The sequence below is a fragment of the Triticum dicoccoides genome, chromosome 4B (assembly GCF_002162155.2).
Source record: "Triticum dicoccoides isolate Atlit2015 ecotype Zavitan chromosome 4B, WEW_v2.0, whole genome shotgun sequence".
NCBI lineage: Eukaryota > Viridiplantae > Streptophyta > Magnoliopsida > Poales > Poaceae > Triticum > Triticum dicoccoides.
The window spans coordinates 628,681,343-628,749,715 of record NC_041387.1 but is presented as its reverse complement, the minus strand read 5'-3'; the positions used below and the strand labels follow the sequence as shown (position 1 = coordinate 628,749,715).

General features: G+C 46.9%; 2 protein-coding genes across 2 annotated transcripts; both read right to left on the bottom strand.

Annotated features, from left to right (window-relative positions):
* Nucleotides 1–2,537: 2,537 nt before the first annotated feature.
* LOC119291879 (thiol-disulfide oxidoreductase LTO1-like) lies at nucleotides 2,538–5,417 on the bottom strand. The gene is made up of 7 exons (XM_037570695.1): nucleotides 5,250–5,417; nucleotides 4,921–5,182; nucleotides 4,355–4,611; nucleotides 4,130–4,242; nucleotides 3,663–3,810; nucleotides 3,378–3,515; nucleotides 2,538–3,058 (listed from the first exon to the last, which is right to left on the bottom strand). The coding sequence occupies exons 1-7, from the start codon at nucleotides 5,343–5,345 to the stop codon at nucleotides 2,981–2,983; spliced, it is 1,092 nt and encodes a 363-aa protein (XP_037426592.1). The 5' UTR covers nucleotides 5,346–5,417; the 3' UTR covers nucleotides 2,538–2,980.
* Nucleotides 5,418–50,976: 45,559 nt separating this feature from the next.
* Nucleotides 50,977–55,418, bottom strand: LOC119294077 (solute carrier family 40 member 1-like). The gene is made up of 7 exons (XM_037572342.1): nucleotides 55,393–55,418; nucleotides 54,000–54,059; nucleotides 53,769–53,919; nucleotides 52,359–52,555; nucleotides 51,849–52,283; nucleotides 51,344–51,764; nucleotides 50,977–51,241 (listed from the first exon to the last, which is right to left on the bottom strand). The coding sequence occupies exons 1-7, from the start codon at nucleotides 55,413–55,415 to the stop codon at nucleotides 51,113–51,115; spliced, it is 1,416 nt and encodes a 471-aa protein (XP_037428239.1). The 5' UTR covers nucleotides 55,416–55,418; the 3' UTR covers nucleotides 50,977–51,112.
* Nucleotides 55,419–68,373: the final 12,955 nt, after the last annotated feature.

Here is a 68,373-nt window from a genome sequence, read left to right as displayed (position 1 = left end):
AGGTTGTGGTAATCGCTAATGGCTGTAGCTAATCGCATCATTAGCCCGTATACAATTTATCCATTGAACTAGCTACGCCAAATATTGATGACCAGAGCCCAATAGCCCATAGATATGTACGTGTCGGCTATTGTTTGCCCTATGGACAATCTAATAGATCCGATTGATTGATCTACGTTCGTATTCTCCTGGACCGCTTAGGGCATTTGCCGCTATCACCGGCCGCCGCTAGTGCCATCCACTGATGTGCGTGTCGTGCTAGGGCGTTTACGGTCGCCGCGGCATCCATCATAGTCGCCACGACGACTCCATCCACTATTCTACCCTCTACAGCCCGCTGTCCGCATACGATTGACTAGATGCAAACGGATCAGATCATCAGAATACAACTAGAGGTCGCTAGCCAGGTGACCAAGATTGAATATGTTTTCTTGCGGATACAGGATTGAATATGTTGGCAGCAGATACCACCATGCATCAGTAACTATTAATAATTATTGTTTATTTTTTGTGAATTGTGATCTTAGTCTTGTTAATTAGCATCGTTTATCTTCTGCATCCACGACATGAGTTTTTCCTTAACTTTGCTTTTTATCTATTAACCTAAAGCATCACAGCTCAATTTCAAATATGAAGTTGCTTACTACCCATATACCATGTGGTCACGACAAGACTTATTTGATGTGTCCAATATATACACAATGGTGGATTTTTTTTTTGAGCATCAGTACAGACACAAGCGCTCATATACACGCGCATACACTCACCCCTATGAACGCACGCACGCACACCCTACCCCTATGAGCACCTCCGAGAGACTGAGCCGGCATATCATCTTGAAATTTACGAAGTCACCGTAGGCGCCTCGTCGTCGACGGGAACGTCTCCTCCCACTGAAAGCGCATCGCCGGAAATCCTGAAATAAATCCAGGAACAATGGTGGATTTTTTTGTTACCATGAAATCTTTTCTCGTCAAGAACGGGCTCAACTAGAGTATCAACTTGTCCATTTCTAGCTGGATGTTTGCAACCATCCAGAGCTGAAAATCTCGTCTTCATGATCTGACTGTTGGATCCTAAAACAAGTAAGACTACTACATACGCAATGGTTTATATATTACTTCGGTTGGTCATAAATCTTCTAGTGTTAGCCGCGACAACTGAACAAACTTTTTCGTCTATGGAACTAGACAAGACACGTTTTCGAAACAAAATGAACATGATTTTCTTCAGCATTACATGATTGACAGTAATGGTAAGAAGCATAGCAAAGTTTACATTATCAACTTGTTCAACATTGTAGGTGTAGCGCTCAATTCAAGTGTAGAAATGTAACATTCTTTTGTAATTCCAAACAAAAAAAATTATGATTTTTCATCATGCTATCGTGAGACTGAAAATATCATGATGGTCAATGACTTCTGTGAACATCGGCCTTTCGCCCCCCTCAAGTCCAAATCCTGGCTCCTCCCCTGTTTACTATCTATATTTACTCAGCCGGACTCAACCGAACCACACATGCAGGATGCCCAAATTCATGTAGAGAACCAAACATGCCCCTTACGTTTCTTCCTCCCCCACATCTAGGGTCTAGCATGTTTTTCTCTTCTTTGCTCGTGGTGTGAGGCTACGAGAGACCAAACTACTCCCTCCGTTCCAAAATAGATGACTCAACTTTATACTAACTTTAATATAAAGTTGAGTCATCTTTTTTGGAACGGAGGGAGTAATAGTTAACCGATGCGCGGACATTTACAATTACACGTGTAATGTAATAATGTGCTGTTTCCTTTTTCTTTTAATGTAAGTAATAATGTGGTGTTCCCGTGCAGAGGATTGCAAAATACCGGGTTTCGACAACGCCATTATGTTTCGAAGCCTTGTGCAAGGCGCTGTGCTGGACGCAGGCGCAAGTCATCGGCGCCCGTGTCAAACAACAAACGTGCTGGAGATTGGAGGGCAGCACCAGCTGTGTCTGTCTCTTCTGCAGAAAATAACCTTAATAAAGCAAGAAAAATAAAGGTTTCTGCAGAATCAAGCGCCACAGTGCATTTGTGCCATGCTTTTCACAATCCTTCAAAACCTTTCTAATAAATCCTATATACAGTAGTGTGTTCTCCGTTTTTAGAACCAGAGTGGCTATCGTCTATATATAGCTGTCCAAACAAAGTTCAGTTTTTTTTTCCTGATACCCCCAAGTGTGCCATACTCTCTCTCTCCCTCTCTCTACATTTTTCGCAACCCTGAAGTGCATATTGCGAATTTCTTAAGCTGAAAATAAAGATCATTCAGTCTTTATTTCTCCTTTTGCCAGAAACATGAGTATGCACACTTTTACACGCTCACATATTTTTTCCTGAGACAAAAGTGAATTCACATATCCATATGTTTTGGGGGAGGGAGACGGTTTTGCTTCAGTTGCTGCAAGAATTAGACCATTTCCTTGTGTTTTTGACTTTCTGCACAAATCAGGCAGAAATTCAGTTTTAGCAAGAAAGTATCAATGGCTCAATTATCGACGTTGTGGAGCTCAGGAATTCACATATGCTCCCAGAGAGCAGAAACCCTTCGTTTCAAAGGGCGGAGGGCACAGACAGTGTACTTCCCCAGGACTGCAAATGTCCAAGTGCAAAGTATTACGTACTACGAAAACAATGGTTTTCCAGGACTACAGGTTTTACAGCACAAACTACAGGCTCTACAAAAAGGTCCTAGTACATTCGCCCCCGGGGTTCGATGCTCTCCTTCCGCGCCATTCGATGAGAGGACAAATAGGTCTTGTTTTTTACATAGTATTACAGTGGTTAGTGGTTGTATTTAGTAGTATAATCTACATATGCACCATTGGAATGCACCTCATCTGGGATGAAATTTTTGTGGTGTTGCTGTTAACTGACACAAGCTTCAGGTTCTTGCCTCTAGAGAGCTCTTTTCTGCTCTTCGATTCGGCGGGGTGCTTCTGCTCATCGAGCTCCATGCCTCAGGATTGCTCGGGGCTCTCGGAGACAAAACCGGATTCTTCTGCGAGGACTGAGAGTTCCTGGTCGCCGCTCAGGAGCTGAGTGGAAGGGAGGTACATAATCAGTTCGGGAACACATAGGAAGCATAGTGCTTTCATCATCTAGGAAGCATGTGCAAGCCACGACGGAGTGTGGTGACCGACAACATCACATGTAGAAAACCAAAGCTATATGCATGCTACTGCGAAGTAAAACAGAGGATGTCATCTGAGGATAAGCTGCAGATTCAGTGTGAGCCAATACTGACAGAAATGCAGATGTGCACCGAGAACTTAAATCATGCCTCAACATAAAACACTGAATGGGTGACATCATGGACTTGAACTTTAATGGAAACATCCAACTTATCAGGAGTACCTTCCCGTTGATGACCCATGTTGGAAAACCTTCCAGACCAGTGGCCACACATTCGTTGGCCATTTTCTTCCCCTTACCGGCTCCATTAGGGAAGCATTCCACATAATCCAGAATTTCCATAGCTTCACGACCAAACAACTGCATGACCATATGGTAAGAATTATAAAGTAGGTCTTGATTGATTTTGCTCTGCTTCATTTTTGGAGATCTAGCACAGCAACAATGAGGTCCTGTGGTAGTAACTATTAAAAGCTGTTGATTCAAGGAAAATGAAAGAACTCATACTTGTTTTTGGTCATTGCAGTGAGTACACCAGAATGCTCCATACATCTTAGCACCTATAGAATGTAGATGTCTTGCCAGTGAAATAGCAAAAGGGGTTGATTCTGATGTTACCTCTGTTTTGTATGGTTCTAATACGAAATCACCTGTACTGCATAAAATGAAGGAAAAAGAAAGTCTATTAGTCACTTGAGATGATCTTAAAGGAAACGAACTACGTAGAATAAAATTCACATTGACCTCAAATCAAAATGGCTGGTTCCTAAGTAAAAAAGGAAAAGGAAAATGGTTGTCCAAAAGAGAAATTCACTATGGGATATGAAACATACAACCATAATAGAGAGTTAATGGTTTGCTGCACGTTCGATGAAACTTCAAGTAAATGGCAAAAAAAACGCCTTATAATTTGTATTTTCGCTGAGGCAATCCCATCATTCAACGTTAATTACCAATGTGAGAGTAAGTCTCACCCCTTTAACTGAGTAGTAGCCGAACTATATGAGTTTGTTAAAGCAAGAGCAACAATGACAGCTACAGCTAACTGAAGACCAACAAACTTCTGGATACGTGCCAAGCCAATGTCCTGCAAACAATTCCTTGGAGCACAAGGTTAGTTGGGCGGGCTACTTGATTACCAAAAGATCTAAATGAAGAAGAGGAACACGCTGAAGCAGAATGTTTAAGAAAGCACACACCTTCAGTCTGATGAAAAATAATGTGAAGGAGATAAATGCTGACGACAGGCAGTATAAGCAAGAAGTCCCGACAAATTTGGTATTCAGGATGAAGAGAAAATAAGCACTCGCAGTCGCCAGTGAAGTAGCAAGCAGAAGCAAGGTTAGGCGGATATCCAAGTCATCGAGTCCAGGGAGTAACTCCTCTCCGTTTTCTTGTAGAGAAAGTGCAGTCACCACACCATATGTCACCATACCAACTAATGGAAGAGGGATCCCTACAGAAATAAAGCGAGACCAATGTTACTGATGAGCATCCATAGTACTGTATTATGTGAAAGTTTATCTCAGCACACACAACACGGCACACGGCAGAATGATAAAAGGGACATTCATACATAGTTGTATAAATTCTGAACCTGCAACCATGGGCAACAGTTGAAAAAGAATGGGCACCGGATCTCGAATGTGGCTAAGTTACCAATACACAATCCTACCTACATAATGAGTAATGACAATGCAAGCATAATGAAAGCAGTACAATTTTCAGAACTATCAATCCCATGAGCAGTGGGGGAGGAAATTACCGAAGACGACGGAGTAGTCGCTGTCGAGCACGTCGCCGCAGCCTCCCCCGGCGACGGGGCAGAAGGCCTCGGAGCCCGTGAGCTTGAGGTAGCTGAGGTAGCCGGTCTCCAGGAGCCCCAGCCCCGCGACGCCCGCCGTCCAGGCGCTTGTGGAGACGCCCCACAGGGACGAAGGCGGCGCCGGAGGAGGGGGCGAAGGCGCGGAGGTCTCCTGCTGTTCCGGGGAAGGAGGTTCTGCGCAGCACCTGAACCGCGCGGCTCTCTGCGTGGACCACGGAATCAGAGGACGCGGCGACGGCGCTCAGAAGTGCAGACGGTGTGGGTCTTACCTTGACGCGCGGCGGGGAGGAGGTGGCGGTGGAGACGGCGCGGCGGGCCGCGGGCGGGAGGAGGGAGATGGAGAGAGCTGCGGAGATGGTCGCCATGGCCGGAGACGGAAGTGAGTGGTGAGAGCTCGCCTGACCTCTCAGCTCTCACGACTGTTCTGTGGGCCACACTTCCCAGCTGAGCTTGCTTACTGGACCTTGCATTTGATCCATACACTCATGGAAAGAAGTCTGGGCCCATCAAATAACACGATTCTTTTTTTCAATTTTTCTGGAGCCAGCAACCTTGCTATGCAATGGGATGATGGCAGGAATTCTCACTGCAGAAGAAAATACTGAGCCATTCCCTCTAGTTAGGGTTTCTCTAGTTCTCCCGGGGCGATCTAGCCACCGTCGAGTCTTTTTTTTTGCTTCCCTACCGCCAATCTTCTCCCTACTACCGTCTGTGGGGCGCTGGGGGGACAGTGAAAGTTAGGGTTACCCCAAGCAACTCGATCGATCTTTTCTTCGGGCCAGAGTTCTAATGGCTTCCGACGGGGCATCGAGTTCCTCGGGAATTAGTGATGTCGAGCAGATGATGAAGGAGCTGGGACTGAGAGAGGAGGACCTGGATGATGTGGATTTTGATGAACAAGCCGCACCGCCGGAGGGACCGCGATGGATAGCTCTGGCTAGGGTTAACACAACAAAAACCTACAGCCAAACATGGTTCTACAGGAACATGTGTGCGGCCTGGGACATAGCGCAAGAGGCAAGGTTCAAACCTTTGGAAGATAATCTATACACTATTCAATTCTCATGTCTAGCAGATTGGGAGAGAGTCATGAATGATGGTCCATGGAATTTCAGAGGAGATGCGGTGATTCTGCTGCCATATGATGGGATCACGAAGCCTTCCACTGTTAAGCTTGAGACAATTGATATATGGATTCAAATCCATGATATACCAGAGTTGTATGCGCATCTGGTGGCTCCACTTGCTGCTAAGGTGGGGGAAGTTCTCTTCCCTTAACCTAATTCACACGACTTTATTGGTAACTTTCATTGAGTTTGGGTCAGAATTAATGTATTCAAGCCACTCAAGAACGCGGTGTCTATGATTAGAGATGGAAGAGACAGATTTATAGAGTCAAGTATGAAAAGCTCCCTGACTGGTGTGTGGTTTGCGGCATGCTTGGGCATCAATTTAAGGAACACGGCAATGGTATTCACCCTCCGTCTGCCTTGGTGTTCAAGGATCTACGTGCAAATTGGTTTATCCGCTCAGGCAGAGGCCCTAGAGAAGGACGCAGCCAACGAGGTGGTCGCAGGGGAGGCTGATCAGGAGGGCGCTCGAGTGGGCACTCAGAGGGGAAGAGGAGACATGACAGAGAGCCATGCACCGAAAGTAACACAAACCCCTGTGGATCCTGCCGGGGCGGCTAGCGATATGGATATGGAGGAGTTGAGCAGGAAGAGGAATGCGGGAGCAGAGCTCGGGCCAAACATCATATTCTCCCCCAACCCAATTATGCACCTGCAGTGGACAAGGTAAATCCTTTAGCAATTATGCTGGTGGGAGCTAATGTGATGAGTCCCCCCCCCCCAGCGAGATTCGAAGAGGACTAAGAAGATAGATGAAGATACAGAGGGACAAATCTCAGCAGTGAAGAATTTGGCGGGCTCCTTTAAGGAGCGCCGCCGGGCCCAATGAGTGATTTTTGCTGGAACTGTCGTGGAGCGGGTAAACCTGCGACAGTTCAAGAAATTCGCGAATTCGCGATGAAGTTTACCCCTAGTGTGCTATGTATAGTTTAGACACAAATAAGTGGTGCACGAGTAGAAGCTCTAGCAGGAACTTTAGGTTTTGATAATTCATATGCTATTAGTAGTCAAGGTAGAAGTGGAGGTATTGGTATGTTTTGGAATAATACATGCAATGTTGAGATCTTGGGAGATTCTGTTTATCACATTGATGCAAAAATCACAGAGGAAGGACAGGACCCTTGGCGCATCACTTGTGTATACGGGGAGGCCCAAACCCATCTCAGACACCAAACTTGGGATGTTCTAAAGGGGATCGACACAATAAGTGATTTACCCTGGCTTTGTTTTGGTGATTTCAACGAAGTCTTGCATCAGGAGGAGCATCATGGGATAGCGGACAGAAGTAATGCATAGATCCAAGCCTTTCGAGAAGCAGTTGACGTGTGCATGCTTATGGACCTGGGGTACCAGGGCGACCATGGACGTTTGAGAAGAAGATTACAGGGGGGAGGTATGCTAGAGTTCGGCTGGATCGGGCTTTGGCCTCGGCTAGCTGGATTACAAGATATCCACACGTTTTCTCATTTAGTGGGTGCAACCTCTGACCACAGACCGATCTTGTTGAAATTTGATAGCACACAACATGATACAATGTCGAGGAAGGTTTTTAGATATGAAACTATGTGGGAGTCACATGAAGCATGGAGGGACAAGATAATAGATTGCCGGGGTGCTTTGGCGCCTGGGTATGGAGTCGGCGACTTCAGAGATAAGCTGCTCAGAATAAGTAAGGACATATCAGCATGGGGTATTGATAGGTTTGGAAGTGTGCAGAAGGAGATGAAACAAATCAGAGCAAAGCTTGAACAACTGTGGAATGATCCAGCTAGAATGGGGCCAGTGCATGCAGAGATAAAGCTGAATGAGAGACTAGTAGAGCTACTCCATAGAGAAGAATTGATGTGGCGACAGAGATCTCGCCTTGAGTGGATGTCAGCTGGAGATATAAATACTAAATTCTTCCATATGCGGGCTAGTATGAGGCGGAAAAGGAACATGATACGTGCTTTGTCAAACACTTTGGGAATGGTAAAAGACGACCCATCTGAGTTAAAATCGTTGGTTCAAGATTTTTATCAATCTTTGTACACATCCGAGGGGGTACATGGGATGGAGGAAGTCTTGAGGCATGTACCCTGAAAGGTCACACCGGCGATGAACGATACTTTATGTGCACCGTACACTAGCGAGGAAGTCAAGACATCGTTGTTTCAAATGTTCCCAACAAAGGCGCCAGGTCCCGATGGCTTTCCTGCTCACTTCTACCAGCGTCACTGGGACATATGCGGAGAAGAGGTTACCTCGGTGGTACTGAGGATAATTAGAGGGGAGGAGAGCCTTGAGGGGGTTAATGACACGGTGTTAGTTTTAATACCAAAGTTAATGAGCCCGACCCTTCTATCTCAGTTCAGGCCAATCGGTCTTTGCAACGTCTTATATAAAATTCTGTCAAAGGTAGTACCGAACAGACTGAAGATCATATTGCCTGATATTATATCTGAGGAACAATCAACATTTGTGCCTGGTAGAATGATCACGGACAACATTATCTGTGCATACGAATGCTTGCATTTTATGAAGAGGAACAGGTCCAAGAGGAATAGTTTGTGTGCTCTAAAGCTTGACATGATGAAAGCTTACGACAGGGTCGAGTGGGCATATTTATAGGCGATCATGCTCAAGTTGGGTTTCTCACCAGCTTGGACGGAAATTGTTATGGGGATTGTCAAATCAGTGTCTTTCTCGGTTATTTTTAATGGTGAAAAACTTGAACAGTTCAAACCATCTAGAGGTATTCGGCAGGGAGATCCCATTTCTCCTTACTTATTCTTATTGGAAGCAGAGGGCCTTTCGTGCCTTTTAAAATCCAGTTCTTAGTCATCGATACTTGCAGGCGTGAAGGTGACACCCACAGATCCTGTGGTGAACCATCTTTTGTTTACGGATGACAGCCTGCTGCTTTTTAAGTCTAGTGTGGAGGGAGCAAATGCGGTTTCAAACCTGCTTCGTAATTATTGTGATGCATCTGGTAAAAGAATTAACAATGACAAGTCATCAATCTTCTTTAGTAAAGGATGTCCAGAGGATCTAAAGCATCAGGTGAAAAATATCCTTCATGTGCAGAACGAATCTTTGAGCAAAAAATACTTGGGCATGCCGACAGTGGTGGGTCACTCAAAGAATGACACTTTTTGTTATTTGAGAGATGGGGTGTGGGAGAAAGTGAGGGGATGGATGCAGAAACTACTCTCAGCAGCGGGGAAGGAGGTGTTGATAAAATCAGTGGCACAGGCCATACCCGTTTTCTCAATGTCATGCTTCAGACTTCCTAGGGGACTTTGTGAAAGTGTGTCTACACTTATAAGACATTTTTGGTGGGGATCTAAACAGGGAAAGAGGAAGCATGCTTGGGTATCTTGGGATGTGCTGACAAAACCAAAGAACTTGGCAGGCTTGGGTTTCAAGGATCTAGAAGTCTTTAATCTATCTCTTCTATCAAGGCAAGCCTGGAAGTGTCTGAATGAACCTAACTCGCTGAGTTCACGTATTCTCAAGGCAGCTTATTATCCAGACAGTTCTATCCTCGAAGCGGATTTGGGATCAAATCCCTCTCAGATTTGGCGGGTAGTAGTGGATGGCAGAAACGTAATGCAGCATGGTGCGATCATGAGGATTGGAGATGGGACATCGACTCACATTTGGCAACATAACTGTATCCCTAGGGCGGGCTTGATGAGGCCGATCTCTTCGTTGGTTTAGGATCCTCCACAATTAGTGGCAGAGTTAATCGACACGTCTTCAACATCTTGGAGAGAAGACTTGATCAGACAAGTTTTTGTTCCTGTTGATGCCGAGGCTATTTTGAGAATTGCACTATGTACAAGGCATGTAGATGACTTCTGGGCGTGGTCGGAGGACCCGAGGGGTCGCTTCTCGGTAAGAACTGCATACAAGATGATCTTGTTGGGGAACACAGTAATTTCATAAAAAATCCTACGATCACGCAAGATCTATCTAGGAGATGCATAGCAACAAGAGGGGAGAGTATGTCCACGTACCTGAGGGAGTCCTGGATAAGGGGGTATCCGGACAGCCGGACTATATGCTTTGGCCGGACTGTTGGACTATGAAGATACAAGATTGAAGACCTCGTCCTGTGTCTGGATGGGACTCTCCTCTGCGTGGAAGGCAAGCTTGGCGATCCGGATGGTAGATCTCCTTCTCTGTAAACGGACTCTATGTAACCCTAGCCTCCTCCGGTGTCTATATAAACTGGAGGGTTTAGTCTGTAGGACAAGACAATCATAATCATAGGCTAGCTCCTAGGGTTTAGCCTCTACGATCTCGTGGTAGATCAACTCTTGTAATACTCATACCATCAAGATCAATCAAGCAGGAAGTAGGGTATTACCTCCATCGAGAGGGCCCGAACCTGGGTAAACATCGTGTCCCCAGTCTCCTGTTACCATTAGCCTTAGACGCACAGTTCGGGACCCCCTACCCGAGATCTGCCGGTTTTGACACCAACATTGGTGCCTTCATTGAGAGTTCCTCTGTGTCGTCGCTGTAAGGCTCGATGGCTCCCCCAACCTTCAACGACGCCGTCCTGGGTGAGACTTTTCTCCCTGGACAGATCTTCGTGTTCGGCGGCTTTGCACTGCGGGCCAACTCGCTTGGTCGTTTGGAGCAGATCGACAGCTACGCCCTTGGCCATCAGGTCAGGTTTGGAAACCTAAACTACACCGCCGACATCCATGGAGACTTGATCTTCGACGGATTCGGGCCCATGTCAAGAGCGCCGAACGATCACGACGGGCATGACCTAGATCTAATGTCGGACAGTATTCGGAATATCGCGCCTACTACGGCTCCAGACTCTGATCTAGAGCAGATTGTGCCTTCCGAGGATGGGTGGATGGACCCCGCCCCGGAGGCCGCACACTCATCGGTATTGGAGCCGAACACAGACTCCGCTCCTAAGGAAATCTGTATCTCCGGACCCCCGGACTTGTCTCCGGTCGTAGGTTCGGGATCACGTGCACCCGGGCCTATCGAGTCCAATTGGGCCCCAGTAATGGCGTTCACCACCGCGGATATCATGCAACACTCCCCTTTTGGCGATGTGCTAAATTCATTAAGGTCTCTCTCTTTGTCAGAAGACTCTTGGCCGAACTATGTCCGGCCCGAGTGGGGTACGGACGAAGAAGAGATTCGCTTCCCACCCACCCACCCACTTCATAGCCACTGTCGATGACCTAACAGACATGCTTGATTTCGACTTCGACGACATCGACGGTATGGACGTCGATACAGGGGGCAATATGGAACCACCGCCCACGGGGCGCTGGACCGCCACTTTATCATATGACATCTACATGGTGGACATGCCCAAGGAGGACAACGGTGACAAAAAGGACACAACGGAGGATAAACCCCCCGGACAAAAGCAAAAACGACGGTGCAGGCGCCGCTCTAAGTCTAGTCACAGTAAAAATAGCGATAACAACGCAAAAAAGGATAACACTCCGGTCGACTAGAAGGCAACAACGACCATGGGGACCCAGTGATGGAGCAGGATAAGCCAGGTCACGCCGAACACAGCCTGGAGCAGGCGCCTGACCACAGCGATCCCGAGGGCCGAACTCATCACACTGCCTCCAAAGAGGAGGACAGTCCGGTCGACGGTGCATTCATCATCCCGGAAAAACGTTTGGAACAAGATAACCTCCGCAAAAGGCTTATTGCCACGGTGAGGAGCTTAAAGAAGAACCGAAGATGGAAGAAGGTGCTAGATACTGAAGAAAAATACGGCGACGATCGCCAAACAAAGAGCTACCCAAAGCGCAAACTACTGCCAGAATTCAACAATGAAGCCTTAGAGCCCGTTTCGCTAAAGAACACCACAGCCGATCAACCGGACCGACCACCTCATGGCCGTGATAGAGCAGCCACCGGTGCCGCACACAAGTCAGCCCATGATTTACGTGAGCTCTTGGACAAAAAGGCTGGTGCGGCCAGGTCCGTCTATGGATCTAGAGGGCGCGCTCACGCACAAGACTATGGTCACCAAAACGATCATACTGATCAAATACCAGTCCGGAATCAAACCCGGACACAACAACCGTCGACAGCACGCCCTAACATATCCAGGTACAGAGGGGCTGCACACCCCCTGTGTTTCACCAATGAGGTGCTGGATCATGAATTTCCATAGGGATTCAAACCCGTGAACATAGAGGCATACGACGGAACGACAGACCCTGGGGTCTGGATTGAGGATTTTATCCTTCACATACACATGGCTCGAGGGGACGATCTCCATGCCATCAAATACCTCCCCCTCAAGTTGAAAGGGCCAGCTCGGCACTGGTTGAAAAGCCTCCTCGAAAATTCAATTGGAAGTTGGGAGGAACTTGAGGACGCTTTCAGGGCCAATTTTCAAGGGACCTATGTCCGACCTCCGGATACAGACGATTTAAGTCACATAATACAACAGCCCGGAGAGTCAGCCCATAAGCTTTGGAACAGATTTCTCACTAAGAAGAATCAAATCATCGACTGTCCCGATGCTGAAGCCCTAGCGGCCTTCAAACATAGTATCCGGGACAAGTGGCTTGCCAGACACCTCGGCCAAGAAAAGCCAAGGACGATGGCGGCCTTAACAAGCCTTATGACCCGCTTTTGTGTGGGCGAGGACAACTGGTTGGCCCGTAGAGGCACCAGCGACCCAGGCACATCCGAAATTCGAGATGGCAACGGGAAGCCACAACGCAACAAGAATAAGCGTTGAAGCAATGAAGATAGTCCGGACAACACGGCGTTCAACGCCAGATTCAGGGGCTCGCGACCCGGTCAGAGAAAGAAGCCATTTAAAGGCAGCAAAGAAGGATCGTCCGGCCTAAATAAAGTCCTGGATAGACTGTGCCAAATCCATGGCACCCCGGAAAAACATGCAAATCATACTCACAGAGAATGTTGGGTCTTCAAGCAGGCCGGCAAGTTAAACGCCGAATACAAGGGAAGGGAAACACCAAGAAAAGACGAGGATGAGCCTCGCCAGCCGAACACTGGGGGACAGAAAAAATTCCCACCAGAAGTTAAAACAGTAAACATGGTCCACGCAACCCACACGGAGTTCGTTGCCCCCAAGTCCAACCCCTGGGAGGCCTGCCCGATCACTTTTGATCACATGGACCACCCGGCCAGTATCCGGCACGGAGAATCGGCTGCCTTGGTGCTCGACCCAATAATTGATGGATACCATCTCACTCAAGTCCTAATGGACGGCGGCAGTAGTATTAATCTGATATATCAGGACACTATCCACGAGATGGGGATAGACCCATCCAGAATAAGACAGAGTGACACCACCTTTAACGGCGTGATACCAGGCATCGAGGCCCGCTACCAGGGCTCTCTCGTATTAGAAGTGACATTCTGTTCTCCCGACAACTTCAAAAGCGAGGAATTACTCTCCGACATTGCCCCCTTCAGCAGCAATTATCATGCATTACTCGGAAGAATGGCCTTCACTTGCTTTAATGCAATACCGAACTATGCCTGCCTCAAACTTAAGATGCCCGGTCCATGTGGCATCATAACGGTTAGTGGAAACACAGAGCAATATGCGGCAGCTCCCGCGGCCGGACACTAAGCGGCCCCTCCCACCAGAACGCATGATCGGTCGTTAAGACCACGGACACGGCTAGACGAGTCTGGCGCACCACCATCAACAACAGCCCGGATAAACCCTGGCTGGGTGCTGCACATATATCCCCATAAATGGTACTAGGGGTTGTCAACACATAATACAGCCCACAATTCAGCTTACCTTATAATAGGCCAATCTCTCATATTTCTAGTATCTATTGAGAATAACCAACTTCCCGCACGCTTACTCCTCTATATGAGTTTTAGTTTTTACAGACACTACTCGTGCGACACCCTTCCAGGATACGGCACAACGAGGACAAAGGCGCAGACGTGCAGCAGGGCCCCGCTCAAAGGTTTCTCTTTAGATTAAGCCCATGTGTAAACCTTCTTTACTGTCTTTTGTTGCTTGACATCCCATGGGTATTCCATACACCCACAAGGGACATTGGCGTTATAGGCTATTCGCCACGACAAATCAATGCACGTACCTGGAAATACAGGGTCAAGGGCGTTACTCAGCCCAGTATATCTTATAAAGTCCGAATACCTTTGGGAGTGTTCGGCGTCACGAGTTTGGCCTTATATGCATCAGCTCCGAATCATGTCTTTGGTCAAATGTTGGGTTAGCCCGGCTCCTGGGTTTGCCGCCTTATGTTCCGTTCTATCGGCTAAGGTGGCCAAGGGAGAACTACTGCGATTGTGCCCTGGTTATTCCGGATGAGCGCCTCAGTAGAGAAAGCCGAAAACTGACTATCGTGATACAACGAGAGACTGGTCAACCACTCGAGGACTCATCGGAATGTATAGGATTCCTCCGCATCAACGAAGGACCGGTTTCCCGGTCAAGTACGTACGTGCACCGTATCCGGACACACGCGGAAGTACCAGGGGCTACATAGTAGCCCCACCTTTCAACTCCTATGGCTAAGTGAAAGTGTTACAGCTATATAGTCCGGTTGCCTGGTTCGACGTGCGATCACCTCCTTAATGGACCAAGACGTTGGATCAAGTGTGTTTACGCATATTATTTTTCGAACACCCCCGCATTATGTGCGTGGGGGCTAAAGCCAACGACTGCTAACTTTCATGTTATATGCATACATAACCGGCCACACAGGATACATTATAATACTTTCAGGCAAAAGTATAAAAACAACCTCTATAATTAACACATAATTGTTTTCAATCAATAGACTTGTCACTCGAACATGACATTCTTCGAGCACTGAGCCTCTATTCTACGGGCACCTTCTACGACCTGCTCAAAATAGTGCTCGGCTGGGTCTTGGCTTCCTGCCGGACCCTGGGTTACAATGTTGGTGGCCTCCATATCTGCCCAATACTTCTTCACACGGGCAAGAGCCATCCACGCACCCTCTATGCATGCCGACCTCTTCACGGCATCGATTCGCGATCTGGCACCAAATAGTTGCTGCACTAAACCAAAGTAGCTGTCCGGCCTTGGTCCTTTCGGCCATAGATGGTCTATTACTGACCTCATTGCAAGACCGGACAACCTATGGAGCTCGGCTATAGCGGCCATCTTCTCACTTAATGGCAATGAGCGCGTTGGAGCGCTAAATTGCAACCAGAATAGCCTTTCTATTTCATTATCTTTATGATCCTTGAATAACTTGGTCGCATCAGCCGTACTCTTCGCCAAGTCCGCATATTCATCTGCAGTGCTCCAAAGTTGATCCAAAGGAGCATACTTTGGATCTAAGAACTTCATCCGCAACAAATAGGGGTTTCCAGACGCGATTTCTCCGGCTTGTCGAAGTTCCTCCCGCGCGTCTCTAATATTAGAGTGCATCTCCTTAGCGAAATCCAGCGCCTTCTTCAGGTTAGCCGCCTTTGCCTGATTCTCCTTCTCGAGAAGCTCATACCGGCCGGCGGCGTCCCTCAGCTCCACAGCCATCTCGGCTATCTTTTCTTCGCTTCGGAGATGAGCAGCCTGTTCGGCTCTCAAGTCTTCGGCTGCCTTTAGGGCAGCCGCATTGCAAACCCGGGCTTGTTCCTTGGCTAAAGCAAGTTCTGCCCTCATGGCCTCCATGGCAGAAGCTCCGCCTACAGCCACATCACATCATATTAATATTACAACATTCTTGCAATTTACTCAACAAATAAGGAAACACGAGCGCATACTCTGCGACTCATCGAATCGCTTGTTCACAAGTGTGATGTCGGCATCCACCACGTCAATCTGTCGCCTCAATTCGGCGAATTCAGCGGTCTGGTCTATCGCTAGACCCTTAGCAACCTGCACATCAAAACAAGTGCGATGATTACCTGGGAGTGTGATCCTCCGTTTGCCGCCGTAGGCTGGCAACCACAGTCTCACGGGCTACTATCTATACAGAGCACATCTATCGCGTGTGGTGCAACCAAAAATTATGTATTTCGTTGCTTACCTCAAAGCCTCTAAGCAAGCTTTTAAAAGCTTCATTTAAACCGCTTGTAGCGGAGGAAATTTTCTCCAACAACTTACCCATTAGTGTACGGTGATCCTCCGAGAGAGCAGCTTGCTCCAGGAGGCCCGTCAGTATGTTCGGCCGGGCACCGGACTCTCCCGGACCCTTCTCATTGCCCTCCCAAGGAGCCGAACATGCTGGGCTCGGGACGGCCGAAGTGTTAGCTTCTGGCCTCAGTGGATCTAGACTCCTCCGTGATGACACCTCAGGGTCACCTGCCCCATGGAGCGGAGAGGCTAGTGGGGTTTCACTCTCCATCATCTCCGAAAGAAGATCCCCCGAGGACGAACTCTGTTGAGATGAACTGCTGGCCGGACAGCAAAAAACAGGTCCTAGTTATTACTCTCAGAGGAAAAAGCGATAAGTTTCTGGTTTATCAACTCACAGCTTGGTGGAGGGCTGGCCCGTTCTCGGGCATGATGCAGCAAGGACTCCCTTCGGGGCTGGGCTCTCTGGTGAAGTCTTCTTCCCTTGCTTAGGCGCCTCCGTCTCCAAGTCTTCGGAGGCAGCCCTTTTCTTCCCGCGGGGGGAGGAATTCTTGGATTCACCTCCCCAATTATCCTCCTTCGTGGAGACATTAATTCCCCAGGTTTGGATGAACAATGTGTGAAGCTCACTCTTCCCTTCATCTTTCCCCGATGGCCCTTGACTTAATGCCCGCTCAAGCATCCTGGCTATTGCCGGACCGGGCGGGCCTTCGGGAAGTGGGGCCGGACACCTGATTCTCTCCGCCTTGCTGAGCCAATCCTGGCCGCGGACAGTTTTTCAGACTAATGTTATGATAAATACAAACGAAGTGTTCGGTTATAGGGTTGCTTACTTGGGTATCTGGGCGGTTGCAGCTCAGGCCCGCATCCTCGGTGGTGTCCGGACACTTTACTCGTGGCCCGAAGAACAACTTATACATCTCTTCGGGCGTCATACCGAAGAAGTGCAGAATGGTTCGCGGACCCTCCGGATTGAACTCCCACATCCGGAGAGGATATCGTTTGCACGGCAGGATCCGCCGAACTAGCATTACCTGGATTATTTTGACAAGACTGACGTCTCTCTCAAGAAGCTCCCGAATACGGCTCTGCAACATCAGTACATCGTTAGCAGGCCCCCAGTCCGGTCCCATGTTGGCCCATGATGCTAGTTGAGGCGGAGGGCCCGAGCGGAAGGCGAGGGCGGCCGCCCACCTTGTGCCTCGGGGAGCTGTGATGTAAAACCACGTTCGTTGCCACAGATCGGACACCTCCGGGAAAGAACCTTCTGGCCATGGAACATCGGTGTTTCTGCTTATTGCAGCGCCCCCGCACTCCATGCGTCGCCCCTCAATCTCCTTCGCCTTCACGTTGAAGGTCTTGAGCCATAGGCCAAAGTGGGGGGTGATATGGAGGAAGGCTTCGCACACGCCGATAAACGACGAGATGTGGAGGATGGAATCCGGAGCTAGATCGTGAAAATCTAGCCCGTAATAGAACCTGATCCCCCTCACGAAGGGATCAAGAGTAAATCCCAAGCCTCGGAGGAAGTGAGAGACAAATACAACACTCTCATTGGGTTCGGGAGTGGGGATGACCTGCCCTGCGACGGGAAGCCTGTGCTTGACATCAGCGGTCAGATACCCGGCCTCCCTAAGCTTCGCAATGTCCTCCTCTGTGACAGAGGAGGCCATCCACCGGCCTTGAAGGTTGGATCCGGACATGATCGAAGATCCGGAGTGCTTAAGCTTGAGCTTTGGGTGTTGGGACTCAAAGTGCGGGAAGGCGCGAGCGTGGAGATAGAGGGATAGGCCTCGACCCCTCTATAAAGGGGGGAGAATATCAAGCGTCCCCAGCGTAACCGTTCGGGACTTGCCTAAAAACATGGAGTCATGCCAACAGGCATGGTTGGATTACCCATATCTATATTGATGAGGATCCCACGATAAGAGGGACATGATCTCTGCTTCGACAAGACGTGCCAAAGGAACCGCCTCGTAATATGTGCGGTAGCTGGTTATAAAAAACTGTTCGAATAAAAATTGGACCGTGGCATGATGACATGTTTCGAAGAGTTATCAGCAGATTAGATTCGTGGATTATTATTCTCTCTACGGAGGTATGTGGAACTTGTTTTGCAGAGCCGGACATGGTCCTTATGTTCGGAATTTATATTGAGGTATTCGGAGATAGAACCCGCCTTGCAATGCCGAAGACAATCTGCGCGCCGGACTCATCGTCATTGAAGCCTGGTTCAGGGGCTACTGAGGGAGTCCTGGATAAGGGGGTATCCGGACAGCCGGACTATATGCTTTGGCTGGACTGTTGGACTATGAAGATACAAGATTGAAGACTTTGTCCCATGTCCGGATGGGACTCTCCTTTGCGTGGAAGGCAAGCTTGGCGATCCGGATGGTAGACCTCCTTTGTAAACCGACTTTGTGTAACCCTAGCCCCCTCCGGTGTCTATATAAACGGGAGGGTTTAGTCTGTAGAACAAGACAATCATAATCATAGGCTAGCTCCTAGGGTTTAGCCTCTACAATCTCGTGGTAGATCAACTCTTGTAATACTCATATCATCAAGATCAATCAAGCAGGAAGTAGGGTATTACCTCCATCGAGAGGGCCCGAACCTGGGTAAACATCATGTCCCCAGTCTCCTGCTACCATTAGCCTTAGACGCACAGTTCGGGACCCCCTACCCGAGATCCGCCGGTTTTGACACCGACAGTACCCTCATAAACCGAAAGCGGAAGCGTTTAGTAACGCGGTTGATGTAGTCGAACTTCTTCGCGATCCAACCGATCAAGCACTGAACGTACGACACCTCCGTGTTCAGCACACGTTCAGCTCGATGACTTCCCGTGTACTCTTGATCCAGTTGAGGCCAAGGGTGAGTTCCATCAGCACGAAGGCGTGGTGACGGTGATGATGATACTACTGGCACAGGGCTTCGCCTAAGCTCCGCAACGGTGTGATCGAGGTGTGTAACTGTGGAGGGGGGCGCACCACACACGGCTAATACCAATCTTGGAGTGACTTTGGGGTGCCCCCTGCCCACGTATATATAGGAGGGAGGAAGAGGAGGACGGCCCTAGAGGGGGCGCCAAGGGGGGGAGTCCTACTTGGACTCTCGGTTCAAGTAGGATTCGCCCCCCCCCCCTTCCTATTCCAACTAGGAGCAGGAAGGGAAGGAGGAAGAGGGGAGAAGTAAGGAGGGGGGCGCCGCCCCCTCCTAGTCCAATTCGGACCAACCCATGGGGGAGCGTGCGGCCACCCCTTGAGGCCCTTCTCTCCTTTCCCATATGGCCCATTAAGGCCCACTAATTCCCATGGCGAATTCTCGTAACTCTCCGGTACTCCGCAAAATACCCGAATCACTCGGAACCTTTCCGATGTTTGAATATAGCCTTCCAATATATTGATCTTTATGTCTCAACCATTTCGAGACTCCTCATCACATCCATGTTCTCATCCGGGACTCCTAACAAACTTGGGTCATCAAAATCACATAACTCATAATACATATCATCATCAAACGTTAAGCGTGCGGACCCTACGGGTTTGAGAACTATGTAGACATGACCGAGACATATCTCCGGTCAATAACCAATAGCGGATCCTGGATGCTCATATTGGCTCCTACATATTCTACGAAGATCTTTATCGGTCAAACCGCATAACAACATACGTTGTTCCCTTTGTCACCGGTATGTTACTTGCCCGAGATTCAATCATCGGTATCATCATACCTAGTTCAATCTCGTTACTGGCAAGTCTCTTTACTCGTTCCGTAATACTTCATCCCGCAACTAACTCATTAGTTATAATGCTTGCAAGGCTTATAGTGATGAGCATTACCGAGAGGGCCCAGAGATACCTCTCCGAAACACGGAGTGACAAATCCTAATCTTGGTCTATGTCAACCCAACAAACACCTACGAAGACACCTGTAGAGCACCTTTATAATCACCCAGTTACGTTGTGACGTTTGATAGCACACAAGGTGTTCCTCCGGTATTCGGGAGTTGCATAATCTCACAGTTTGAGGAATGTGTATAAGTCATGAAGAAAGCAGTAGCAATGAAATAGTAATGATCATAATGCTAAGCTAACGGATGGGTCTTGTCCATCACATCATTCCCCTAATGATGTGATCCCGTTCATCAAATGACAACACATGTCTATGGTCAGGAAACATAACCATCTTTGATTAACGAGCTAGTCAAGTAGAGGCATACTAGGGACACTTTGTTTTGTCTATGTATTCACATATGTACTAAGTTTCCTGTTAATACAATTCTAGCATGAATAATAAACATTTATCATGATATAAATAAATATAAATAACAACTTTATTATTGCCTCTAGGGCATATTTCCTTCAGTCTCCCACTTGCACTAGAGTCAATAATCTAGTTCACATCACCATGTGATTTAACACCAATAGTTCACATCTATATGTGATTAACACCCATAGTTCACATCGCCATGTGACCAACACCCAAAGGGTTTACTAGAGTCAATAATCTAGTTCACATCGTTATGTGATTAACACCCAAAGAGTACTAAGGTGTGATCATGTTTTGCTCGTGAGAGAAGTTTAGTCAACGGGTCTGTCAAATTCAGAGCCGTATGCATTTTGCAAATATTCTATGTCTACAATGCTTTGCATGGAGCTACTCTAGCTAATTGTTCCCACTTTCAATATGTATCCAGATTGAGACTTAGAGTCATCTGGATCGGTGTAAAAGCTTGCATCGACGTAACTATTTACGACGAACTCTTTATCACCCCATAACCGAGAAACATTTCCTTAGTCCTTACTAAGGATAATTTTGACCATTGTCCATTGATTTACTCCTAGATCACTATTGTACCCCTTTGCCAAAAGCATGGCAAGGTACACAATAGGTCTGGTACACAACATAGCATACTTTATAGAACCTATGACTAAGGCATAGGGAATGACTTTCATTCTCTTTCTATATTCTACCGTGGTCGGGCTTTGAGTCTTACTCAACTTTACACCTTATAATATAGGCAAGCACTCCTTCTTTGACTGATCTATTTTGAACTCTTTCAAAATCTTGTCAAGGTATGTGTTGGGGATATAACTATTGGTATGACCCGCGCAGGAGGGGCCGGGTTATACCTATGGTGACTCTTGATATGAAGACCATGAAGACATTAAAGATAGCGGTTAACAGCCAAGGGCCCAAGGCCCAAGGGCGACTCAAGGCCTGTAGGTATAAACCGCCATATATGTAAGACTTGTTTTGTAAGGCATGTAAAAGTAGTCACCGAGCCGGACACGTTGTCTATGAGCCGGTCGGGACTCCGTGAGCCGCTGGCCTTCAACCTGTGTATTTAAAGGGACGACCAAGCGGCGGTTCAGGACAAGAAACAAGAGATCGAAAGCTAGGTCAAGAAGATTCGCTCCCTGGTAATCAAGACATAAGCAATACCACCTGAAACTGGACAGTAGGCTTTTACCTTCACCGCAAGGGGCCGAACCAGTATAATTCTTGTGTCCTTTGTCACATTTAACCCCTTTAAGCTAACCTAGAGGCGATGGCTCCACGACTAAGTCCTTTCACGAGGACATCTATCGTGACTATTCCATGACAGTTGGCGCCCACTATGGGGCCAGCGCACGGTGGTTTCAGGTTCTTGAAGGGCAGCTTCGAAGGGATCAAGGGATATGCTGTGGGCTGGATGACCAAGAGTCGTCGTGGCAAGCTCTACATCGATGATGCAGGCTGGGGCCCCGAGGCCGGCTCAATCGAGTACGGGTACCGGGTCCCCTTCGGCAGAATTCACGTCTTCATCGGCAAGATTGGCGAGCCGGGCCCTGAGCCAAACATCTGCACTGACATCATCGAGACGGCTCAGCATGCAAGACCCGCCCGAGCTCAACCCGCCGTGAAGCGTGCCTTCGTGGGATGCATCCATGGAGGGGAATTTGATGAAGGATCTATGTCTGGCGGTGAGACGTCCATCTACTCTGATGGTGAGTCATCCACGGGTGAGACTACTTCGTTGTATCAACTACAAGATGGTAGGCTTGGGGGCTATTCTGATGGCGACAGTATTCCGGATCCCTTTGAGCCGCCGAAGCGGGTTGCAATCTTTATGGCCGGGACACAGCCTGTGCAGACTCCCTCAACTATGCCAACAATGACTCCCGGGTCAGCTGCAGCGATGGCAGCCGGGGCAGGAGGCCCTGTGCGCCCGCCGGCTCAAGTTTTGACAGACTTGTTGGATAAGTTGACGGCCTTGATGACAACAGAGGTCAGCCCGGCGAATCGAGAGCAGCGCAACGTAGAAGTTACAAAGTTGTGAGAAGAGATAGAACAGGACAAAGCAGACCTGGCGGCTGAGGACGTCAGGATGGCTGTAGAGCGAGCTTCCTTGGATGCCCAGGCGCAGCGGATCCAAGCAGAGGCCTACCAGCTTATGATGGATCAAAACGCTTTAAATGAAGTCATGAGGAGGAGGCACATGTCTCGTCTACCTCTGGTTTATGAGGGGAGGAATCTCTTTTGCACGCCTGGAGCGGGACCCAGTAACCCGCTACAGTTAAACCGGGACACCGCTCCTAGGGCTAGAACACCGACTCAACCACGCGTGACGGAGCCACCTCGTTTGAACACTGTTCCGCCTCAGCACGTGCCAACACCACTGGGTCATTATTCTAACTCGTTGGATAATATGATCGTTGCAGCTACATGATTGGCGGCTCACCCAGTGGAAGGTGATTCTCCAGCAGTAGTTGAAAGACGAAGGGTTAAGGAGCTTCTTCAAATGGCAATGGTACAGCAGGAGGTGTACTCTTACAGCCGAGATAGGATTCATTCGACTCCTCGTCCAAGCCGGAGCTATAGCAGACACATGGACTCACCAGTTGTTTCAAGCAATGCCCAGCGCCGTGAGCGGTCAAGTGGGCATGACCCAACAGGTAATGGAGCTCAGGGTGCGGTCGATCCGGGCAGGATGTGTCAAGAAGTGGAGCAGGCGGCTCAACCAGTGGTTTATCATCAGCTTCTGGCTTATCCGACGGCTTCTCTGGAGGCAGGCATGACCTCTAGGTCTACAGGTGTGCCCTGTTTGGTGTCGGCTCTGCGTAATGAGCGTTTGCCTAAGGATTTCAAAGGGCCTCATAAGGTGCCTAATTACACAGCCGACTTACCCCCTGAGGCGTGGATTGAAAGTTATGAGATGGCCATGGAGCTATTGGAGGTCAATGATGCTGCGTGTGCTAAGTATTTTACCATGATGCTAGATGGAACGGACCGTAATTGGTTAAAAGGGCTGCCGGCTAATTCTATCTGGTCGTGGGCTGAGTTAAAGGCCCGGTTTATTCAGAACTTCAAAGACACGTGCAAACAGCCTATGTCGATTGTGGACTTGGCTACTTGCGCCCAGGAGGAGGGTGAATCAACAACCCATTGGGTGTGCCGGGTTAAAGCTATCATACATTCATCTGATAACATGAATGTCGGCTCTGCAGTCTTAATGTTGGAGAAAAATTACCGTTTTGAGCCTCTCAAGCAGGAGCTGGGGCGGCTCAAGCGCGATTGTAATGATATGGGGTAGCTGATGGCAACCTTAACCAAATATGCCAACTCTGATAGTACCAAGGACCCCGAGTCTGATGATGATAAACCGGGAAAGGGAAAGAAGAGTGGCAACGCCAACGGTCCGCAGCATAACCCGACGAATCAAGGGGGCAATGGTAAACGCAAGGCTGATGGTAGCTCGGAGTTTGTGGCTAACACCAATGCACAGGGTAATAATCAGTGTCATAAGGAGAGGCCGCCTCCTCGGACCAGCGGATCAGGTCCTACTCTTGAGCAGTCGTTGAATGAGCCTTGTCCAAGGCATGGCACGTAGGAGAAACCGGCTACTCACCTTTGGAAAGATTGTACGATTATGAAGGCTTTTAAAAACCTTAACTCATTTGATGGCAATCACGGACCGTGCGGCGGCTCAGGTGGTGGCGGTTCTCATGGCCCGGGTTATGGAGGTGGCGGTTCTAATTCCGGCTTCCAGGGCCACCCAAGTAATCAGGGTGGATATAATTAAAGTAACCAGGGTGGTTTCAATCAGCAATCCGGCCAGGGGGGTCAGCAGTAGCAGCAGTCCGGATATCAAAGTCATCCTAAACAGTTGAATAGTGGGCAGTATCATGTTTTCACCACAAGTTTGTGCAAGCGGGACCAGAAGCTTCACAAGAGGGTTGTGAACGCCGTTGAGCCGGCAGTTCCCCATTACTTGCGATGGTCTGAGCAACCCATTATGTGGAGTCGAGTGGATCACCCGCCCCGGGTTGATAACCGAGGTCACTTGGCTTTGGTGGTGGCACCTCAAGTCGGTGGATACAAGTTCACTAAGATACTCATGGATGGAGGTAGCAGCATTAATATCCTTTATTATGAAACCTTCCGTCGCATGGGGTGAAATGATAAGAACCTTAAGCAGTCTAATACGGTTTTCCATGGAGTGGTGCCTGGTAAGTCGGCATACCCCATTGGCAAGATTGAACTAGAAGTAGCCTTTGGAGAAGCATGATTCCAGGGCTGAGAAGTTAACTTTTGAAGTGGTCAAGATCAAAAGCCCGTACCACGCTCTGTTTGGACGGTCGGCTTACGTCTAGTTCATGGCACAGCTGTGTTATGTTTATCTGTAGCTCAAGATGCCGGGATACAAGGGGACCATCACAGTGCATGGGAGTTGAAAGGTAGCCTTGGAATGTGAAGAAGGTGATGCGGCTTATGTTGAGTCTGTTTGTGCAACAGAAGAGTTGAAATTTTACAAGGATTATGTTGACCTGGCGGATATGACATCTTTGAAGAAACCAACTACAGAGCATGATCCGGTGCTGAAGTTTAAATCGGCTGATGATACTAAACTCATTGACTTTGTTCATGGCGATTCATCCAAGCAGTTCAGTATCAGTGCTAATCTGGATCCTAAATAGGAAAGCGCGCTCATCAAGTTCATCCGTAAGAACCGGGACATCTTTGCATGGAAACCTTCTGACATGCCGGGTGTACCGAGGGAACTCGCTGAGCACACTCTCAATACTGATCCAAAATTTAAGCCGGTCAAGCAATTCCTTCATCGCTTCAATGAGGAGAGGCACAAAGCCATTGGAGAAGAGGTGGCCCGGCTCTTAGCGGTTGGGTTCATCGTTGAAGTTTTCCACCCTAAGTGGTTGGCTAATCCGGTGCTGGTGCTTAAGAAGAATGGTACTTGGCGTATGTGTGTGGATTACACGGACTTAAACAAGGCTTGTCTGGTTGATGCTTTTGCTCTCCCTCGTATTGATCAAATCATTGATGCTATGGCGGGATGTGAGCATTTGAGTTTTTGGATACTTACTCTGGTTATCATCAGATCAAGATGGCGGTTAAGGACCAGGAGAAGACAACTTTTATTACTCTCTTTGGAGCCTTCTGCTATGTGTCTATGCCTTTTGGGCTCAAGAGTGCTCAGGTGACTTACCAGCTTATGTGCAGAATTGTCTCCACAATCAGATTGGGCACAATGTTCAGGCTTATGTGGATGATATCATGGTGAAATCCAGAGAGAAAGAAACTTTGGTAGATGATTTGAAGGAGACCTTTGATAACCTCCGGGTCTACATTGTGATGCTTAACCCGACCAAGTGTGTCTTTGGTGTACCAGCAGGCAAGCTTTTGGGGTTTCTGGTTTCTAAGAGAGGCATTGAGGCTAACCCGGAGAAGATCAAGGCCATTACCTCTTTGGCAAAACCGGCGTGTATCAATGATGTTCAGTGGCTGGCGGGTTGTATTGCCGCTTTAAGCCGGTTCATAAGCCGGTTAGGTGAGAAGGCCATACCGCTGTATCAGATGATGAAGAAGACAGACGACTTCGTCTGGAGTGATGCTGCTAACGACGCATTTGAAGACAACAACTAGCTGAGTCGCCAGTCCTTGGAGCTCCTATTGATAAGGAACTGTTGTTGTTATATGTGGCTGCTAACGCCCGGGCTGTCAGTGTAGCTGTTGTGGTGGAACGGAAGGAGGTAGGCAAGGAATATCCGGTTCAACGGCCGGTTTATTATATTAGTGAGGTGCTCATTGCGTCCAAGCAGAGGTATCCGAATTGACAGAAGCTTGATTATGGGGTGTTCATGGCCAGCCGGAAGCTTAAGTAGTATTTCTTGGGTCATCCCATCACTATGGTTAGTTCGGCTCCTTTTGGAGATATTATTCAAAACAGAGAAGCCACATAATGAGTAGCCAAGTGGGCCATTGAGCTTGGACCTCATGGTTTGAAGTATGTACCTCGTACCGCCATCAAGTCTCAGGCACTGGTGGATTTCATCAATGACTAGACAGAACTACGGATGCGTGAAGAGAAGCCAGATAACACATATTGGACTATTCACTTTGATGGGTCTAGGCAATTGGAAGGCTCGGGGGCTGGAGTGGTGTTAGCTTCCCCTCTAGGTGACAAGTTCTGTTATGTTTTAAGGTTGATGTTTCCTTGTACTAACAATGCAGCTGAGTATGAAGCCTTGCTCATGGTCTTCGGATGGCTAAGGAGATGAACTTAAGCCGGGTGAGATGTTTCAGTGACTCGGACTTGGTAGCTCAGCAGGTTTCAGGCAAATGGGATTCCAAGGACCCACTCATGGCGGCTTATCGCCGTGAGGTTGATGCAATTGCTGGACATTTCAAGGGCTATCGGGTGGAACACATTGATCGCAGGAAAAATGAGGTGGCTGACGCCTTAAGTCGTCTAGGGTCTCAGCGTAAGCCGGTCCCATCTACCACCTTTTTGGATGTTCTTCATAATCCTTCTGTCAAATTGCCTACAGAGGAGGATCTGGTTGTTCCTGACCCGGAGGCACAATTGGTGGCGGCTCTTCACGCTATCGCAGATTGGACAGTACCATATTTGGCTTATATGACTCGGGGTGAGTTACCTGAGGATGAAACTTTAGCCAGGTAGATAACCCGGCGGTCTAAGTCAATGACAATTGCCAATGGCAAGTTACACCATCGCAGTGTCACTAGGGCGTTTCAACGTTGCGTCTTTCCCGAAGAAGGCCGTGAGATCCTTCGTGAGATTCATGAAGGGGACTGTGGTCATCATGCCGGTTCAAAGTCCCTTGTGGCCAAAGCTTTTCGTCATGGATTTTATTGGCTGACGGCTCATGCGGATGCAGAGGATTTGGTCAGTAAATGTGACGGTTGTCAGAAATCTCACGGCGAGCTCATGTGCCGGCCCAAGAATTGAGGATGATTCCAATCACTTGGCCATTTGTGGTCTGGGGGCTTGATATGGTTGGGCGTTTTAAAAGGTCCAAGGATAAAAAGACCCACCTTTTGGTGGTGGTTGATAAATTCAAAAGGTGGGTTGGGGCAGAGCCAGTCAGTAAGTGTGACGCAGCCACGGCGGTTCAATTCCTCAAAAAGGTGATTTTTCGTTTTGGTTTTCCACACAGCATTATCACTGACAACGGCACTAATCTGTCCAAGGGTGCCATGGAGGAGTTTTGTCAATGTGAGCATATTCGACTTGACGTTTCATCAGTAGCTCACCCCAGTCCAATGGTCAAGCTGAAAGAGCCAATCAAGAAATTTTGAAAGGCATCAAGCCCCGGCTTATGGTTCCTTTGCAACGGACGTCGGGTTGTTGGGTGGAGGAGTTAACTTCGGTGATATGGAGTATCAATACTACCCCCAATAGATCTACGGGTTACACGCATTTCTTCATGGTTTATGGAGCAGAGGCGGTTCTTCCTAGTGACATCCATCATGACTCGCCCCGTGTGGTGGCCTATGTTGAGGCTGATAATGAACAAGCACGTCAAGAGGCACTTGACCTGTTAGATGATAAGCATGACCCGGCGGCAGCCCGCTCGGCTATTTACCAACAAGATCTGCGCCATTACCACAACCGTCGGGTCAAGTCTAGAACCTTTCAAGAAGGCGATTTGGTGCTCCGGCTCATCCGGGATCAAACTGATGTGCACAAGTTATCCCCACCTTGGGAAGGGCCCTTTGTGGTCAATAAGAACTTGAACAATGGGTCATACTACCTTATCAATATTCGAGAGCACAAATACTCACGTAAGTCGGAGGAGGAGACCCGTCGACCATGGAATATTGCTCATCTTCGGCCTTACTACACTTGAGCCACCGGCTCTTATGATGTACATATTATGACAATGTATATATTATGATGATTATAATAAAGCAGGACCTTTGTCATTTTTATCCTCAATAATGATTCTTCTTCGCCATACTTCCAAGACCATTGGGGGCTGATCGTATTCGAATCTAGCTTAACTCCTTTGGCACAACTTCTTGATCGTATTTGAATCATAGTTGTTCAAACCTCTTGATCACTCGGGGGCTGGATCATATTCGAATCACAGCTTAACCCCTGGCGGTCCAACTTGCTGATCGTATTCGAATCCAGGTCGTTAAACATTTAGACCATTGGGGGCTGATCGTATTCGAATCTAGCTTAACTCCTTTGGCACAGCTTCCTGATCATATTCAAATCATAGCTGTTCAAATCTTTTGATCACTTGGGGGCTTGATCTTATTCGAATCATAGCTTAACCCCTGGTGGTCCGACTTGCTAATCGTATTCGAACCCAGGTCGTTAAATATTTAGACCATTGGGGACTAATCATATTCAAATCTAGCTTAACCCCTTCGGCACGGCTTCCTGATCATATTCGAATCATAACCGTTCAAACAATTTGATCATTTGGGGGCTGGATCATATTCGAATCATAGCTTAACCCCTTTTTGTCTGGCTTACTGATCGTATTCGAATTAGAGTCGTCAAAAAGCTTCATGGTCACTTGGGGGCTTCCTGTTCAAACATAGGTGTATTCACCAAAGAAAACATAGCTGTCGGTACCCTCTTGATCGGCATAATGCCACAAACCACTTGGGGGCTTCCTGGTCGTATTCGAATCATAGCCATTAACCCTTTCGGTCCGGCTTACTGATTGTATGTGAATCAGAGCCTTGTGTTTTTTCTCTCTTTTTTGACGTGAGCTTTTTGAAACAGTCTTTTGGGTTTCTCTGGATACCTTTTTGCTCATATCTGAAGCATATATGTGGTCTCTATTTCACCCGGCTTGACTTTCGACGATAAGTCGCCAGCATATGACAAACACAAGTATTTGGATGTATTAGCTTCTCAAGATTGGGATATCACCCTTACTGCACATGTAACATAAGCCGGCAGTTCAATACAGTATCACAGGTATGATATTGTTGTTATAGTATGTTTAAAAGTTCTGGTTCATACCAGCCTTACCCATGACTATTTTTTACACCTCAGTGGTTATATACATGAGATATTATGATCCGCCCTGTGGTGAACCGCCAAGGGTGTTGGAAATATGCCCTAATGGCAATAATAAAATGATTATTATTATATTTCTTTGTTCATGATAATTGTCTATTGTTCATGCTATAATTGTATTAACCGGAAACAGTGATACATGTGTGAATACATAGACCACAATGTGTCCCTAGTGAGCTTCTAGTTGACTAGCTCGTTGATCAATAGATAGTCATGGTTTCCTGACTATGGACATTGGATGTCATTGATAACGGGATCACATCATTAGGAGAATGATGTGATGGACAAGACCCAATCCTAAGCATAGCACAAGATCATGTAGTTCGTTTGCTAAAGCTTTTCTAGTGTCAAGTATCAATTTCTTAGACCATGAGATTGTGTAACTCCCGGATACCGTAGGAGTGCTTTGGGTGTACCAAGCGTCACAACGTAACTGAGTGACTATAAAGGTGCACTACAGGTATCTCCAAAAGTGTCTGTTGGGTTGGCACGAATCGAGACTGGGATTTGTCACTCCATATGATGGAGAGGTATCTCTAGGCCCACTCGGTAATGCATCATCATAATGAGCTCAATGTGACCAAGTGGTTGGTCATGGGATCATGCATTACGGAACGAATAAAGTGACTTGCCGGAAATGGGATTGAACGAGGTATTGGGATACCGACGATCGAATCTCGGGCAAGTAACGAACCGTGTGACAAAGGGAATTGTATACGGGATTACTTGAATCCTCGACATCATGGTTCATTCGATGAGATCATCATGGAACATGTGGGAGCCAACATGGGTATCCAGATCCCGCTGTTGGTTATTGGCCGGAGAGCTGTCTCAGTCATGTCTACGTGATTCCCGAACCCGTAGGGTCTACACACTTAAGGTTCGGTGACGCTAGGGTTATTAGGAAGACTTGTATGTGATTACTGAATGTTGTTCGGAGTCCCGGATGAGATGTTGGACATCACGAGGAGTTCCGGAATGGTCCGGAGGTGAAGATTTATATATAGGAAGTTGACATACGGTCACCGGAAAAGTTCCGGGGCATACCGGTATTGTACCGGGGCCACCGGAAGGGTTCGGGGGTCCACCGGGAGGGGCCACCTCTCCCGGAGGGCCTCAAGGTCCGTAGTGGGAAGGGAACCAGCCCTTAGAGGGCTGGGCGCATCCCCCCTTGGGCCCATGCGCCTAGGGTTGGGGGTGAAATCCTAAGGGGGGCGTCCTCCCTTGCTTGGGGGGCAAGTCCCCCCCCCTTGGTCGCCGCCCCCCCTCTAGATCTCATCTAGAGGGGGCCGGCCCCCTTGCTCCTCCCCCTATAAATAGAGGGGAGAGGGGAGGGCTGCACACACACCTCCAAGGCGCAGCCCCTCCCCTCCCCAACACCTCTCCTCCTCCGCAGAAGCTTGGCGAAGCCCTGCCGGAGTACTGCCTCTCCATCACCACCACGCTGTCGTGCTGCTGTTGGAGCTTTCTTCCTCAACCTCTCCCTCCTCCTTCCTAGATCAAGGCGCGGGAGACGTCTCCGCTCTGTACGTGTGTTGAACGCGGAGGTGCCGTCCGTTCAACGCTAGGATCATCGGTGATTTGGATCACGACGAGTACGACTCCATCAACCCCATTCTCTTGAATGCTTCCGCTCGCGATCTACAAGGGTATGTAGATGCACTCCTCTCTCTCTCGTTGTTAGATGACTCCATAGATTGATCTTGGTGATGTGTAGAAATTTTTTATTTTCTGCAACGATCTCCAGCAGTGGTATCAGAGCTAGGTCTATGCGTAGTTTCTATGCACGAGTAGAACACAATTTTGTTGTGGGCGTAGATTTTTTCAATTTACTTGCCACTACTAGTCTTATCTTGTTTCGGCGGCATCATGGGATGAAGCGGCCCGGACCGACCTTACACGTACGCTTACGTGATAGAGGTTCCACCGACTGACATGCACTAGTTGCATAAGGTGGCTAGCGGGTGTTTGTCTCTCCCACTTTAGTCGGATCGGATTCGATGAAAAGGGTCCTTATGAAGGGTAAATAGAAATTGGCATATCACGTTGTAGTTTTGGCGTAGGTAAGAAACATTCTTGCTAGAACCATATAGCAGCCACGTAAAAACTTGCAACAACAATTAGAGGACGTCTAACTTGTTTTTGCAGCATATGCCTTGTGATGTGATATGGCCAAAAGGATGTGATGAATGAAATATATGTGATGTATGAGATTGATCATGTTCTTGTAATAGGAATCACGACTTGCATGTCGATGAGTATGAAAACTGGCAGGAGCCATAAGAGTTGTCTTTATTTATTGTATGACCTGCGTGTCACTGAATAACGCCATGTAATTACTTTACTTCTTTGCTAAACCGTTAGCCATAGTAGTAGAAGTAATAGTTGGCGAGACAACTTCATGGAGACACGATGATGGAGATCATGATGATGGAGATCATGGTGTCATGCCGGTGACGATGATGATCATGGCGCCCCGAAGATGGAGATCAAAGGAGCAAAATGATATTGGCCATATCATGTCACTATTTGATTGCATGTGATGTTTATCATGTTTTTGCATCTTATTTGCTTAGAACGACGGTAGTAAATAAGATGATCCCTCATAACAATTTCAAGAAAGTGTTCCACCTAACTGTGCACCGTTGCGAAAGTTTGTTGTTTCGAAGCACCACGTGATGATTGGGTGTGATAGATCCTAACGTTCACATACAACGGGTGTAAGCCAGATTTACACATGCAAAACACTTAGGTTGACTTGACGAGCCTAGCATGTACAGACATGGCCTCGGAACACAAGAGACCGAAAGGTCGAACATGAGTCATATAGAAGATACGATCAACATGGGGATGTTCACCGATGATGACTAGTCCATCTCACGTGATGATCGGACACGGCCTAGTTGACTCGGATCATGTATCACTTAGATGACTAGAGAGATGTCTATCTGAGTGGGAGTTCATTAAATAATTTGATTAGATGAACTTAATTATCATGATCTTAGTCTAAAACCTTTGCAAAATGTCTTGTAGATCAAATGGCCCACGCTCATGTCAACCACAACTTCAACGCGTTCCTAGAGAAAACCAAGCTGAAAGATGATGGCAGCAACTATACGGACTGGGTCCGGAACCTGAGGATCATCCTCATAGCTGCCAAGAAAGCATATGTCCTAGAAGCACCGCTCGGTGAAGCACCCGTCTCAGCGAACCAAGATGTTATGAACGCTTGGCAGTCACGTGTTGATGATTACTCCCTCGTTCAGTGCGGCATGCTTTACAGCTTAGAACCGGGGCTCCAAAAGTGTTTTGAGCAAAACGTAGCATATAGATGTTCCAAGAGCTAAAAATGGTTTTCCATGCTCATGCCCGGGTCGAGAGATATGAAGTCTCCGACAAGTTCTATAGTTGTAAGATGGAGGAAAATAGTTCTGTCAGCGAGCACATACTCAAAATGTCTGGGTTGCACAACCGCTTGTCCCAGCTGGACATTAACCTCCCGGATGAGGCGGTCATCGACAGAATCCTCCAGTCGCTCCCACCTAGCTACAAGAGCTTTGTGATGAACTACAATATGCAGGGGATGGTGAAAACTATTCCTAAGGTATTTTCAATGCTGAAATCAGCAGAGGTAGAAATCAAAAAGGAACATCAAGTGTTGATGGCCAATAAAACCACTAGTTTCAAGAAAGGCAAGGGTAATAAGAACTTCAAGAAGGACGGAAAGGGAGTTGCCGCGCCCGGTAAACCAGTTACTGGGAAGAAGCCAAAGCACGGACCCAAACCTGAGACTGAGTGCTTTTATTGCAAGGGGAACGGTCACTATAAGCGTAACTGCCCCATGTACTTAGCGGATAAGAAGGCCGGCAACACCAAAGGTATATATGATATACATGTTATTGATGTGTACCTTACCAGTACTCGTAGTAGCTCCTGGGTATTTGATACCGGTGCAGTTGCTCATATTTGTAACTCAAAACAGGAGCTGCGGAATAAGAGGAGACTGGAGAAGGATGAGGTGACGATGCGCGTCGGGAATGGTTCCAAGGTCGATGTGATCGCCGTCGGCACGCTACCTCTACATTTATACACAGGATTAGTTTTAAACCTCAATAATTGTTATTTAGTGCCAGCTTTGAGCTTGAACATTGTATCTGGATCTCGTTTAATATGAGATGGCTACTCATTTAAATCCGAGAATAATGGTTGTTCTATTTATATGAGAGATATGTTTTATGGTCATGCCCCGCTTGTCAATGGTTTATTCTTAATGAATCTCGAACGTGATGTTACACATATTCATAGTGTGAATACCAAAAGATGTAAGATTGATAATGATAGTCCCACATATATGTGGCACTGCCGCCTTGGTCACATTGGTGTCAAACGCATGAAGAAGCTCCATACAGATGGACTTTTGGAGTCTCTTGATTTCGAATCATTTGACACGTGTGAACCATGCCTCATGGGCAAAATGACCAAGACTCCATTCTCCGGAACAATGGAGCGAGCAACCAACTTATTGGAGACTATACATACTGATGTGTGCGGTCCAATGAGCGTTGAGGCTCGCGGTGGCTATCATTATGTTCTCACCCTCACTGATGACTTAAGTAGATATGGGTATGTCTACTTAATGAAACACAAGTCAGAGACCTTTGAAAAGTTCAAGGAATTTCAGAATGAGGTAGGGAATCAATGTGACAGAAAAATAAAGTTCTTACAATCAGATTGTGGGGGAGAATATTTAAGTCACGAGTTTGGTACGCACTTAAGGAAATGTGGAATTGTTTCACAACTCACGCCGCCTAGAACACCTCAGTGTAATGGTGTGTCCGAACGTCGTAATCGCACTCTATTGATATGGTGCGGTCTATGATGTCTCTTACCGATTTACCACTTCCATTTTGGGGATACGCTTTAGAGACAGCTACATTCACTTTAAATAGGGCACCGTCTAAATCCGTTGGGACGACACCGTATGAATTATGGTTTGGAAAGAAACCTAAGCTGTTATTTCTAAAAGTTTGGGGATGCGATGCTTATGTCAAGAAACTTCAACCTGAAAAGCTCGAACCCAAGTCGGAAAAATGTGTCTTCATAGGATACCCTAAGGAATTCATTGGGTATACCTTCTACCTCAGATCCGAAGGCAAGATCTTTGTTGCCAAGAATGGGTCCTTTCTGGAGAAAGAGTTTCTCTCGAAAGAAGTAAGTGGGAGGAAAGTGGAACTTGATGAAGTACTGCCTCTTGAACTGGTAAGTAGCGCAGCTCAGGAAGATGTTCCTGTGGTGCCTGCACCGACTAGAGAGGAAATTAATGATGATTATCAAGGTACTTCGGATCAAGTTACTACTGAACTTCGTAGGTCCACAAGGACACGTTCCACACTGGAGTGGTATGGCAACCCTGTCCTGGAAATCATGTTGTTAGACAACGGTGAACCTTCGAACTATGAAGAAGCGATGGCGGGCCCAGATTCCAACAAATGGCTTGAAGCCATGAAATCCGAGATAGGATCCATGTATGAAAACAAAGTATGGACTTTGACAGACTTGCCCGATGATCGGCGAGCGATAGAAAATAAATGGATCTTTAAGAAGAAGACGGACGCGGATGGTAATGTTACCATCTATAAAGCTCGACTTGTCGCTAAGGGTTATCGGCAAGTTCAAGGGGTTGACTACGATGAGACTTTCTCTCCCGTAGTGAAGCTGAAGTCCGTCCGAATCATGTTAGCAATTGCCGCATACTATGATTATGAGATATGGCAAATGGACGTGAAAACGGCGTTCCTTAACGGCTATCTTAAGGAAGAATTGTATATGATGCAGCCGGAAGGTTTTGTCGATCCTAAGAATGCTAACAAGGTACGCAAGCTCTAGCGATCCATTTATGGGCTGGTGCAAGCATCTCGGAGTTGGAACATTCGCTTTGATGAGATGATCAAAGCATTTGGGTTTATGCACACTTATGGAGAAGCCTGCGTTTACAAGAAAGTGAGTGGGATCTCTGTGGCATTTCTCATATTATATGTGGATGACATACTTTTGATGGGAAATGATATAGCACTCTTGGACAACATAAAGGCCTACTTGAATAAGTGTTTTTCAATGAAGGACCTTGGAGAAGCTGCTTATATATTAGGTATCAAGATGTATAGAGATAGATCGAGATGCCTCATAGGTCTTTCACAAAGCACATACCTTGACAAGATATTGAAGAAGTTCAATATGGATCAGTCCAAGAAGGGGTTCTTGCCTGTGTTGCAAGGTGTGAAATTGAGCTCGGCTCAATCCCCGGCCATGGCAGAAGATAAAGAAAAGATGAGTGTCATCCCCTATGCCTCGGCCAAAGGGTCTATTATGTATGCCATGCTGTGTACCAGACATGATATAAACCTTGTCGTAAGTTTGGTTGCAAGACACCAAAGTAATCCCGGCATGGAACACTGGACAGCGGTCAAGAATATCCTGAAGTACCTAAAAAGGACTAAGGATATGTTTCTCGTTTATGGAGGTGACGAAGAGCTCGTCATAAAGGGTTACATCGATGCTAGCTTCGACACAGATCTGGATGACTCCAAGTCACAAACCGGATACGTGTATATTTTGAATGGTGGGGCAGTAAGCTAGTGCAGCAGCAAGCAGAGCATCGTGGCGGGATCTACATGTGAAGCGGAGTACATGGCAGCCTCGAAGGCAGTGCATGAAGCAATCTGGATGAAGGAGTTCATCACCAACCTAGGAGTTATTCCCAATGCGTCGGGGCCGATCACTCTCTTCTGTGACAACACTAGAGCTATTGCCCTTGCAAAGGAGCCCAGGTTTCATAAGAAGACCAGGCACATCAAGCGTCGCTTCAACTCCATTCGTGAAAATGTTCAAGATGGAGATATAGATATTTGCAAAGTGCATACGGATCTGAATGTCGCAGATCCATTGACTAAACCTCTTCTGCGAGCAAAACATGATCAACACCAGAACTCTATGGGTGTTCGATTCATCACAGTGTAACTAGATTATTGACTCTAGTGCAAGTGGGAGACTGTTGGAAATATGCCCTAGAGGCAATAATAAACTGATTATTATTATATTTCCTTGTTCATGATAATTGTCTATTGTTCATGCTATAATTGTATTAACCGGAAACAGTGATACATGTGTGAATACATAGACCACAATGTGTCCCTAGTGAGCTTCTAGTTGACTAGCTCGTTGATCAACAAATAGTCATGGTTTCCTGACTATGGACATTGGATGTCATTGATAACGGGATCACATCATTAGGAGAATGATGTGATGGACAAGACCCAATCCTAAGCATAGCACAAGATCGTGTAGTTCGTTTGCTAAAGCTTTTCTAATGTCAAGTATCAGTTTCTTAGACCATGAGATTGTGTAACTCCCGGATACCGCAGGAGTGCTTTGGGTGTACCAAACGTCACAACGTAACAGGGTGACTATAAAGGTGCACTACAAGTATCTCCGAAAGTGTCTCTTGGGTTGGCATGAATCGAGACTGGGATTTGTCACTCCGTATGACGGAGAGGTATCTCTGGGGCCACTCGGTAATGCATCATCATAATGAGCTCAATGTGACCAAGTGGTTGGTCACGGGATCATGCATTACGGAACGAGTAAAGTGACTTGCCGGAAACGAGATTGAACGAGGTATTGGGATACCGACGATCGAATCTCGGGCAAGTAACATACCGTGTGACAAAGGGAATTATATACGGGATTACTTGAATCCTCGACATCGTGGTTCATCCGATGAGATCATCGTGGAACATGTGGGAGCCAACATGGGTATCCATATCCCTCTGTTGGTTATTGGACGGAGAGCTGTCTCGGTCATGTCTATGTGATTCCCGAACCCGTAGGGTCTACACACTTAAGGTTCGGTGACGCTAGGGTTATTAGGAAGACTTGTATGTGATTACTGAATGTTGTTCGGAGTCCCGGATGAGATCCCGGACGTCACGAGGAGTTCCGGAATGCTCCGGAGCTGAAGATTTATATATAGGAAGTTGACATACGGTCACCGGAAAAGTTCCGGGGCATACCGGTATTGTACCGGGGCCACCGGAAGGGTTCCGGGGGTCCACCGGGAGGGGCCACCTCTCCCGGAGGGCCTCAAGGGCCATAGTGGGAAGGGAACCAGCCCTTAGAGGGCTGGGCGCATCCCCCCCTTGGGCCCATGCACCTAGGGTTGGGGTGAAATCCTAAGGGGGGCGCCCCCCCCCTTGCTTGGGGGGCAAGTCCCCCCCCTTGGTCGCTGCCCCCCTCTAGATCTCATCTAGAGGGGCCGGCCCCCTTTCTCCTCCCCCTATAAATAGAGGGGTGAGGGGAGGGCTGCACACACACCTCCAAGGCGCAGCCCCTCCCCTCCCCAACACCTCTCCTCCTCCGCATAAGCTTGGCGAAGCCCTGCCGGAGTACTGCCTCTCCATCACCAGCACGCCGTCGTGCTGCTGTTGGAGCTTTCTTCCTCAACCTCTCCCTCCTCCTTGCTGGACCAAGGTGCGGGAGAGGTCTCCGCTCCATACGTGTGTTGAACACGGAGGTGCCGTCCGTTCGGCGCTAGGATCATCGGTGATTTGGATCACGATGAGTACGACTCCATCAACCCCGTTCTCTTGAACGCTTCCGCTCGAGATCTACAAGGGTATGTAGATGCACTCCTCTCTATCTCGTTGCTAGATGACTCCATAGATTGATCTTGGTGATGCATAGAAAATTTTTATTTTCTGCAACGATCTCCAACAAAGGGCTCTTGCGATCTATTTGTGTGCAGGATATATCAAGAAAATTCGTCTGCACCAATCAACATCATGATAAGTCTCAAAAGATGTTTCCAAGTGGTGGCTTAATAGTGTTGAGAATAACATAAACATGCGCGATGGCACGACAGAGCAAAGTTATGGCTACTCTATTACATGACTCAACGAGTCCAAATGATTAACTGTTTTTCGGAAGATCACCAACATGAACCACCCCGCGGCTCAATCCTCTTGGCTTTGATGGCCTGATGCTTCTGGATCATCCCTCTCCGTGTCTTCGTCCTCTTCGACTTCCTGGAAGGTTGGGGATGACCAGTCAATGCCACTCAAAGCTTGGAATTCGGCCTCATCATCAATGAGTTCATCCGGGTCAACTTCAGGGGCGAAAGTGTGCTTACGGATTGGGGGTATCAGATCATGCACTTTGTACAATGGCATTGGCATCTTCTGATTTTCTAAGTCATAAGCCAGCTGATATTTGGACAGGTGTGTCTCATTAGCAATCAAACTCGCCAGGGGACGTATATCTTTCACGCAGTTGGCAAAGTCTTTCTTGCTAAACAAGGTACCGTCTTCTTTTAAGATCGGATACCCGGTTGATATATCAGTCGGGTCTAGCTCTAGCAGCCAAGCCTTGGCCCGACTCAAAGCTGTCACAGCTCCGGCTCTTGCACATGATCGCTTCATCTCACTAAACCGCCCAGGCAGCATGGAAAGCTTCCTCAAGACTTCAACTAAGAGCGTTGGAGCTTGGTTAGATGGAGAAATTGTTGCCAGTGCGCGCTGGGCCCCGACATACAGCTATTCTACCAGTGTGTAAACCGCCTTCAGTTTCACAACCATATCTTGGTTCAGATTGGTACTTCTCGGGCCTGCATAATGATTATGGACGGGTTAGCGGCGATTCATGTCATCCTGGAAGATATTCAAAATTGACAATCATAAGGCGACTTACCAAAGATAGCCGAAACCATTTGCGATACATGGCTTTTTAAGACGGAAAGCTCTGTGGTCACCTCCTCAAGAGCCGCCTCCACTTTCTCAGCCCGTTGTGTCAACGCAATCTTCTCTTCAGCCCAGGCTTTTTTCTCAACTTCAAAGTCGGCTTTCAGTTTCTCCGATTCAGTCACACTGAATTCAAATTTGGAGTTTGCTTTCTGGGTCTCAGATTCTTGCAACTCCAGCCAGGATTTCAAATCACCAAATTGAGATTCAAGTTGAGTAGTGGTGTCCTGTGCATATGCCGGTTCAAAAATATGACTCATTAAACAAGGAAGTCCCAAGCACTTTGCAAGCAAGAGTACTTGACACTTGGGGACTAATGTTAATTGGAAAACTTCATACAACGGCTTACGTGAATAAGTCCCAAACACTTTGCGAGCAAGAGTATTTGGCACTTGGGGGCTAATGCATATTGCTTGTCTTATGATAACTTTGCTACAAACAACCGACTCATGAGAGCTACACAAGTAAGTAATGTTTTCAACACTATGAAAGATCGGCTCATTCATGCTGATTAAACCGACCCTTAGGGGCTATGGATTCAGCGTTTATATTTACAGCTTCATTTTGAGCCGGATGGCTTTAAGCCGGAATGGAAGAATTCTTTCAAAGATCATTATTTATGCTCATAGAAATCAAGTCTACATCATATTCAAACTACTCATAAACAGTAGATTTGGGGGCTGGCGGGATGTGCATAACTTATTAAAGAAGAGCTCATACCTCAAATTTTTGGTGCATCTGTTTCACCATCTCAACTTCAATGTCACGGCTGGAGTTCACTTGACTGAGGTAGCCAGAATATACCTCACCAATGCTCAGTTGAGAATAGTTGGCAACGTCAAACTTCACCTTTCGCCGTTGAATGTGTTCCTCCTTGGCAGAATGTTTGGCCAAAACAGTCGGTCTTCCCGGTTCTCGAAAGCTGGTGTTGGTGATCACCACGTCATCATCATGAGTGTCGGCCGTCTTCAATGGATTTGAGACTTCAGGGTTCAAAGGAGCATCACTGGCTCGCTCCATAGGTGGGTCAGAAGTCATTGGCGGGTCATTAAGAATTGGCTCTGATGATGGAGGAACATGGTCTTCCGGTGCTGCCGTTTGTGGCTCTGATCCACTAGCTTTTGGGTCTTCGACCAGCTTATTCACTCTGGCCTTCTTACTGGGCTTGGCTTTTCCACTGCATGAGTCATAAGAGTCAGTATAAGTATAAGAGGATCATAATGAATAAAGGATAAGTAAATCACTATTACCTAGGAGCGGTCTTGAAAGCCGGCAGATTAGATTGAATTGAATCGCCAGAAGAGGAATGAGATGTTTCCTGATAATTTGAGTCGGAAGAATTGAGTGGTTGACGAGTAAGACCCTCCAAAGGATAAAAAGAGTTTAAGTCGGGGGTGACCTCATTTTGGCGCTTCCTCGGCATATTTGGTAAGCCGGAGGATAGTTCTGCATCTTTGCTAGTCCGAGTTTGTCGCCGGCTCTCATGCTGATGTTGCTTCAAAAAAATCAGGATCCAGATGAGCTAAGGGGTGTGAAAATCTTACTTTCCGGGTTACTCTTCGGGTTTTCTGTCTTGGCAAAGGCTCGGAGTCAGATGAGATGATAGTTACCTCTTCTTCAAGAGCTTGACTGGTCCCCGTGTCATCCTGATGATAGTCAATGGCAATAAGATGGTTGAAAAAGGAGCCAAGAGAGTCAAGGGCTATCTTCGACTCAGAGGTGTCGTCCAGCACAAGCAGCTCAGAAGCTCTAGGTTTCTTTCCTTTCTTCTTGGTGGTCTTCTTGGCGGCTTTCTTGGCCCTCCTGGCCCTCTTGGCAGCTTCATGATCATATTCTTTATTCCAGAAATCGTCATCAGCCTGTAAAAGTCATCAAGGTTGAGTTAAAACAAAGTATTTAAGGCTGAAGGCAAAATAAACGATTTGGCGGCTTACCCCTGGTGTCGGGTTAGACTTGCAGAAAGGGCTCAGGCCCACTTTGCTGTAGTCTGCTAGACTTTCATGCAGGAGAGACTTTGTCATCTCATTGATGATGTCATCTGTTAAGTCATCAGAGCTGTGGCGTAGTGGATCTTTCTTGGCGCCGGTGTAGGTGCACATCAAACCGGAGCGGCGACTTAAGGGAATGACCCGCCATGAGACTCATCATTGAACTAAATCAATGATGGTTAAGCCGTTTCCCAATAGAGCCTTAACCTTAGCAATACTTGGGCGAGTTTCTTGCGTTCAGCAGTTGTCAGCTTGTCAGGGAAAGGGTGATTTGACTCAAGGCGCAGGGTGCGAAAGCCGGGTAGTGGGTTCTCATCAGCCGGAGAGGTATCTTTGCAGTAGAACCATGTCTGATTCCAGTCTTTGGGGTGACTCGGAGGTCTGCGTATGGGAAAATGGCATCTCTCCGTCGTTGGATTGAGATCCTACCAAGCTCCAAATTGGGTCCGTTGGAATATTCATTCTGGCAGTTTAAATAGAAGGACTCTCTGAATAACTCCACAGTGGGCTCCTCTTGAAGGTAGACTTCGCAGAATACTTGAAAATTGCATATGTTAGTCATGGGATTGGGTCTGATGTCTTGAGGATGCAGGTTGAAAAGATGCAGAACGTCCCTGAAGAACTTAGAGTCGGGAGGTGAGAAGCCCCGTTTCATATGATCCGTGAAGACAATGACTTCGCCTTCCTTTGGATGAGGTTTTTCTTCTGACGCCTTGGGGGAGTGGTAAGACATGATAGACTTTTTCGGCAAGTATCCGGTTTTCACAAAGTCTTCAAGCGTGTTTTCTGTGATGATGGAAGGAACCCAGTTGCAGGAAGTGGTCGTCTTGGGCGCCATTGTGGAAGTGGTTGCTTTGGGTGCCATTATGGAAAAGGGAGCCTAAAAAGGAAAAAGAACCAATTTGCCGGTTCAAGCTAAGTCGGACGGAAAATATTACAGTACATATGCAGAATGGCAGCTTAAGAAGGGGCCTAATGGTATATGACTAATTACAGCGGGTTATGTAAGCTGCCATGAGCAGTTTGATGTCTATCAAAGGAGAAATTTGTTGAGCATTGAGTTTAACTACAGCCGATCATGTGAGTCGCCATGACTAGGTGGATCTATCAAGAAGCAAGAACTTTTACTAAGTGTTGGACAAACAAGTTTCACAGGCTACAATCATAAATTTGGATCTGGCGCCGTGTGGAAAAAGGAAATAAATCAAGACCTAAAACTATACCGCGGAGTTCATAAGCTCTAATGAGATCTATTCTCAAGGAAATAGGTCCGCTGGTATTGAATCAAGGGCAAAAACTACTGCCGCACAAATTCTATGCCGTTTTCAGATCAAAAGGAGCTACGGTGGAAGAACTAAGAAGAAACTACGAAGAACACGACAAACATCTGAAACCCTAATGCGATCTGACGCACTAGAGGAAGAGCACTTACAGGTGCAGATCCGACTATGGTGGAGCGCCGGTGTACTCTGATCCGACACAGGTTGATGAAGCGGCCAAAGTCGAGGAGGACAAGGTGCTTCGCGGCGGCGGGGGAGCTCAAGCGGCATAGGGTCGCGCAAGGAAGAAGATGATGGAAAGGGGGAGAATGAGAAGAAACTGGTCGACCCTATTTATAAGGAAGGCCAATAAGTGGGCACGAAAAATGAGGAGGCTAGAACGTGGTTATCCAGCTGCTTAGGCGCCTCGATTCTTGGGGCAGTTATTGAAACAAAGATCCATTGAGATATGTCGGATATTGTGTGAATTTATGACAGGTGATGTCATGGCGGGTTATCGCAATCCCAGGAGGTGACGTCATGGCGGGTTACAATTTCTCGCACAAGAAAGAGGGGAAGATTCTTTTAAGTGTTGAAGATTGACATGAACAAGTTCAAGTCAACCTGGGGCCTAATGTTGGGGATATAACTATTGGTATGACCCGCCCAGGAGGGGCCAGGTTATACCTATGGCGACTCTTGATATGAATCCCATGAAGACATTAAAGATAGCGGTTAACGGCCAAGGGCCCAAGGCCCAAGGGCGACTCAAGGCCCGTAGGTATAAACCAACATATATGTAAGACTTGTATTGTAAGGCATGTAAAAGTAGTCACCGAGCCGGACACGTTGTCTATGAGCCGGCCTGGACTCCGTGAGCCGTTGGGCGTTAACCTGTGTATATAAAGGGATGACTCGGCGGTGGTTCAGGAGAAGAAACAAGAGATCGAAAGCTAGGTCAAGCGGATTTGCTCCTTGGTAATCGAGACATAAGCAATACCACCCGAAACTAGATAGTAGGCTTTTACCTTCACCACAAGGGGCCGAACCAGTATAATTCTTGTGTCCTTTGTCCTGTTTAACCCCTTTAAGCTAACCTAGAGGCGATGGCTCCATGACTAAGTCCTTTCACGAGGACATCTTCCGTGACTATTCCACGACAGTATGTACTCATTGAAAAAACTTATCAAGCGTCGATCTATCTCTATAGATCTTAATGCTCAATATGTAAGCAGCTTCACCGAGGTCTTTCTTTGAAAATTTCCTTTCAAATTCTCCTTTGTGCTTTCCAGAAAATTCTACATCATTTCCGATCAACAATATGTCATATACTTATCAGAAATATTGTAGTGCTCCCACTCACTTTCTTATAAATATAGGCTTCTCCAAAAGTCTGTATAAAACCATATGCTTAGATCAACTCATCAAAGCGTATATTCCAACTCTGAGATGCTTGCACCAGTCCATAGATGGATCGTTGGAGCTTGGACATTTTGTTAGCACCTTTAGGATTGACAAAACCTTCTGGTTGTATCATATACAACACTTCTTTAATAAATTCATTAAGGAATGCATTTCTTGACATCCAGTTGCCAGACTTCATAAAATATGGCAATTGCTAACATGATTCGGACAGACTTAAGCATCGCTACTGTTGAGAAAATCTCATAGTAGTCAACACCTTGAACTTGTCGAAAACCTTTTTGCGACAAGTCGAGCTTTATAGATAGTAACACTACCATCAGCGTCCGTCTTCCTCTTTAAGATCCATTTATTCTTAATGACTTGCCGATCATCGGGCAAGTCCACCAAAGTCCACACTTTGTTCTCATACATGGAGCCCTTCTCAGATTTCATGGCCTCAAGGCATTTCGCGGAATCTGGGCTCAATATCGCTTCCTCATAGTTCATAGGTTCATCATGGTCTAGTAACATGACTTCCATAATAGGATTATCATACCACTCTGGTGCGGACCGTACTCTGGTTGACCTACGAGGTTCGGTAGTAACTTGATCTAAAGTTTCATGATCATCATCATTAGCTTCCTCGCTAATTGGTGTAGGAATCATGGAACTGATTTCTGTGATGAACTCCTTTCCAATTCGGGAGAAGGTACAATTACCTCATCAAGTTCTACTTTCCTCCCACTCACTTCTTTCGAGAGAAACTACTTCTCTGGAAAGGATCCATTTTTAGCAACAAATATCTTGCCTTCGGATCTATGATAGAAGGTGTACCCAATAATCTCCTTTGGGTATCCTATGAAGACACTTCTCCGATTTGGGTTCGAGCTTATCAGGTTGAAGCTTTTTCACATAAGCATCATAGCCCCAAACTTTAAGAAATGACAACTTTGGTTTCTTGCCAAACCATAGTTCATATGGCATCGTCTCAACAGATTTTGATGGTGCCCTGTTTAAAGTGAATGCAGCTGTCTCTAATGCATAACCCCAAAACGATAGTGGTAAATCGGTAAGAGACATCATAGATCGCACCATATCCAATAAAGTGCGGTTACCACATTCGGACACACCATTACGCTGTGGTGTTCCAGGTGGCGTGAGCTGTGAAACTATTCCACATTGTTTTAAATGAAGGCCAAACTCGTAACTTACATATTCTCCTCCACGATCAGATCATAGAAACTTTATTTTCTTGTTACAATGATTCTCTACTTCACTCTGAAATTCTTGAACTTTTGAAATGTTTCAGACTTGTGTTTTATTAAGTAGATATACCCATATCTGCTCAAATCATCTATGAAGGTCAGAAAATAATGATACCCGCCACAAGCATCAACACTCGTTGAACCGCATACATCGGTATGTATTATTTCCTATGAGTCACTATCTCATTCCATTGTTCCGGAGAACGGAGTTTTAGCCATCTTGCCCATAAGGCACGGTTCGCAAGTATCAAATGATTCATAATCAAGTGATTCTAAAAGCCCATCAGCATGGAGTTTCTTCATGCGCTTTACACCAATATGACCTAAACGGTAGTGCCACATGTATGTTGCACTATCATTATCAACTTTGCATCTTTTGGCATCAATATTATGAATATGTGTGTTACCACGATCGAGATTCAATAAACCATCAACATTGGATGTATGACCATAGAAGGTTTTATTCATGTAAACAGAATAATAATTATTCTCCGTCTTAAATGAATAACCATATCGCAATAAACATGATCTAATCATATTCATGCTCAACGCAAACACCAAATAACATTTATTTAGGTTCAACACTGATCCCGAAAGTATGTGCGACGATGATCATATCAATCTTGGAACCACTTCCAACACACATCGTCACTTCATCCTCAACTAGTCTCTATTTATTCTGCAACTCCTGTTTCGAGTTACTAATCTTAGCAACCGAACAAGTATCAAATACACAGGGGTGACTATGAGCACTAGTAAGGTACACATCAATAACATGTATATCAAATATACCTTTGTTCACTTTGCCATCCTTCTTATCCGCCAAATATTCGAGGCAGTTCCGCTTCTAGTGACCATTTCCTTTGCAGTATAAGCACTCAGTTTCAGGCTTAGGTCCAGACTTGGGCTTCTTCCCTTGATCAGCAACTTGCTTGCTCTTCTTCTTGAAAGTTCCCCTTCTTTCCTTTGCCCTTTTCTTGAAACTAGTGGTCTTGGCAATCAACACTTGATGCTCTTTCTTGATTTCTACCTTCGTCGATTTCAGCATCACGAAGAGCTTGGGAATCGTTTTCGTCATCCCTTGCATACTATATTTCATCACGAAGTTCCAGTAACTTGGTGATGGTGACTAGAGAACTCTGTCAATCACTATCTTATCTGGAAGATTGACTCTCACTTGATTCAAGCGATTGTAGTACCCAGACATTCCGAGCACATGCTCACTAGCTGAGCAATTCTCCTCCATCTTGTAGGCAAAGTAGTGTTAGAGGTCTCATACCTCTCGACACGGGCATGAGTATGAAATACCAATTTCAACTCTTGGAACATCTCATACGCTCTATGGCGTTCAAAATGTTTTTGAAGTCCCGGTTCTAAGCCGTAAAGCATGGTGCATTAAACTATCAAGTAGTCATCATACCGAGCATTGTTCAAACATTCATAACGTTTGCATCTGCTCCTGCAGTACGTCCGTCACCTAGCGCTGCATCAAGGACATAATTCTTTTGTGCAGCAATGAGGATAATCCTCAGATCACGGACCAAGTCCGCATCATTGCTACTATCATCTTTCAACTTATTTTTATCTAGGAACATATCAAAAATAAACGGGGAGCTACATCGCGAGCTATTGATCTACAACATAATTTGCAAAACACTATCAAGACTAAGTTCATGATAAATTAAAGTTCAATTAATCATATTACTTAAGAACTCCCACTTAGATAGACATCCCTCTAATCATCTAAATGATCACGTGATCCAAATTAACTAAACCATGTCCGATCATCACGTGAGATGGAGTACTTTTCAATGGTGAACATCACTATATTGAGCATATCTACTATATGATTCACGCTCGACCTTTCGGTCTCTAGTGTTTCGAGGCCATATCTGCATATGCTAGGCTCGTCAAGTTTAACCCGAGTATTCTGCGTGTGCAAAACTGGCTTGCACCCGTTGTATGTGAACGCAGAGCTTATCACACCTGATCATCATGTGGTTTCTCAGCACGAAGAACTGTCGCAATGGTGCATACTCAGCGAGAACACTTTTACCTTGAAATTTAGTAAGGGATCATCTTATAATGCTACCACCGTACTAAGCAAAATAAGATGCATAAAAGATAAACATCACATGCAATCAAATATGTGACATGATATGGCCATCATCGTCTTGTGCTCATGATCTCCATCACCGAAGCATCGTCATGATCTCCATCGCCACTAGCGCGACACCTTGATCTCCATCGTAGCATCATTGTCGTCTCGCCAACTATTGTTACTACGACAATCGCTACCGCTTAGTGATAAAGTAAAACAATTACATTATGATTGCATTGCATACAATAAAGCGACAACCATATGGCTCCTGCCAGTTACCGATAACTTTGTTACAAAACATGATCATCTCATACAACAATTTATATCACATCATGTCCTGACCATATCACATCACAGCAAGCCCTAGAAAAACAAGTTAGACGTCCTCTACTTTGTTGTTGCAAGTTTTACGTGGCTGCTATGGGCTTCTAGTAAGAACTGTTCTTACCTACGCATCAAAACCACAACGATTTTTTGTCAAGTGTGTTGTTTTAACCTTCACAAGGACCGACTGTAGTCAAACTCGATTCAACTAAAGTTGGAGAAACTGACACCCACCAGCCACCTGTGTGCGTAAGCACGTCAGTAGAACCAATCTCATGAACGCGGCCATGTAATGTCGGTCCGGGCCGCTTCATCCAACAATACCACCAAATCAAAGTAAGACGTTGGTGGTAAGCAGTATGACTATTATCGCCCACAACTCACTTGTGTTCTACTCGTGCATATAACATCTACGCATAGACCTGGCTCTGATGCCACTGTTGGGGAACACAGTAATTTCAAAAAAAATCCTACGATCACGCAAGATCTATCTAGGAGATGCATAGCAAAGAGAGGGGAGAGTATGTCCATATACCCTCGTAGACCGAAAGCGGAAGCGTTTACTAACGCGGTTGATGTAGTCGAACTTCTTCGCGATCGAACCGATCAAGCATCGAACGTATGGCACCTCCGAGTTCAGCACACATTCAGCTCGATGACGTCCCTCGTACTCTTGATCCAGTTGAGGCCGAGGGGGGTTCCGTCAGCACGACGGCGTGGCGAGGGTGATGATTATGCTACCGGTGCAGGGCTTTGCCGATGTTCCATAACAGTATGATCGAGGTGTGTAACTGTGGAGGGGGGCACCGCACACGACTAAGAAAAATCTTAGAGTGCCTTTGGTGTGCCCCCTGCCTACGTATATAAAGGAGGGAGGAAGAGGAGGCCGGCCCTAGAGGGGGCGCCAAGGGGGGGAGTCCTACTTGGACTCTCGGTCCAAGTAGGATTCGCCCCCCCCCCCCTCCTATTCCCACTAGGAGAAGGAAGGGAAGGAGGAAGAGGGGAGAAGGAAGGAGGGGGGCACCGCCCCCTCCTAGTCCAATTCGTACCAGCCCATGGGGGGGCACCCCTTGAGGCCCTTCTCTCCTTTCCTGTATGGCCCATTAAGACCCACTAATTCCCCCAGCGAATTCTCGTAACTCTCCGGTACTCCGAAAAATACCCGAATCACTCGGAACCTTGCCGATGTCCGAATATAGCCTTCCAATATATCGATCTTTATGTCTCGACCATTTAGAGACTCCTCATCATGTCCGTGATCTCATCCGGGACTCCGTACAAACTTCGGTCATCAAAATCACATAACTCATAATACATATCGTCATCGAACATTAAGCGTGCGGACCCTATGGGTTCGAGAACTATGTAGACATGACCGAGACATATCTCCGGTCAATAACCAATAGCGGAACCTGGATGCTCATATTGGCTCCTACATATTCTACGAAGATCTTTATCGGTCAAACCGCATAACAACATACGTTGTTCCCTTTGTCATCGGTATGTTACTTGCCCGAGATTCGATCGTCGGTATCATCATACCTAGTTCAATCCCATTACCGGCAAGTCTCTTTACTCGTTCCGTAATACTTCATCTCGCAACTAACTCATTAGTTACAATGCTTGCAAGGCTTATAGTGATGAGCATTACCGAGAGGGCCCAGAGATACCTCTCCGAAACAGGAGTGACAAATCCTAATCTTGATCTATGCCAACCCAACAAACACCTTCGGAGATACCTGTAGAGCACCTTTATAATCACCCAGTTACGTTGTGTCGTTTGATAGCACACAAGGTGTTCCTCCGGTATTCGGGAGTTGCATAATCTCACAGTCTGAGGAACGTGTATAAGTCATGAAGAAAGCAGTAGCAATGAAATTATAACGATCATAATGCTAAGCTAACGGATGGGTCTTGTCCATCACATCATTCTCCTAATGATGTGATCCCGTTCATCAAATGACAACACATGTCTATGGTCAGGAAACATAACCATCTTTGATTAACGAGCTAGTCAAGTAGAGGCATACTAGGGACACTTTGTTTTGTCTATGTATTCACACATGTACCAAGTTTCCTGTTAATACAATTCTAGCGTGAATAATAAACATTCATCATGATATAAGGAAATATAAATAACAACTTTATTATTGCCTCTAGAACATATTTCCTTCAGATCTACCGTATCAAAATGGACAGGAAGCATGGTTAGAGGAAGGCGAACACACTTCTAATTTACAGGGCCAGATGAACAGCTGGTCAGCCTTATGGAAATTACAGCTGCCATCAAAATTAAAAGTCTTTACTTTGAGGCTTGCGAAACAATCCCTTCCCACCGGGGACCTACTCCAACACAGAAATATGGCAACAACGGATGTATGCGGGATTTGTGGCGCGCGAGATAGTTTGCGACATTCCTTACTGGATTGTGCTCTATCCAGAAGTACTTGGGCATTGGCAAAGGAGGAGATGGTACAACACATGGCTATGAATCGGGATGATAATGCAAAGGATTGGTTGTTCTCTATGTTTGAATCACTGCCCAATGATGAGCTCATCGCAATGATTGCCACGCTTTGGGCAATTGGTCTGCCCGGAGGAAGGTTATACACGAGGGGATCTTTCAAACTCCCTACACAACCCATTGTTTTCTCGAGTTATCTGGTGGAACTGCAGATCCTTGCGAAACTGGAGAGGAGAGCTAGTGTACCAGCTCCAAGACCAACGACATGGATTCCCCCACCGGAGCAGCACATGAAGGTGAATGTTGATGCGGCAGTAGCAAGGCATGGAGGCTTTGGGACTACAGCGGCGATCTGCAGGCATGCCAATGGGATGTTCCAAGGAGCTTCAGTGTTAGTTTTCAGAAATATTGACGAACCAGAAGTCCTGAAACTTTGGCAATTCGTGAGGCAACGCTCCACAAGATATCTATTGCGTCGGACTGCAAGGTGGCCGTTGAAGCGATCAAGAGTGGCACGACAGCACAATATGGGGCAGTGGTACATGAAATTATAGATCGTTCTAGAGTTTTTTCTTCGTGTTTAATTAGCCAAGAATATAGAACCTCGAATCTCGAGGCTCACAAACTTGCAAAGCATGCGTTATCTTTGGGTTTTGGCCGCCATGTTTGGTTAGGCCAACCTGAAAATTTAGATTTCGTCCATGTAAACCTTGTGATGGGTGAATAAAACTTTGTGAGTTTGTCTAAAAGGAAAATACTGAAATCCAAAAAAGAAGAAAGTGGAAGAATAATCCAACCATGGTGTTAATATACTACTCCTACAAATTACAAAACCTACAGTCATGCACACGCATGTTCTCATTTTCTTTTCTATTTTGGGCGTCTTTTAGTGCCTCATAATGTAGCATCGAGCGATACAATCATAGTAAGTACACACCTGGCTTCTGTATATCTAGGAGTACGTAGTAACACTAACGCACATCCGAGAGAACCAAAGATCATGACTATTGCATCTTGGCGAAGATCTTGTCGAGGTGGAACAGGTGCTTCCGCACGCGGTACACGTGCAGCGTGTACATGACCGCAGCGCAGGTCACCAGCAAGAAGGAGAGCGCGATGAGCTCGCCGAAATCCTGTTAATTTGGTTGCACCGAAATCATCACCAGTTCACCACCGTACTCGTCTCGCCATTTGGGCAACAAACTGAGCGAAACGAAAGACACGAGCGTGCGTACCCTGGGGTCGGAGACGATGATGCCCATGACGTAGGTGAGCAGGTCGAACACGGACTGCAGCGAGCTCTGGACCCCTCCGACGGCGCACCGGTCCGCGTCCGGGACGCCGTCCTGCATCAGCTGCGTGACCGCCAGGTCGAACATCCAGAGGCCGAGGCGCGACGCGGCGACGCCGGCCATGAGCGCCCACGCCGACGCCGCGCGGCCGCCCACCCAGACGGAGCCGACGCAGAGCAGCAGGCAGCACCACTGCGTCCAGATGGCCCAGAGCCCCGTCCGGAGCGTGGACAGCCGCGCGTGCGCGGCCGGGTACAGCACCGTCGCCGCGATGCCCACCATGGCGCTGAACCCCCGGGCCAGGCTGATCACGTACGCCGGGATGCCCTCCCAGTCCAGCGTCGCCGTCATCAGCGTGCCAAAGCTGCAGCAGCAACGGAAACAAGATCAAAATCAAATTGTATCAAATGTAAAATATAAGTTCTTATTGTATCCGTAAATGAATTGCCTTAGCACGGAGAAGTAGAGGATGGCGAGAGCAACCCCGGGCAGCACCACCTCCTGCCTCGCGTACACGGCCCAGGACTCCCAGCAGGGCAGGACTGAGAGCCGCGTCGTCAGCCTCTCGCTCCAGTCCGACGCGTCCTGACCGTGACCCTGCGCCGCCTCGTCGACCTCCGGCGCCGCCGTGTCCCTTGCCAGGCCGTTGGCGCCGAGAGCCGGCACGCCGTTGTAGACCGACACGAAGAGCCAGTACACCAGCCACACCGAGGCGACGTTCCATAGCGCCAGCGCCACCGCGGAGGCCTGCGTCGACACGAAGCTGATCACCAACCCGGACAGCACCGGCGCCAGAAGCTTGCAGCTCAGGTCGATCCTCCGGATCGCCGAGTTGGTTCGGGTCAGCACCGCCGGTGGATGCCCGCCGCACATCACCACCACCCTGCATGCATCATCGCAGCCATCAGACAACACGTACGTACAGCTAATACAGTTAGTTAAGTTGTGGGTTGTGTACCATTCTCTCTCGATCAGTATGGTTCCGGCGAGTGTCGAGAGAGCCGCGAGCGCGCCGGAGACGTTGGTGACCACGACTAGAGCCACGAACACCGGGAAGCTTGTCACTTTCAGGTCATCGTAGACCAGCAGGGCGGTTACCGAGACTCCGGCAACGATGAAGGATAAGCTTTGAACTAATAGCCACAGGCCCAAAACCTGCATTTAGCCATCTATAGTAAGTCACTGGCGAATGTTAATCCTGATTAAGAATTTCCTCTTCGTCGGCCCATCCATGCACTACTACAAGAACTCACATAATAAGCTGCTCATCCAAGACAGTTCTGTAAACTATTCACACATATATGAGGCTTATCAGAGACACATTTTTACATAATTAGTTTATATCTAAGATGGTTGTTTCATAATACCACTGTTATGACAAGTAATAAATCTGAGACGGTTTTTACAATATGGAGGACTAACTTGTATTGACATACCAATTTTCATGAAACCAAAATTCTCAATTATCGAGAATGGCGTTTTGGTATTTTCTGAAAAAAAAAATCAAAATTCGAAAAAAAATCTGAATTTTTTTGTGCAAATAAACAAGGATGTGAGGCATATCTGCGTCCAATTTCAGGATGAAATACGTTAAAATGCGGCCTGTAGAAAAAAAAAGACAGATTCATGGTTTGGCACGATGAATAGTATCATTTGTTAAAAAGCCCCAGATTTACCTTTTTTGCACAACCCACATTTCAACATGTTTCGTCCTGAAAATTTACACACTTGTGCACTATGCCTTCATCTATCTATGTAGTATTTTTTCAGATTTTTTTTTGAAATGTAAAAATATGAATTTTCACGAATTTTGAGTTTTGCATTTGGAGGCCTCCATGGAGCTCAGCCTCCAAAAGCAATTTCCGATTTAGTAATCCCTTTTCATGATTTATCAGTTAGTTTAATATATATGGGTTATTCAATATGGTTTGCAAACCTATTGCTCACATTTGATATCAACACAAGCAAACCATACCAAATGTGAGTTGATGATTATGTTGGGGTATTTATGTTGTAGCGAGCTGCTCTTGTAAGTGAATTGTTGTGGTGAACATTGGATAGCTTGGTGCTTGTGGATTTCATGATATGGTTCAGATTTCCTACATGCGTACCAGCTCGTTTATTTGATCGCCTGCTTTCCGCTGCCCTCTACGCTCATATGGGCTGATTGCACGAGGTCCCCTGAAAAAAAAATCGGTTTACGGGATCTGTTGGAGTGGTTCCTCTTTTTGTTTTTGCCAAAATCCCTCTAAATCAGCTTTTTATATGGGAAAGGGAACTTGTTGAGATGCCATGTTTCTAGTTAGTTCAATGAGCAAGTTCTCGTGATCTTCTGGAAACAAAGAGCGAAAGAGAGGGTTGAACAGACCTGAAGGTACGTGAGGCTGTCGACGAGGGTGCCGACCATGGGCCCGAAGACGGCGACGGAGGCGGACTCGACGACGCCGTAGACGGCGGCGAAGAGCAGCGAGCCCGGCCAGACGCGGATCATGTACAGCCCCACCGAGAACTCCCACATGCTGCGACACGACGCGATCCAATAAGGGTGATGGGATTAATCGCTGAAGCGACGGACAGGCATGCACTTGGCCGTACGTACCGCGCGCCCCATCTGGCGAGGAAGTGGCCGGCGTAGAGGCGGCGGAGGAGGGCCGCGTCCAGGCCGCCGCCGACGCCGTCGAGGAGAGGCACGAGGTGGCCGCCGCTCCCGGTCTCCGCCAGGCCCTCCATCTATCTACCCAAGCACGGCGGATGGGGCGGGTTCGCCGGAGAATGGAACGGGTGGTTTTTTTTTCTGTGGGGTTTGGGGGAGGGCGAGAGTTTGCGAAATCAAGTACTACTCCTTGCGGAGATCACTCCAGCTTCCCCAAGTTGCGACAAGTGGCGCGGGGAATTTTTTCTTTTTCCATAGATCCGTTTATTTAAAATGTTTTATCTCTTAAACCGTGCGTCCAAATCTCGAACCGTTTTTGCCGCTAAATTTCTCGCGTCAAGATCTTCAAAATCGTGCCTCTCGCGAAAAAACAAAACCGTGCCTCTCGCAAAAAAAAACAAAAAATGTGATTTTTTTCGTTTTCAAGGAGGCACGGCCGTGCCTCTCAGGAAAGCACAACCGTGCCTCTCGCGAAAGAAAAAACAGAAAACATGTTTTTTTTCGTTTCCAAGAGGCACGGCCGTGACTCTCGCGAAAGCACAACCGTGCCTCTCGTGGAAACAAAATTGTGCCTCTTGCGAAAGGAAAAAAAAACAGAAAACATGTTTTTTTTCGTTTCCAAAAGGCACGGCCGTGCCTCTCTCGAAAATAAAACCATGACTCTCACGGAAAAAAAAAATTTGCACAAAATAAAAAATTCAAAAAAAATATTCGGTCGAAAAGGTAGGGAAGACCGGTGAAAAACCAAAACATAAAAAAAACTGGAAAAAAAACCGTTTAAAAAGCCAAAAACGCGTGCAAAAAAAATCCAGAGGGAGCGTCCAGAGCACGACACGTGGCGAATGGCTGAGAGCGGGCTAAGTGGCGCTGATCGTTGCGAGGCTCCCGAAGGAGCGCTCGTTAATTAGTTGCTCCCGAGAGTTTGACCTTGACACGGTAGCCAGATGGGCTTTTCTAGGCCTTTGTTGAATTGCTTTGGCTGATGATCTTCTCCAGGGGAACATAATTGTCGAGTCGGACTGCAAGCAGGTTGTTGATGACATCAAGCTTGGGAACCAAGTCCGTCCCTCAGGGTGACGGTTAGCGTAATCAGCGCTATGGCGATCGGGAGGCGATCGGATCTCATCACAGGTGCTGGTTGTCGTCGGTGTCCTGGCCGCCGGCGCCCGAGGTCCTCGTGGAGCCTAGGAGTCCAGCAGCAGTCTCGATCTCACCTTCCTAACCTAGCCCCTTCGTCCTTCACCGAAACCAATCCCCAGTCCCATCCACATAAGCCTTCCGTGTGGTCTAGGGCGCACGGTCGTACAAACACCGGTTACCCTAGGTTTGTTTCCTGAGTCGGCTAGGTGTTTCTGTTGACATGGAGGCTGTTGAAGGATTGATGAAGGGCTTGAGGCTGACGGCGGCTGAGAGAAAAGGGTTGAGGATTGGAGGGAAGGAAAAGGAGAAGGTGTTTGATTGGGCACCAAAAAAACCACAGGCAGTTGGGAAGTTGTTTCCGGAGAAGCTTGCACATGCAGGGGTGGTAGGGAACACGTTGGGTAGAATTTGGTGTCCGATTAAGGGTGTAGGATGCAAGGAGCTTGAGGAGAATATCTTCCTGTTTAATTTCAGGCAGCCAGCGGGGTGGAGGAGGGCTCTGGAGGAAGGACCTTGGTGGTTTGATAAGGAACTTTTAGTGATGGAAGAGTACGATCCGGAGAAGACGGTGGAGGAGTATGACTTCAACTTGATTCCTATATGGATTCGAGTCTTCGGCCTGCCTCTAGGGTCCATGAACAGAGGTATGGGAGAACTGATAGGAAGCGATTTCCATGAAGTACTGGATGTCGACGTGGGTCATGATGGAAGGGCGGTGGGGAAATTTTTGCGCATCAAGGTGAAGCTGGACATCAATGAGCCGCTTATGAGAGGATTCACTCTGGATAGAAATACTGAATATGGGACGAAGGCAGTAGAAGTAATCGAAAATGAAGAGGAGAAGAGGAAGAAAAAGAAAAAGTTAGTGTGGTGTCGGTTCGAATATGAGCATATGCCAGATTTTTGCTATACTTGTGGTATCATCGGCCATAGTGAAAATGAATGCAGCTCCAAACCGGTGAAAGGGGAGGCGCCACAATTCGGACCATGGATGCGGGCTGAGGAAGAAAACAGAAAAGGGGAAGACAACAACAGGGGGAAGTGGTTGGAGAGTCGAGGAAGTGGGGGTAATAAGGGCTATGGGGGGGCTCGGAGTAATTCTGGATCATATGGGCATCAATAGGGAGCACGTCGCCAGTACAATTTTGGGAGGGGAGGTGTAAACTCCGGAAGTGATGGGGTGTCATGGCGTAAGCAGGGAGTGAACTCTGGGATGAGCGGCAAGAGTAGCGATGGAGAAGAGAAGGAAGTCACGAGCCCTCTCAAGCAAGGCGGTGGAAGCAAGCGGCAGGGGGAAATATCAGCTTCTAAACAGTTGGGTTTCAATGGGCAGCAAGACAATGAAAACAAGAAGGAGAAGGGAAGGTGGACATGGTGGTTGATGAGGGGGTCGGTGCAGTTGCTCTCAGCGAGAAGGGGCGTGTTGGTGGGAAGCTAGGGGAGGAAGATAATACCGGGAGGCAGAAGGAAGAGGGAAAAGATGACTCAGGCAAAAAGATGGGGAATGAAATTGTTAGGACTGGAAAACAAAGTGTAAGGGCATATTTTTTCCTCAGGTGTTTTGGTGATTGATGACAATGCATTTGCGGACTAATCGTGTGCCTTGAGTTTCTCAGGTTATTCATATCTAGGCATGAGACGATTCGGTGCCCCTCGGAGACTATTGAAGTCGGCGTCGTTCTACGTTTCTCTTTGGTGGATTTGAGTCGTAGGAGAGCCGTACTATTAAGAGGGGGTCCGCGTCGGAAAGGTTTGGGTGGAATCAACACGTACACTTGTTCCTCCTTTCCCTGCTTTTTGGAGCTTCCCTTTGTTATCTTGGTTGTGCGGAAATCTGACGACTACTGCTGTGTTTGCGGTAGTACCGCAAGTACACGCGGTAGTACCGCTGGGTGTCACGGTAGTACCGCTCATCTGGAGCGGTAGTACCGCGGCTCCCTGGCCTTGTGCCGCTCCGGTGCGGTAGTAGGGGCGGATGTAATTTTTTACATCCGCGCCCTCCACGGTAGTACCGCTCGTCCAGCACGGTAGTACCGCGGAGGCCCACGGTAGTACCGCTCCCTAGGAGTCGTAGTACCGTGGCCCTCCTACCTAGTACCGCAGTGTCGCGGTAGTAGGCGTGGATGTAATTTTTTACATCCGCGCCCGCACGGTAGTACCGCTCCTCGCGGGCGGTAGTATCGCGTCGGATTTTTGTACCTCCTCCGGTTCAGCGGAAGTAGGCACGGATGTAATTTATTTCATCCGCGCCCTTCCCAGGCCGTGACTTTCCTGCCCTGCGGTAGTACCGCAGGTGGGTGCGGTAGTACCGCGCAAGTGGTAGTACTGCGCCCTTATCAGGCTAGTTCCGGCCTGTGTTGCTGTCGCGGTAGTACTATGGTTAGCCACGATAGTACCGCACAGCCTCGCGGTAGTACCGCGCCCCTGGAGCGGTAGTACCGTGTGTCACGGGCTGAACATGTGGATAATGGTTGGATTTTGTCCACGACTATATAAGGGGCGTCTTCTACCTCTAGTTGACTACCTCTTCCATCTCTAAGCTCCATTGTTGCTCCAAGCTCCATTTTCACTCGATCTCTCTCCCTAGCCAATCAAACTTGTTGATTTGCTCGGGATTGGGTGACAAGTGCCCGATCTACACTTCCACCATAGGATATTTGATTCCCCCACTTATCCCTTGTGGATCTTGTTACTCTTGGGTGTTGAGCACCCTAGACGGTTGAGGTCACCTCGAAGCCATACTCCATTGTGGTGAAGCTTCGCGGGATTATTGGGAGCCTCCAAGTGTTGTGGAGATAGCCCCAATCTTGTTTGTAAAGGTCCGGTTGTCGCCTTCAAGGGCTCCAATAGTGGAATCACGGCATCTCGCATTGTGTGAGGGCGTGAGGAGATTACGGTGGCCCTAGTGGCTTATTGGGGAGCATTGTGCCTCCACACCGCTCTAACGGAGACGTACTTCCCTTTAAAAGGAAGGAACTTCGGTAACACATCCTCGTCTCCACTGGCTCCACTCTTGGTTATCTTATCCCTTTACTTTTGCAAGCTTACTTGTGCTATATCCATTGCTTGCTTGTGTGCTCATTGTCTTTGCATCATATAGGTTGTCCACGTAGTTGCACATCTAGACAACCTATTTCATTGCAAGGTTTAAATTGTTAAAGAAAAGTCAAAAATTGTTAGTTGTCTATTCACCCCCCCCCTCTAGTCAACCATATCGATCCTTTCAATTGGTATCAGAGCCTCGTCTCTTTATTAAGGACTTTGCCGTCCGAAGAGTATGGTTGACGTCAACGACGGTGCGGAGGAACACTCCGGTGTGAATCCCATCTCGTCTTCGGCCGAAGGGGTAACCTTGATCTCACGTGAGGAATTCAATGTGGCTTTAGACACATTGAAAACCTCCATGACGGCCGAGGTTAAAAGCATGTTTACTGAATTCCTAGAGGGACTCAAACTATCTACCTCGCCGATGAAAGTGGGTGATCCCACTAACAAGGTGATGGATGCTAACCCCGACAAGGGGGAAGCTAATAGTGAAAAGAGTCCGTCTACTAGTGGTAGAAATGGCACCGGCATCTATGCCCATGTGGAACCCCCGGTGTATAGAGGACCGATCCCCTCTACGCATTTGAATCATGCTGGTCCTCCTCCTAAATATGTGAAAAATGAAGATTATGATTCTTGGGTTTATCGCTTCAAGCGTCATTTAAAACATGTGAATACTAACCTTTGGAGAATTATTGAAGAAGGTTTCTATCCTCATGATCCAAGCAACTTCACCCCTCGAGAAGAAGTGGACAATCAATTCAATGAGAGTGCACTCTTCATCATCCAAGATGCTATCCTTCCCGAAGATCTCCCTCATCTTCGACCTCATGTCATGGCTAAAGAAGCATGGAAGTGTGTCGAGCGTATGTATCAAGGAAGTGCTAGCATTCAACGCTCCAACTATGAAGTGGTGCAAGATGAAGCCGATGAGTTTGCAATGAAAGAGGATGAAGAACCTCGTGAGCTCTTTCGAAGAGTGACCAAAATTGCGGTCGCACTCCGAGATCATGGGAGCAAGGACACGGATGACAACTGGATCAAGCACAAGTTCCTCAAGGCCATGATGCCCTACAACAAGGCCATGTCGTCCGTCCTCCGCCAAAGACCGGACTTCCACTCCATGACCTCTAGTGAAGTGTTGGATGAGTTTGTTGCAATGAACATCTTGGATAAGATCGCCGACAATGCGGTGCTCCGTTCTCAAAGGGCAAAGAAGCCCAATCTTGCCTTGAAGGCTAAGGTTAGTGTGGAAGAAGAAGAAGAGGAGGAAGATGAGGAGAGCAACCCCGAGGACACGAAGTATGATTATCATGAGCACATGGCTCTTGCCTACAGATAGTTTTGGAGTAAGAAGACTACAAGACCCAACTTCAACAAGAACAACTCAAGTGGCCTCAAGGGGAAGCAACGAGTCAGAACTTGTTTCAACTGTGGCAATGTCAGCCACTTCGTTGCGGATTGTCCATACGAGATGCGGGAAGACAATGGTGGCAAGTTCATTTGAAAAGACAAAGCCAAGTCCTTCCCCAACAAGAACAACTTCACCAAGAAGACTCCTCCTTGCGGGTTGGTGGTTCAAGAAGAATACCGTGAGGATGACGATGATGATGAAGATGGTGAAACAATGGCCATGGCATCCGTTGTCATTGTCTCAACTCCTCGGGTGTCTCTCTTCGATGCACCTAACGAGAACATCACCGCCAAGTGCCTCATGGCTAAGGCAACCAACAAGGTAACCCCCAACATCAAAACCACCATTATTCCTAACCCTCCTTCAACGGATGACTTTGATAATGGTAAGGGGTCTAATGAGGAAATCAATGAATTTGAGTCCTTCATGAGTAAGCTCAAGGGAAAATCCAAGAAGCATTTCGTTGCTCTCTTGGAACAACTTGGTGAAGCCAATGACATGATCGAGGCTCATGAAGAAACCATCACTAAGATGGAAAGTCATAGTCATGACTATGCCGATGAGATATCGGATCTCTCTAATGCTCTTGAGGAAGAGCGTGGGCATCGTTTGGCTCTTGAGGAGTCACACAACGATGGTCATGCTAAACTAAAGAAAGATCTTGATCATGCTCTTGTTGTGTCTCGTGTTCTAGCTTCCGAGAAGGCTAAACTTGGGGTTGATCATGTTAGACTCACGGATGAGTTTGATGTACTTGACATGGCCCACAAGGTCTTGAAAGGTGCTCATGCCACCCTCAAGGAGTCTCATGCTCAACTCCAAGTTAAGCTAACCAAGGAAAAGGCCACATTTCCTCACATGGTCTTAATTGGTAATGCAAATGCCACTAACCCATGTTGTGAGCATGTGCATCTTGTGGAGGAAAATGCCGAGTTGAAGGAACAACTCGAGAAAGGTCTTGTGTCATGCATACAAGGCGAGAAGAACCTAAATGACCTTTTGAGCAATCAAAAGGAATTTGTGGGCAAGGAGGGAGTTGGGTTCGCACCCAAGTCCAAAAACAAGAAGAAGAACAAGGAGAAGAAGAGCAAGACCAATCGACCTCCTCCGCTCACGCAAACCTTTGTGAAGGAGGGAGAAGGTGCTCCTAAGGAGAAGAAGAACAATGGGAAGAGTGGTGAAGCCAAAGAGCGCAACGCCATCTCTCCCAACAAAGTCGGCGACTTTAACCCCTCTTATGTGTTGTGCCATGCTAGTGATGGACATGTTTATGCTAAATTTGTTGGTTCTCCTTATGAGTACATTGAATGGTCTATTTGGGTTCCTAAGACCCTTGTTACTAACATCAAAGGACCCATTACTCAATGGGTACCTAAAACCAAGCATTGATCTCTTGTAGGTGTTTGCTTCCGGTGGGGGATCATGGTTGCTCGATAGTGGAGCAACAAATCATATGACCGGGAGCAAGGACTTGGTGGTGGACGTGCACAATATCCCATCTATGCCCACCAATGTCGAATGGGGTGATGCCTCACATTCTAAGGTATTGGGTCTTGGCAAGGTTGTCATTTGTCATGATCTAACGATCGAGAAAGTCATGCTTGTTGAGTCCCTTGCGTTCAATTTACTTTCCATTCGTCAAATCGCACTCATGGGTTTTGCCACCTTCTTTGATATTGATACCGTGGCCCTCTTGTGGAGCAAGACTCTTAAAGTAGCCTTTGTTGGGCATGTCGAGAACGGCCTCTATGTGGTTAACTTCTCGGAGCAACCCACTAAGACCGCGACATGCCTAATGGATAAAGTTGATGTGGGATGGCTTTGGCATCGCCGTTTAGCCCACGTCAATATGAGATCTTTGCAAAGCCTTCTCAAGGGGGACCATGTTCATGGACTAACAAATGTTAGTTTTGCCAGAGATCGTGTTTGCAGTGCTTGTATCGAAGGAAAGCTTCATGAGACGGCTTACCCTCCCATGACTACCATCTACTCGAAGAGACCCTTGGAGCTCCTTCACATGGACCTTTTTGGGCCCCCATCCTTTGATAGTCTTGGGGGTAGAAAGTATTGCTTGGTGATAGTGGATGATTATTCAAGATACACTTGGGTATACTTCTTCAAGAGGAAGAGTGAGACCCAACAAACCGTCATCGACTTTGCAAATGAAGCTCAACGTCAACACGATGCAAAGATCTTGACAATAAGAAGTGACAACGGCACCGAGTTCAAGAACTACACCTTGGATGAGTTTCTTAGTGATGAAGGGATCAAGCATCAATATTCTGCACCATATACCCCTCAACAAAATGGTGTTGCAGAGAGAAAGAACCGGACGTTGATGGATGCGGCAAGGACCATGATGGCGGAGTTCAAGTCTCCATACAACTTCTGGGCCGAAGCCATCAACACAGCTTGTCATGCATCCAATCGGCTCTATCTCCGCAAAGGCTTGAACAAGACTCCGTATGAGATACTCACCGGGAACAAGCCCAATCTCAAGTACTTCCGGGTGTTTGGGTGTAAGTGTTTCATTCTCAAGAAAGGTGTTCGTTTGTCTAAATTTGAAGCTAGAGCTCATGAGGGCATATTTGTTGGTTATGCTACAAACTCTCATGCTTACCGTGTTCTCAACAAGTCCAACGGACTCATTGAGGAGACATGTAACGTAGAGTTTGATGAAAATAACGGCTCCCAAGTGGAGCAAAGTGGTACTTGTGATGTAGGTGATGAAATTCCTCCCCAAGCCATAAGAAGAATGGGTATTAGTCATATCCTACCCATTGAGGAACCCCTTGTGGTCGAAGGAGAAGGACAATGCTCCACTCAAGTGGAGCCATCACCTCCCCAAGACCCACACGCTTTCGAAGAACAAAGTGAAGGCCCTCACCTTCATGAACAAGACCAAGGGCAAGATCAACCTCAAGATGGAGGTGAACCTCCAAATGATGCCCAAGGTCAAGTTCTCCCCCTCGAGCAAGTTCAAGATCATGAGCAAGCTCGAGACGGCGCTCAAGATGATCAAGTTAACCTTCCTCCTTCCACACCCGAGGAAGAATTAGAGCGTCGTGCCGCGAAGATTGCTTCCAAACTCACCACCCAAGGCCATCTCATGGAAAACGTGGTTGGAAGTCTAAGAAAGGGGGTAAGCACTCGTAGACAATTAGCTAACTATTGTGAACATCATGCGTTTGTCTCTTGTGTTGAACCCCAAAAGGTCTATGAGGCGCTCGAAGACTCAGATTGGCTCAATGCCACGCATGAAGAACTAAACAACTTCGAGTACAACAAGGTGTGGAGATTGGTGCCAAGACCTTCGGGGAATCACAACGTCATTGGAACAAAGTGGATCTTCAAGAACAAGCAAGATGCTCATGGGAACATCATTCGCAACAAGGCAAGATTGGTAGCACAAGGTGTTGGGGAACGTAGTAATTTCAAAAAAATTCCTACGCACACACAAGATCATGGTGATGGCATAGCAACGAGAGGGGAGAGTGTTGTCCACGTACCCTCGTAGACCGTAAGCGGAAGCATTAAGACAACGCGGTTGATGTAGTCGTACGTCTTCACGATCCGACCGATCCAAGCACCGAACGTACGGCACCTCCGAGTTCAGCACACGTTCAGCTCGATGACGATCCCCGGGCTCCGATCCAGCAAAGTTTCGGGGATGAGTTCCATCAGCACGACGGCGTGGTGACGATGATGATATTCTACCGGCACAGGGCTTCGCCTAAACTCCGCGATGATATAACCGAGGTGGAATATGGTGGAGGGGGCACCACACACGGCTAAGGAACGATCTGTAGATCAACTTGTGTGTCTATGGGGTGCCCCCCGCCCCCGTATATAAAGGAGGGAGGGGGAGGCCGGCCGGCCCTTGTGGGCGTGCCAAGGAGGAGGAGTCCTCCTCCTAGTAGGAGTAGGACTCCCCCTTTCCTACTCCTACTAGGAGGGGAAAGGAAGGGAGAGAGGGGGGAAGGAAAGAGGGGGGCGCCGCCCCCCCCCCCCCCCCCCTAGTCCAATTCGGACCAGAGGGAGAGGGGGCGCGCGGCCCACCCTGGCCGCCCCTCTCTCTTCCCACCAAGGCCCATGTGGCCCATTAACTCTCCGGGGGGGTTCCGGTAACCCTCCGGCACTCCGGTTTTCTCCGAAATCACCCGGAATACTTTCGGTGTCCGAATATAGTCGTCCAATATATCAATCTTTATGTCTCGACCATTTCGAGACTCCTCATTACGTCTGTGATCACATCCGGGACTCCGAACAAACTTCGGTACATCAAAACTTATAAACTCATAATAAAACTGTCATCGAAACCTTAAGCGTGCGGACCCTACGGGTTCGAGAACTATGTAGACATGACCTAGAACTATTCTCGGTCAATAACCAATAGCGGAACCTAGATGCCCATATTGGTTCCTACATATTCTACGAAGATCTTTATCGGTCAAACCGCATAACAACATACGTTGTTCCCTTTGTCATCGGTATGTTACTTGCCCGAGATCTGATCGTCGGTATCCAATACCTAGTTCAATCTCGTTACCGGCAAGTCTCTTTACTCGTTCCGTAATGCATCATTCTGTAACCAACTCATTTGGTCACATTGCTTGCAAGGCTTATAAAGATGTGCATTACCGAGAGGGCCCAGAGATACCTCTCTGACAATCGGAGTGACAAAACCTAATCTCGAAATACGCCAACTCAACATGTACCTTCGGAGACACCTGTAGTACTCCTTTATAATCACCCAGTTACGTTGTGACGTTTGGTAGTACCCAAAGTGTTCTTCCGGTAAACGGGAGTTGCATATTTCTCATAGTTACAGGAACATGTATAAGTCATGAAGAAAGCAATAGCAACATACTAAACGATCAAGTGCTAAGCTAACGGAATGGGTCAAGTCAATCACATCATTCTCCTAATGATGTGATCCTGTTAATCAAATGACAACTCTTTTGTCCATGGCTAGGAAACATAACCATCTTTGATAAACGAGCTAGTCAAGTAGAGGCATACTAGTGACACTATGTTTGTCTATGTATTCACACATGTATTATGTTTCCGGTTAATACAATTCTAGCATGAATAATAAACATTTATCATGATATAAGGAAATAAATAATAACTTTATTATTGCCTCTAGGGCATATTTCCTTCAGTCTCCCACTTGCACTAGAGTCAATAATCTAGTTCACATCATCATGTGATTCAACACCAATATTCACATCTGTATGTGATTAACACCTATAGTTCACATCGTCATGTGATCAACACCCAAAGGGTTTACTAGAGTCAATAATCTAGTTCACATTGCTATGTGATTAACACCCAGAGAGTACTAAGGTGTGATCATGTTTTGCTCGTGAGAGAAGCTTAGTCAATGGGTCTGTTACATTCAGAGCCGTATGTATTTTGCAAATATTCTATGTCTACAATGATCTGCATGGAGCTACTCTAGCTAATTGCTCCCACTTTCAATATGTATCCATATTGAGACTTAGAGTCATCTGGATCGGTGTAAAAGCTTGCACCGATGTAACTTTTTACGACGGGCTCTTTTATCACCTCCATAATCGAGAAGTATTTCCTTGGTCCTCACTAAGGATATTCTTGACCGCTGTCCAGTGATCTACTATTAGATCAAAATTGTATTCCTTTGCCAAACACAGAGCAAGGTATACAATAGGTCTAGTTCACAGCATAGCATACTTTATAGAACCTATGACTGAGGCATAGGGAATGAATTTTCATTCTCTTTCTATTTTCTGCCATAGTCGGGTTTTGAGTCTTACTCAACTTCACACCTTGCAACACAGGCAAGAATTCTTTCTTTGACTGTTCCATTTTGAACTACTTCAAAAAATTTATCAAGGTATGTACTCATTGAAAAACTTATCAAGCGTCTTGATCTATCTATATAGATCTTGATGCTCAATGTGTAAGCAGCTTCTCCGAGGTCTTTCTTTGAAAAACTCCTTTCAAACACTCCTTTATGCTTTCCAGAAAATTCTACATCATTTCCAATTAATAATATGTCATTCACATATACTTATCAGAAATGTTGTAGTGCTCCCACTCACTTTCTTGTAAATACAGGCTTCTCCAAAAGTCTGTATAAAACCATATGCTTTGATCACACTATCAAAGCGTTTATTCCAACTCCGAGATGCTTGCACCAGTCCATAAATGGAACGCTGGAGCTTGCACACTTTGTTAGCACCTTTTGGATCTACAAAACCTTCTGGCTGCATCATATACAACTCTTCTTCCAGAAATCCATTCAAGAATGCAGTTTTGACATCCATTTGCCAAATTTCATAAAATGTGGCAATTGCTAACATGATTCAGACAGACTTAAGCTTCGATACGAGTGAAAAACTCTCATTGTAGTCAACATCTTGAACTTGTCAAAAACCTTTTGTGACAATTCTAGCTTTGTAGATAGTAACACTATCAGCGTCTGTCTTCCTCTTGAAGATCCATTTAATCTCAATGTCTCGCCGATCATTGGGCAAGTCAATCAAAGTCCATACTTTGTTTTCATACATGGATCTTATCTCAGATCTCATGGCCTCAAGCCATTTTGCGGAATCTGGGCTCACCATCGCTTCTTCATAGTTCGTAGGTTCGTCATGGTCTAGTAACATAACTTCCAGAACAGGATTACCGTACCACTCTAGTGCGGATCTTACTCTGTAAGACCTACGAGGTTCTGTAGTAACTTAATCTGAAGTTTCATGATCATCATCATTAACTTCTTCACTAATTGGTGTAGTAGTCACAGGAACAGATTTCTGTGATGAACTAATTTCCAATAAGGGAGCAGGTACAGTTACCTCATCAAGTTCTGCTTTCCTCCCACTCACTTCTTTCGAGAGAAACTTCTTCTCTAGAAAGGATCCATTCTTGGCAACGAATGTTTTGCCTTCGGATCTGTGATAGAAGGTGTACCCAACAGTTTCCTTTGGGTATTCTATGAAGACGCACTTCTCCAATTTGGGTTCGAGCTTATCAAGTTAAAAACCTTTTTCGTATAAGCATCACAACTCCAAACTTTAAGAAACGACAGCTTAGGTTTACTGCTAAACCATAGTTCATACGGTGTCGTCTCAACGGATTTAGATGGTGCCCTATTAAACGTGAATGCAGCTGTCTCTAATGCATAACCCCAAAACGATAGTGGTAAACTGATAAGAGATATCATAGATCGCACCATATCTAGTAAAGTACGATTACGACTTTCGGACACACCATTACATTGTGGTGTTCCAGGTGGCGTGAGTTTGTGAAACTATTCCACATTGTTTTAATTGAAGACCAAACTCGTAACTCAAATATTCATCTCCACGATCAGATCGCAGAAACTTTATTTTCTTGTTATGATGATTTTTCACTTCACTCTGAAATTCTTTGAACCTTTCAACTATTTCAGACTTATGTTTCATCAAGTAGATATACTCATATCTGCTCAAATCATCTGTGAAGGTCAGAAAATAATGATACTTGCCGCGAGCCTCAACACTCATCGGATCGCATACATCAGTATGTATTATTTCCAATAAGTCAGTTGCTCGCTCTATTGTTCCGGAGAACGGAGTCTTTAGTCATCTTGCCCATAAGGCATGGTTCGCAAGCATCAAGTGATTCATAATCAAGTGATTCCAAAATCCCATCAGCATGGAGTTTCTTCATGCGCTTTATACCAATATGACCTAAACTGCAGTGCCATAAATAAGTTGCACTATCATTATTAACTTTGCATCTTTTGGTTTCAATATTATGAATATGTGTATCACTATGATCGAGATCCAACGAACCATTTTCATTGGGTGTGTAACCATATAAGGTTTTATTCATGTAAACAGAACAACAATTTATTCTCTTACTTAACTGAATAACTGTCACATCCCTAGTCTGGTATGACTTGGACTAGCTGGTCATTTGTGCATCATGTTTAAATTTCATTTAAATTTGAAGTGAGGATTGGTGGAACCCTCAGAATCATTTTTGAAAATGACCCAAATAAAAATTTCTCCAAAAGGGTCCAAGAAAATGCTCATGATGCCCTCTAAAAATATTGGACAGAGATAAAAACCAAAACAATATTTGTAGGAGCTCATGGACATTTATTTTGGCCATTTGGATTAATTCGATAAATATTTGCATTGGAAATATATTTCTATATATATGAAATATGGTCCAAAAATTATGCCAATTATACAAGAGCTCTGGAATAATACCATTAGCCCCTACAAAAATTGGCATAATAAAATTAAATGATTTGATATATTTATTAAATCAAACAAATGTCAGAAAAAAATAGAAAACAGAAATAAAAGGAAGGAGGACTTACCTGGGCCACTTACCTGGCCCATCTCCAGCTGGCGGCCCAGCCCACCCCCGCTGCCTTCTGTCGTCCCCCTCCTCGGACAGAAGGACGAGGGCGTGTGCCCGACGCTCGCCGGCACGCGCACGCGCCACCTCCCCCCCTGCTGGCCACCTCCTGCTTCCCCGTACTCCCTCGATGCCCCGGACGAAGCCACGCAGCTGCCCCGCACCGTTCTCACTCTCCCTCGCCCTCCTCTTCTCCCCCTGCTCTCTCCCCCTCTCACCCGAGAACCACCGCCGCCGCCGACGGGCATCACCGTAGCCACCGCCTCTCCCTCGCCTCCCCGTCGTCCCCAGGAGCTCCGCCTCGTCGCCAGCTACCTCCTC

Excerpts from the sequence above, each read along its gene's own strand:
- LOC119294077 (XM_037572342.1), bottom strand. The coding sequence starts at position 55,415 with ATGTCAACAGAAACACCTAGCCG. Across the intron at positions 54,060-55,392 it reads TCAACAGAAACACCTAGCCG|GGACGCGGCCCTCCTCCGCC; the intron begins ACTCAGGAAACA and ends CGGCGGCGGCCT. Across the intron at positions 51,242-51,343 it reads TCATCGTCTCCGACCCCAGG|GATTTCGGCGAGCTCATCGC; the intron begins GTACGCACGCTC and ends CCAAATTAACAG.
- LOC119291879 (XM_037570695.1), bottom strand. The coding sequence starts at position 5,345 with ATGGCGACCATCTCCGCAGCTCTCTCCATCTCCCTCCTCCCGCCCGCG. Across the intron at positions 4,612-4,920 it reads CGACTACTCCGTCGTCTTCG|GGATCCCTCTTCCATTAGTT; the intron begins GTAATTTCCTCC and ends TTATTTCTGTAG. Across the intron at positions 4,243-4,354 it reads TATTTTTCATCAGACTGAAG|GACATTGGCTTGGCACGTAT; the intron begins GTGTGTGCTTTC and ends AATTGTTTGCAG.